This window comes from Ochotona curzoniae, unplaced genomic scaffold (assembly GCF_017591425.1).
Source record: "Ochotona curzoniae isolate NIBS_2020 unplaced genomic scaffold, NIBS_Ocur_1.0 patch86, whole genome shotgun sequence".
Taxonomy (NCBI): domain Eukaryota; kingdom Metazoa; phylum Chordata; class Mammalia; order Lagomorpha; family Ochotonidae; genus Ochotona; species Ochotona curzoniae.
The window spans coordinates 2,547-64,307 of NW_024467068.1; the positions used below are offsets into that span (position 1 = coordinate 2,547).

The 61,761-nt window shown below is 42.6% G+C and overlaps 3 protein-coding genes across 9 annotated transcripts in view; 2 read left to right on the top strand and 1 right to left on the bottom strand.

Moving 5' to 3' along the window:
• Window positions 1-2,698, top strand: part of LOC121168278 (DNA replication ATP-dependent helicase/nuclease DNA2-like) — a gene marked incomplete at its 5' end in the record, with an annotated part of 5,066 nt that extends 2,368 nt beyond the window's left edge. The window contains 3 exons of the mRNA XM_040998208.1: window positions 806-952; window positions 1,475-1,609; window positions 2,641-2,698. Of these exons, the coding sequence (XP_040854142.1) occupies window positions 806-952; window positions 1,475-1,543 (216 nt within the window). The remainder of the gene's footprint in view (window positions 1-805; window positions 953-1,474; window positions 1,610-2,640) is intronic.
• Window positions 2,699-7,371: 4,673 nt separating this feature from the next.
• LOC121168277 (RUN and FYVE domain-containing protein 2-like) lies at window positions 7,372-52,249 on the top strand. 3 transcript variants are annotated; one of them, XM_040998204.1, is made up of 18 exons: window positions 7,575-7,876; window positions 9,735-9,908; window positions 10,931-11,048; window positions 12,992-13,093; window positions 17,066-17,189; window positions 17,381-17,442; window positions 19,336-19,401; window positions 21,189-21,258; window positions 22,173-22,274; window positions 27,090-27,206; window positions 29,669-29,836; window positions 32,856-32,953; window positions 35,346-35,465; window positions 43,410-43,539; window positions 43,862-43,956; window positions 45,307-45,355; window positions 51,458-51,535; window positions 51,618-52,249. In XM_040998204.1, exons 1-18 carry the CDS (start codon window positions 7,627-7,629, stop codon window positions 51,759-51,761), a joined length of 2,067 nt encoding a protein of 688 aa, XP_040854138.1. In that variant the 5' UTR covers window positions 7,575-7,626; the 3' UTR covers window positions 51,762-52,249. The 3 variants fall into 3 exon arrangements, with proteins under 3 accessions (XP_040854140.1, XP_040854139.1, XP_040854138.1); XM_040998205.1 differs by lacking the exons at window positions 7,575-7,876; window positions 35,346-35,465; window positions 43,410-43,539; ... (2 more) ...; window positions 51,458-51,535; window positions 51,618-52,249 and adding exons at window positions 7,390-7,457; window positions 33,707-34,942; XM_040998206.1 differs by lacking the exons at window positions 7,575-7,876; window positions 9,735-9,908; window positions 35,346-35,465; ... (3 more) ...; window positions 51,458-51,535; window positions 51,618-52,249 and adding exons at window positions 7,372-7,457; window positions 33,707-34,942.
• A 1,987-nt stretch (window positions 52,250-54,236) lies between these two features.
• LOC121168276 (heterogeneous nuclear ribonucleoprotein H3) lies at window positions 54,237-60,444 on the bottom strand. 5 transcript variants are annotated; one of them, XM_040998201.1, is made up of 9 exons: window positions 59,664-60,444; window positions 59,014-59,152; window positions 58,377-58,516; window positions 57,827-57,913; window positions 57,540-57,655; window positions 56,036-56,171; window positions 55,669-55,764; window positions 55,496-55,588; window positions 54,237-55,397 (listed from the first exon to the last, which is right to left on the bottom strand). In XM_040998201.1, exons 1-9 carry the CDS (start codon window positions 59,773-59,775, stop codon window positions 55,321-55,323), a joined length of 996 nt encoding a protein of 331 aa, XP_040854135.1. In that variant the 5' UTR covers window positions 59,776-60,444; the 3' UTR covers window positions 54,237-55,320. The 5 variants fall into 5 exon arrangements, with proteins under 5 accessions (XP_040854135.1, XP_040854134.1, XP_040854133.1 ...); XM_040998200.1 differs by having other exon boundaries at window positions 58,350-58,516; XM_040998199.1 differs by having other exon boundaries at window positions 58,332-58,516.
• Between the last annotated feature and the right edge of the window lie 1,317 nt (window positions 60,445-61,761).

A 61,761-nucleotide genomic window follows, 5' to 3' on the forward strand; every position in this document is an offset into this window, starting at 1 on the left:
TCATATATTGGGATTTCTGGTAACCGAGATAATATACACAGGATTGTGAGCTTTGCTGGTTCCACTTAATTGGCTTGGCCATCTTGCCAAGTGGGTTTGTACACAGAAACCAGTTTCATTCTGTTGTGACGGTTGTGCTGTTGTCCATTGGATAAATGTGTCACAATATACTCAACCATTCCCTAAATCTTTCAGTGTTACGGCTTTTTACTACTATTACAGCTGGGGCTACAGTGAGTGGAGATGACATCAGTCATTTATTTTTAGCATATGTAATTATTGATTTAAAGTCATGACTATAGGGTATCACAACATAAAAATGCATTACATTAATACTGTGCACAAGGGTTTCCAACTGCCTAGCATTTGCAATGTGTTTATGAATCTTTCTGGGAATTTGTATCTGAAAGAAAGAAAATAGGGCCTAGCGTGATGGTTCAATTGGTTAATCCTCCATGTCCAAGCTCAGGGATCCAATGTGGGTACCCGTTCATGTCCCGGCTGCTCCATTTCCCATCCAACTCCCTGTTTGTGGCCTGGGAAAGCACTCGAGGACAGCCCAAAGCTTTGGGCCCTTCCTGGCTTCGGATCGTCCCAACTTTGGCTGTTGCAACTACTTGGAGAGTGAATCAGTAGATGGAAGATCTTTCTCTCATCTTCTTTCTGTAAATCTCCCAGTATAATAAAAACAATTTTTTTTTTTTAACAAAGTAGGAAAATAATTCAAGACAATTATGTTCTTTTTCAGGACAAAAGAAAATATAATAAGAAGTTTGAAATAACTGAAAATGTTATTCCCTTACAGCTTGGTGAGCTCTTGAAAGACTGGCGCCGTCTTAACGTTGCTATAACCAGAGCCAAGCACAAGTTGATTCTGGTGGGCTGTGTGCCTTCACTCAACCGCTACCCTCCCTTGGAGAAGCTGCTTTGTCATCTAAACTCGGAAAAACTCATATCCTTTTAGTCATGAGCACATTTGATTTTGCTACAGTGAGCATTTAAAATGTGCTTGTGTGCATGAAAGCTCTGTATGTTTTCCATGGGTCTGTTTCAGAGAGCTGACTGTCCGAAGGAAATAGAAAACAATTCACTGCAGATAATGTTAGGCCAACAGTTCAAGCAGGAAGTGGACAGAGAAGAATGTTCATAAAACGGGGGAGGAAAAGAGGCACTGGATGCCTGGTCCTGGGACCAGCTCTGGTGGGATGCTTGCACAGCCATTCTGGCCCCCCACCCCAAATTTAGTTTTTTGAAAAATCTAGGACAAACCCATTGTATTAAAAAGTGAAAAATTGTCCCTTATAATATAGCAGGTTAATTTTTTGGTAGATGATTTTAAGTACCTAACTTATGTGTAGAATGCTATAAAGATCTTTACCCCTCCCCCTTTTTTTGCTCTGATACAAGCCAAATTACAAAATGTTAAATAATAATGTCATAAGAGTTTTAATGTATCTTCCTTAATTTCTTTTACATCATGGACCTTCCATCAAGAGAGGATGAAAGTCTTTGCTACGTCCTGGGTGATATTCAAAGAGGATAAAGAACTGTTTTCTTAGGAAAGGATTGTCACACTAGCTAGGCCTGGTATTTGAAATCTGAGTGTGAGGTGAAAGCAAGGCCTAGTTAAACTGTGAAAATAACACGTACCCAAAGGGTACAAAATGAGGGAAATGCACTGTGTTCAGTGTTTTAGTAGCTTATTTATTTATTTTTCTGGAAGAATCTTACTAAACCTGGAAATCCTACTGCCAAACCTATTTAACAGTGTTTTTGTAGAATAGGTTTACCCCAGGCTATATAAAGTCTGAATTCATCAGTTCTATAAATGAATTTGTACATTATCTAAAGAAATATTTAAAATTTTAACCCCTTTCAAGATGGATTTACTTTGAATCTGAACTTTATAAGCTTTAAAATTTTATCACTAATTTTGTCAAATGTTTGTGAAATTTTATTTGAAAGGTGATATAAAGTTGATTTGTCTTTACAATCTAAACACAATCTGTTATGAAATTGTACAAGCGACCCCTCTGTTATTTGAGGTCCTTGGTCCAAAGGCTATTTTGCCAGTTTTTTCCCCCCTGACTTTGCTTTATGGTATTAGATAAGTTTTTGCCTTAAACCTGGTGTTCTAAATTATAATTGTGAATTGATTGCTTCCAGTTCATTTTGTATTTCCCTGTGCTATCCTCCTTTTTTATTTTCAATGATCAGAATTCTGGGGGTAGATTTTTATATGAAAGAACATAATTCATAATTGTCTTTGAACAGAATCCTTTCCTAAATTGATAAATTGAAAAGGCATAGCCCTGTTTTCACTCCTTCACATTGACTTATTCCCTAGTTGGAACCTTTCTCAATTGTTCTGATGGTACAAAACAGCTATTTCAAAGTGATGCATTGTGTGTGGTAAGGGAGTTTACCTCAGTGTATCCATTTCCTGGTGGGAAAGCAGTCCCTCTCTTTGAGGGCTTTTTTGTTGTTGTTGTGTTAAAATACTTGCTTCTACCTCTTTTTTTTTTAAAGTTAAGTTGTTAGTTAATAAATTTTTTCTACTGATTTTACCCAGTCAATTCATTGTTACTAATTAATAATGATTACTTTTAGGGTTGTTTGACATCTTTTTATTTGTGGTAGGTGAGGTATTGGTCCTGCCTTATATAGCTGAACCGAAGAGTGCTGATCCTATAAGAAGGTATTTATTTTTTAAGGTGTATTTATTTATTTGAAAGGCAGAGTTATTGAGAGTGACAGAGAATCTGTCTGTTGGTTCCATCCCCAAATAGCTGCAACAGTTGGAGCTGGCCAGGCTGAAGCCAGGAGCCTGGGACTCCCTCTAGTTCTCCCACGTGAGTGGCAAGGGCCTAAGCACTTGGACCATTTTTGCTGCCTTGCCAGGCACATTATCAGCATCTGGGGAGTGGAACAGCTGCAATTGGAATCTGCATTCCTTTTCAGACACTTAACCCGCTGTGCCACGTTGATGGGCTCTATAAAGAGAGCTGTGAGGGAGGCACAGGATGGGTTTGATCATGTAGAGGTAACAGATCATAGTTGCTGTGATGGAGCTTAAGGACTGGTTAGATATCACTCATGTGCTGTGATTCAGGGAGAAAGCTCAACTGATCTCAGATCCTGGGAGTGAGATGAGCAACATGATTCTTTGGGTTTAGTCAGGAACAGCTTCCTTACAGGACCTGAAAGTCCCATGAAGACCAGGGGGAGCAGCTGCAGCTTCCTGTCATTTTGGATGCTTTAGTCACAGCATCCTAGCCTTTTCATCATCTGAGAATTTAGCATTTACTTGCTGTGGCCAGACGCTCAGAGTGGAAGGTTAAACCCAGAGCAGGCCCTCTAGGGGCCCCAGTGCAGCGCAGGTGTATCATCCATGCTAAGGACCAAGGACCGCAGTGGCCACCAACCACTGTCATTTTGGGGGATCCCACTGTGTGCACTCAGATCAGTGTCACCATTCACCTAGAGGAGGTGTTCCTCATGAATGGGTGAAGCCAGGGTGGGGATGCAACACAGCCGTTCTGTGGCTTCCTCCATACTTCATTTTGTGCCTCCTGAGCCTTCCCTGCTCCCACTCAATTGCTTTTCTCATCGTGCTCTCAAAGGCAAGTGCTCCCTGGAGCTCTGTGTCCAGTGTGGTCCCCTTCTTTGTCCCTGGAGAGTCACTGGCTGCAGCCTTCACCTGGGTGGCTCTTTGCCAAGCCTGTATCCACCCTGTCTTCCAGGCTGTGGTTATATAACTGCCTTCTAGTTCATTGCATAGAAAATAGAGATTTCTGTTTTCATCCAATGCCTTACTCTTGTGATCTCTATTTCTGTAAATGGCACCGTTTTTCTCACAGCTCTCTGGTCTTAAAAGGCTTGGCATGATTTTGCTTTCTTTAAAACATTTTTTCATTCTAATTGCAGAGAAGTACATGATTTTTGTGAAAATTTTGAACAGTGAAATTCATTTCACATTAAGAAATGACATTTCTTAAGATTTTTTTGTTTGAAAGAGTGACAGAGATCTTCCATCTGTTGATTCACTTCCCAGATGTCCACAGTAGCCAGGCCCGGACAAGGTACAACCAGGAACTCCATCTGGGTCTCCCACTTGGGTAACGGGGACCTGAGTACTTTGGCCATCATCTGTTGTCTGCCAGGCACATGAGGAGGGAGCTGGATCACAAACATGATCCCAAATCTCCCAATATAGAATGTGGGATCCCAAGCAGCAGGTTCACCTACCCTGCCACAATTCCTACACCAAGAAATATATATATGTATATATATGATTCATTTATTTCCATTAGAAAGGCAGCTTTAAAAGAACGCAAGACAGAGAAAGATCTTCCATCTGCTGGGTTAGTCTCCAATTGGCCACAAAGGCCAGAGCTGAACCAATCAGGAGCCAAGAGCTTCTTCCGGGTCTCCTCCTTAGATGCAGGATTCCAAGGCTTTGGGCCATCCTCTACTGCTTTTCCAGCCATAAACAGGGAGCTAGATGGGAACTGGAGTGGCAGGATATAAACTGATGCCCAGAGGGGATGTCAGTACATGGAGGTGGAGGATCTGCAAGTTGTAACATGCCAAACCCCAACGTATAACATTTGAGAAAAAGATTTCAAATCTGCTAGTTCATTCTCTTCAAACATCTGTGATGGTTGGGGCTCTGCCAGGCCAAAGCTGGGAGCAAGAACCCATTCCAATTCTTTAATGCCGAGAGACTTTCTACTTGAGCCATCACTCCTGCCTTCAAGATCTGCAATACTAAGAAATTGGATTCAAGAGGTGGATCCAGGTACTTTAATGTGGGATATGGATATACTAACCTGCCTTTTAACTGCTGGGCCAAATGACTGCCATAGGAGGTATCTTACATCATGACTCAGTATGTGCATGTGTGTACCTGAAGCAACACTTCTATAAATCTTCTAGATGTGATACATCCTGATATTCCCTAGTCTAGTCCATTAAAAATCAGTTTCTGCGGAGATTGTGCAATGGTTCAGTTGGCTTATCTTCAGCCTGCAAACACTGGCATCCCATATGAGCATCGACTGTGTCCATATGTGTCCTGACTGCTTCACTTCCTATCCACCTCCCTGCTTGTGGCATGGGAGAGCAGTACAGGATGGTTACAAAGTCTTGGGACCTTCACTTATGTGGGAGACTCAGAAGAGGCTTCTGCTTCCTGGCTTTGGATTGACTCAATTCTGAATGTTGCAGCTATTTGAGGAGTAAGCCAGTGACTGGAAATCTTTGTGTCTCTTTTCTCTGTAAAAATCTGCGTTTCCAATAAAAACAAGTCTTAAAAATTAAAACTGATTGCAACCTATTAAAATTGCTTTCACAGCCCACTAATAGGTTTGAGCCCATGGCTGTAATAGATATTCTTTAATTCTGACTTGTATAGTATTATAACCATATAAACTTTTTTTTGGAGAGTAAGATAACGGCAGAAAAATGGAAAGAGCTTTCAGCTGTTGGACCAAAGCCTGGAGTTGGGGAGGAATCCAGGTCACCATGTGTATGGCAGGAACCCAGCTACTCGAAACATCACTGCTGATTTCCAGAGTCTGAGGCAGGAAGTGAGGCAAGAGCCAAAGCAAGGGGCTGAGCCCAGGTCCTGGCTGTGGGGAGTTAGCCACCCGTGTTGGAGGATCTTTCACTGTATTACTGTGTTTCAAGCAGTTTTTAAGATTTATTTTCATTGGAAAGTCAAGATTTACATAGAGGAGAGACAAGGGAAGATCTTCTGTCTGCTGGTTCACTCCCCAAGAGCTGAGCTGATCCAAAACCAGGAGCCAGGAACTTCTTCCCAGTCACCCACACTTTGGTGCAGGGTCCCAAGGCGCTAGGCCATTTTCCATTGTGTTCCCAGGCCACAAGCAGGGAACTGGTTAGAAAGTGGAGCAGCTGGGAAAGCAACCAGTATCCATGTGGGATCCAGGCACAAGCAAGGTGAAGAGTTCACCACTAGGCTATTGCACCAGGCCCTCAAACAATTTTTAACTGCCAGGCCTTTTATGCTCCCTAAACCATACTTTTTTGCCATTCTCTGCATTTCTTTTCCCATTTGTTATGTTTTCTGAGTTTTTGTATTCTTTCAATTTTTTTTAAAAAAGAGTAACGGGGAAGAGAACCTTTCCAACCACTGGTTTACTCCCCAGATGGCTCTAATGGTTGGGGCTGAGGCAGGTTGAAGACGAGCTGAAAGGGCACCTCCTATGGACTATCAGCATCCCACACAGCAGCTTAATTTGCTAAACCACAATCCAAGCCCATTTTACATATTTTTATTCATTATGTCATAATGAAGGGGATTTAAAGCCCAGAGGGTTTTTTTTTGTTTTTTTGTTTTTTTTTTTAAGATTTATTTTATTTGGAAAGGCAGATTTTAGAGCAAGAAGAAGAGACAGAGAAAGATCTTTGGCTAACTCCCCAAATAGCCACAATGGAGCTAAGCTGATCTGAATCCTACGGCTAGGAGGTTCTTCCATGCCTCCCACGTGGATGCAGGTTCCCAAGGCTTTGGGCCAGGCTGTTTTCCCAAGCCACAGCAGGGAGCTGGATGGGAAGTGGGGCAGCCGGGACACATACTGGGTTCCATATAGGATACTGGTTCTCGCAGGTGGAGGATTAGCCAGTTAAGCCACTACACCAGTCCCGAAAACGCAAAGATGTTTTTAAAAAATAAACAATTTTATACTGGTCAGAGTGAGGCTGGACAATTACAGGAAATACATGGATCTATTTTCTAGCTCACCAGCATTCCGCAGCTGCAGGTGTAACCAGGTATTCCCAAGCTGATACAACAGCCTGGTGTGTCTCCTAACCTTGAAGCTTTTTTAAACTTCTGCCTGCCTGAGACAGGAAACACTAGTTTCACCTGTAGCCCCTCAGGAACCTGCAGCTCCCGGTGGACTTAACCACCGTGATCTGGGGCTGTCTACACAGTTTCGGCACATTTCTGCCACTGTTAGCTGCTTTGCAGTTTCTAAATCCTTTTGGGTCCTCCGGGAGCTCGTGAAGGGGCAAGGAAGGAGGTCAGCTGTGCCGAGCTCGCCACAAACCTTGGATGATGCAGCGTTTACAGTGACTCCAGCTACCTGGCAAGTCCAGCCCCCGCGACTGGCGAAAGGCCCTGGGCGACCCACTGATGGTCTGCAGGACCCAGGCTCCAGCTCCGGGTCCTCACACAGAGGCGAGCCTCACGTTCCTGGCTTCTCCGGGCGGCCTGAGCAGGTCCCACCCCGCGCCTGCTGCACCCTCCACCGGCCCCAGCCCCACCCGGGCGCCGCGGCCCTCCGCAGCCGCACGATGTCCTCCCGCCGCCGGGGGCGCTGTGGGCCGCACAGGGACCCCTGCAGATGCGGTGGTGGCCGCCCAGCGCCTGCGGGGAGCTGCTGGCCAGGCCCGGGGAGGCCCTGCCCGCGACCGCGACGCTGCCATGGGTAAGGGGAGCGGGCCAGGGACGGAACCCCGGCCCTACGTCCCGGGCTGCAGAGCGCCTGGTCTAAGGGGTAGCTGGGAAGCCGAGCACTGAGGCCGCCAACTCCTCGTCGGGGCCCGAATCTGGGGTGGGCGGGGGCAGCCCGGGACTCGGGGGCTCCCAGGGTCGCCATGGCAACGCACCCCCCTCGTTTTCCTTCCCGTCCCCGCCTCCACCCTGGGGCCCAGTGGCTGAGGACTTGGGGTCCGCCGGCTTCGTGGGAGTGGGCCGGCCTGGGCGTCTCCGGGTGGAAGAACACTCGAAGACAAGCCATGACTTTCCAGGTTTGGGGGTGGCGGAGGGAAGACGCAGCTCAGGCCTCAGCCTGGGCTGCCGACGCCGAGGGCGGCAGAGGGGGAGCGATGCCGTGCAGGACGCTGGGTGAGCCTGCCGTAGGGTCGTGGGGGAGGCTGCAGGCCTTTGGGTGGCCTTGGGGTAGGGGCAGGAAGACCGGGGGCTGCAGCCCCGGGCTTGCCTGGTCCTTTGCGGCGTCTGGGCGCACCTGCGGCCCGGCTGGGGCGTGGCCCCTCGGCGGGTGCCCTGCTGCGGCTACTTTCCAGCAAGCCGCAAAGCCGCCCTTTGTATAGCGGTCGCGTGGCGCTTTGCTGTGCTGATGGACACTGATCAGAAAAATGACAATGGCCATGAATCATGAGACATCAGGTCGCTTCGCTCCCTAGAATAAAGGGGGAGCCATAGCACCGTAGTGGGTAGCGACATTTCCCACCGCCTGCTGGGTCCTCACAGGTGCAGCCACGCTCTGCCCAGGATTCTGTGGCCGATTTCACGCCCGACTGAATTCAGAATTAGAGTACTAAATCCTTGTAAACTCTGGGGTTTGTGTCCGGTGGCAGGGGCAGAGGGGAGAGATATGGAAACCTTGCCTAGTTGGATCTGTGAATTTGTCAAGAGATTATGCGATGTTATACTTGGTGCTTTCTGCATCTCAGGTTTTATTTTTAATCTTCTCTAGTGTTTATTTTCCTCTGCTTGGAGAAAGATCTTGTATCTGCTTGTTTATTCCCCAAATGCCTGCAAGAGCCGAGAGCCCAGAACTCCTGCAGGGTCTTCCATGTTGGTGGCAGAGACTCAAGCACTTGGGTCAAAATCTGCCTTCTAGCATGCTTTAGCAGGAAGCTGGATGAGAACTGTGGCTTACTCCACTACGCCACAGTGCCTGCCCTCACTCAGTTTTGTCATCGCTTTCCGCTGTCATCTGGTAATGCTTGCCAGGCAGCATCTGAATGTCTAAGTAACCTGAGAATAAAATTTGTTGGAAAGAAAGTATTTTCATAAACTGACAATAGTAATCAAAAATAAGGGTTTTTCTTGAAGTGCTTCTGTTAACTTGGTAGCACACTGTGTGGAAAAGCAGAGCACTTTAGATGTCATGTAATACAGGTAGCTAGTGCTGTGGCTCCACAGGCTAATCCTCCACCTTCAAGTGCCCGCATCCCATATGAGTTCTGGTTCAAGTCCTGGCTGTTCCACTTCGCATCCAGCTCCCTGCCTGTGGCCTGGGAAAGCAGAAAAGGATGGCCCAAGAGTTTGGGACCCTGCATCCATGAGAGAGACTCAGAAGAATTTCCTGGGGGCAGCTCTGCTCAGCTGCGGTTGTTACAGCCATTTGGGGTGTGACACAGAGAATTTAAGATCTTTCTGTCTCTCCTCTCTGCACCTCAGACTATCAAATAAAAATAGATAAGTCTTAAAAAAAATCATGTTATGCAGAGTTACAGTGAGAATGACAAAGCAAGACAATTAAACTGGAAAATGGAGTCACTTCTATTTTTCTGGATTTCCTGGTGTATCTTACCTATTTTGTTTGTGATGGGTTGATATAAGAATCTTAGAATTGTAAGTGCTTTTTACTGTTAGTTGAAATTCTTCAGATAGTGCCTGCTATGCAGCTTTCACACGAGACCCTTTGACCTGTTGTCTGTGACCTCCAAAGAAAATTATTTTTCAGTCTTTGTGGAATGAAAACACAGGACAGTACAAATTTGCAGGGCTCAAGCATCACTTGGAAACCTTGGTGCTGCGGGCAGGGTAGTCTTTCTCCGATATGTGTGAGAGAATCATGAAGAAAAGTTATCTAGGAGTGTGTTTTTATTCAAACTGTTCAGGTCCCACAGCCTCCAGAAGAAGCAAGCCGCTGTCGGTTTCACTGGGGAAGGGGGCGTTAGGCTGTTTCTCGTTGCCTTGCCGATGCTGTTGGACTGCCTTCTTGTGTTTTCAGCTACGAGAGACCCCACAGCTGTGGAGAGAGCCAACTTGTTGAACATGGCTAAGCTGAGCATCAAAGGCCTCATTGAATCTGCCCTGAGCTTCGGCCGCACTCTGGATTCTGACTACCCGCCCCTGCAGCAGTTCTTCGTTGTTATGGAACACTGCCTGAAACACGGGCTTAAAGGTACCTCCAGACCGAGCAAAAACAGTGATCGCAGAGCCCTCCACCCTGCCATCTTTCCCAGTCCACAAGCAGGAAGCTGGATCTGATATAGCTGGGGCACAAATCAGTACTCACATGGGATGCCGGCATCACAGGCAGATGCTTAGTCTATTATGCCTCAATGCTGGCCCTTACCCTTTTCACCTTAAATAGCCTTGAAAATGTAGAATTTGGGGTTTTTTTTGGTCATAATTACTGTTATATGAAATTTTAAAATACTGAGTAGGTTATTTGGGGAAAAAACATCTTACTACTTTGTTTTCTGATAGGTAGTCTTTAGAAAATGATTAGTTGTTAACATTTTATGGAAACCATATTTGATTGTTGTTTTATCATACATACACTGAACTGGTTTTGATGTTTTGGGACAATTATAGAGGTATTTGTAAAAATTTTAAGATTTAGGGCCCAGGGCCTAATGTGGTAGCCTAGTTGCTTACGTCCTTACCTTGCATGCACCAGGATCCCATATGGGTACCAGTTTCGTGTTCCAGCGGTGCTGGTTCCCATCCAACTTCCTGCTTGTTGCCTGGGAGGGCAGTAGAGGATAGCCCAAGGCCTTGGGACCCTGCACCTGTGTAGGAGACTTGGAGGAGGCTCTTGGCCCCTGGCTTTAGATTGGTTAGCTCTAGCTGTGGTGGCCACTTGGGAAGTGAATCAGTGGCTGGAAGATCTTCCTCTCTGTTTCTCCTCCTCTCTGTGTATCTGCCTTCCCAATAAAATAAAATAAATCTTAAAAAAAAGGAGTGATCCAGATATATTTCTTTTTTTTGTTTTCTTTTTGTTTTCTTCCAGATATATTTCTGATGTAGGAGAAAAAAAAACCCTGGTAGGATGGGTATCGGGCTCATGATGGGGCTGCACAGTGATTAAAAGAAAGATCTCTAATTGGATGCTGGACGAAACATGTTGAAACTAGATATTTAAGAAGTCACTACAGTTTGACATTGTGTGCATTGTATTTTCTATACTTTTTTTTTCAGTAAGAAAATCATTTTTGAGTTATAACAAAACCATCTGGGGCCCTTTGGAGCTAGTGGAGAAGCTATATCCAGAGGCCGAAGAAATAGGAGCCAGTGTTCGGGATCTACCTGGCCTGAAGTAAGCAAGTCTGTTCCTGCGTACCCCTGACCCCGGGCGCCGGCGCACCCCTGACCCCGGGCGCCGGCGCACCCCTGACCCCGGGCGCCGGCGTACCCCTGACCCCGGGCGCCGGCGTACCCCTGACCCCGGGCGCCGGCGTACCCCTGACCCCGGGCGCCGGCGCGCCCCTGACCCCGAGCGCCGGCGTACCTCTGACCCCGGGCGGGAGAGCTGCTGTGCTCACGCGTCATTCTTGCTCCCCATCTCTCAGTAGCATGCCCCCTCCTCTCTTCTGTTGATAAAATTCTGTGCGTTCGTTATGGTTCAGCTCCGGTTCTATTTCCTTTATGAAGTGTCTCTTGACCCCTTGAATAATAAGTAACTGCTTTTTTTTTTTAAGGCTCTTATCATAATATTTCCTACTTTATCACTCACTTCAGTTCTGCCCTGTATTGTAGGCAATTACATGTCTCTTTTAGATAGAGTGTAACAATTAAACACCTGTGTTTTTGAAGTGCAGAGCCAGTTGGCCCCTTGGGTAGGAATAACACATGCTGAAGATTGAACTGGGCTCGGTTCAGGGCACAGACCCAGGGGATGGCAGTTCTTAGATAAGTCATTTATGGATCATGGAACTCAGGCATGTTATTTTTGTGTGTCTAAAAATTGGGACCATCACATCTCCTGTTTGTTTTATCCAACAAATATATGTGTAATGTCCTAAAAACTTGAGTATTATAGTTAAGAACTCATGAATATTGAAATTGCTTTGTGTGCATAAAGTGTTAAGGCCAGCTTATTTGGGGTGTAGTTAAAATGTAAGTGCTACCATTAGATTATCTTCATTCTTGTGAATGACTTGATTTTATGCTTAGCAATTTCTGATAGGTAATTTTGCTTTCTCTTAGATAGCTTTACACTTTAGAGTTCTATATTTTATAGGGAATAAGATAGTGTTTTCTTGCTGTTATTGCAGTATTCAGATATAAGTTGAACTTCTGTGAGTGATAAATGACTGCTGTTTATAATGAGACACTTTTTGGGAGCTGGCCTAGTGGAGTAGCAGGTTAAGGCGCCATTTGTGATACCAGCATCCTATATGGGCACTGCTTTGTATCCTGGCTGTTCCATTAGTAGTTCAACTCCCTGCTAATGGCCTGGGAGAAGCAGAAGACGCCCAAAGAGCATGGGTTCCTGTACCTCTGTGTGAGTGCATGCATGCGTTGTGTGTGTGTATTCATGTGCCACACTGCCAGCCCCTAAATAATTTTTGTAAAAATTTGCATTAGGGGCCTGGTGGATATCCTGACTGCTGGATTTCCTGTCTACCTGCCCCAGCCCTGACTCTTACTGCAGTTTGAGGGTGAACCAATAGATGGAAGATACTTCTCTTGTCTCTCCACCCTCTCATTTTTCCTCTCCCACCTCTGTCAGTCTGGATTTCAAATTGAAAGGCGAACATTTTTTTTTAAAAGATGTGTTTATTTATTTGAAATCCAGATACAGAGAGGGAGGGATTCCATTTGCTGGTACACACACCCCCAAATGGCTACAGCAGGGAGGCAGCAGGAGATTAATCCGGGTCTCCCATGGGTATAGGGACAAGGACTTGGGCCATCCTCCACTGCCTTGCCCAGGTTGTTAGCAGGGACCTGGACCAGAAGTGGAGCACCCAGGACAGTGATGCCATGTGGAGTGCCAGTGTTGGTGTCACAGCCAGCGGCAGCTTACTTGCTACACTACAATGATGCTGGCCCCTGAAGAAATCTTTAAATCACAAATTTGTACTACCTCCCAGGAATTTGTTTACATGCTTGAAAAATTACTTTAAAATTATAAAATTGGAAACAGAACCCTAAGAGAACACGTGTCTTTGTGAACGTGGAGCCCAGCAGCAGCAGAGCATGCAGTGTGTGTTCTCTGGGCCAGAGCTGTCGTTCTGAGCAGTTGTTTGTTTCTAGGACCCCACTGGGTCGTGCAAGAGCATGGCTGCGGTTAGCCCTCATGCAGAAAAAGATGGCTGACTACCTGCGCTGCTTAATTATCCAGAGGGATCTCTTCAGGTGAGTAGCAGTAAATCAGGCTTATTTTCATTTGTTATTTCAACCCCATCCTGTTTTTCAAAAATGTTTAAGATGCAGTACAAAAGGCTATATAAATTAAAATAATATTGGCATATAGTTAAAAAGAGGAGTTAAATGAGAAAGAAGAACACATGGTAGGGGATAACATGGATCAGGAACTAAACTAAAGTAAGAATATGGTAAGCTAATTTGCCGATAAGGAGAAATCTGCATATATTCCTAAGTTCACTTCATTCTGAATTATACTTGATTTTAGAGCTAAAACGTTATATGCAGTTGAATTTCTTTTCACATCTTAAATTTTCAAATTTTGTCTTCAATTGTACTGTGGGCCCAATTTTTCTTTTTGAAGATGTAATCGTTTATTTGAGAGACAGGTTAGAGGGGACGAAGAGGTCTTCAGCCCGTTCATTCACTCCATAAATGGCCACAGTGACCCAAGCTGTGCTGACCAAAAACTAGGAGCCAAGAGCTTCATCTGACCTCCCATGTGGGAGCAGAGGCCCAAGCACCCTGGCCATCTTCCACTGCTTTTCCAAGTACGTTAGCAGGGAGCAGGATAGGAATTGGAGCATCTGGGACTGGAACCAGTGCCCCAGTGTGATGCCAGTGCCACAGGTGGCAGCTTTACCCGCTGTGCCACGGTGTCAGATGGAGCCAATTTAAACAGAAAGCCATGTGTTTAGGATGTACTTTGAATGAGTAGACCTGTGGCTGCCCTGCATTTATCCTTTTTGATGATGTGAAAAATTTGGTCCTGTTTTGGTTTTTACTTATGGCTCTGTTTTTACATCTTAGTTTTCCCATTTCTTAAATTCTAGTGACTGTCCTTGCTAGTGTTCTGAAGGTCAATTAAAATGATAATTAATAGTTGGAATTCTTAATTCTTAGACTGTCCTATTTCTTTCACAAGTCTCCGGTTTTAAATGTATATGTGCATATATAATATATATATTTTCTCTTTTGCTTCAAATTCAGATACAGAGAGAGAAGGAGAGACAGAGAGAGAAACTCCACTGGCTCACTCCCCAAATGACTGCAACAGCCATGCTGGGCCGGCCCGAAGCTTGGGGCTGGGAACTTCTGGATCTCACATGGGTGCCAGGACCCAAGGCCTTCGGCCACCCTCCACTGCTTTCCTAGGTTACCAGCAGGGAGCTAGGTTGGAAATAAGACAGATGGACTCAAAGTAGCACCCTTAAGGGATGTTGGTGCCATAGGTAAAGGATTAGTTTGCTATGGCACCCCACTGGACTCGCTTTTATATTTCTAAACAACAACAAAAGCAAATTCCTCTTGAGAATAATAATAAATAATTCCTAACAGGTTAATCCTCTGCCTGCAAGCATCAGTATCCCGTCTAGGCGCCTGTTTGTGTCCCGGCTGCTCCACTTGCGATCCGCTCCCCGCATATGACCTGAGAAAACATCTCAAGTGAACAAAGCTCACGTTTCACAATGCAGATTTAGGAACACAGTAGTATTTCCCACACTGACTGCCTTCCTCCTGTCCTCCAAATTCCCCATCCTTCCTCTGTCTGCCTTCCTTCTTTTTTTCTTTTTGAATTTTTGCAAGGCATTTTGTTTGTTTGCTTCTCAGTCACAAACTTAACACTCCATTAGGTAAAGAATTCAATAGTTGGAAAGTAGGAACAAGCCCCTGGTGTTCCTAAGAGTATACAAAACTGTAAACAGTAACCAGTTCTCAAATTGTTAATCTTCCTGTAGATTACGTTTTTTTAAACTGTTTTATCAGTTATCATCAATTAGAGAAAACATAATATTTATCTTTTTGCGACTGACTTATTTCACTAAGCATAAGGTTTCTGGTTGTGCCCATTTCATTGCAAAAGACAGTTTTTTGCGCCCAGCACAGGAGCCTAGCCACTAAAGTCGTCGCATTGCATGCACTGGGATTCCATATGGGTACTGGTTCATATCCCAGCTTCTTCACTTCCCATCCAGCTCCCTTTATATGGTCTGGGAAAGCAGCTGTCTGAGGACAGCCCAAAGCCTTAGGACCCTGCACTCACATGGGAGACCTGCAGGAGGCTCCGGGTTCCTGGTTTCAGATTGGCTCAGCTCTGGCCATTGTGGCTGCTTGGGGAGTGAATTATCAGGTAGAAGATCTTCCTCTCTGTCTGTCCTCCTCTCTGTATATCTGACTTTACAATAAAAATAAAAATAAATCTTTAGAAAAACAATTATATGGGTCCGGCGCAATGGCACAGTGGTTAAGGTCCTCACCTTGCACGCCTGGGATCCCATATGGGTGCCAGTTCTAATCCTGGCCGCGCCGTTTCCCATCCAGCTCTCTACCTATGGCCCGGGAAAGCAGTCGAGGATGGCCCAAGTCTTTGGGACCCTGCACCCACGTGGGAGACCTGGAAGAGGCTCCTGGCTTCGGATTGGCTCAGCTCCAGCCGTTGCGGCCGCCTGGGGAGTGAACCATAGGACAGAAGATCTTCCTCTCTGTCTCTCCTCCTCTCTGTATATCTGCCTTTCCAATAAAGATAAAATCAAATTAAAAAAAAAAAAAGAAAAACAATTATATGGCTGAGTACATACCTTATTTTATGAGTCTTTTTGGACATTTCATAGAATATAGATACTCATAAGTATCTTTATCTTTTTTTCTTTCTTATATTTTTAATTTTTTTGTATTTTTTATTGTTTCATAAATGTCTTTAAATGAGCCTTTTTTTCAAGATTTATTTATTTTTATTAAAAAGACAGAGAAGAGATAGAAAGAAAGAGCTTCCGTCCACAGGTTCACTCCCCAAGTGACTGCAATGGCTGGAACTGAGCCAATCTGAAGTTAGGAGCCTAGAGCTTCTTCCGGGTCTCAACTGTGGGTGTAGGTTCCCAAGGCTTTAGACCATCCTTGACTGCTTTCCCAGGCCAGAAATAGGAAGCTGGATGGAAATGGAGCATCTGGGAAATGAACCAGTGCCCATATGGGATCCTTAGGAATGCAAGGCAAGGACTTCAGCCACTAGGTTACCGTGCTAGGCTGTGAACCATCTTTTTTTTTTAATTATCTTTTTTTTTTTTAAAGATTTATTTATTTATTGGAAAGTCAGATATACAGAGAGGAGGAGAGACAGAGAGGAAGATCTTCCGTCCGATGATTCACTCCCCAAGTGAGCACAACGGCTGATGCTATACGGATCCAAAGCCAGGATCCAGGAACTTCTTCCGAGCATCCCACACACTTGCAGGGTCCCAAAGCTTTGGGCCGTCCTCAACTGCTTTCCCAGGCCACAAGCAGGGAGCTGGATGGGAAGTGGAGCAGCTGGGATTAAAACTGGCGCCCATATGGAATCTTGACGCGTTCAAGGCGAGGACTTTAGCCACTAAGCCACGTTGCCAGGACCTGTGATCCATCTTTTAAGAACATTTATAATATGCCAATCAAATACATTGACTTGCACATGAGCTTTGAAATGTTTCATTTTTATATTCCATATTAGTTTTTATCCTAATAGTCTTAATGAATGTTAGAATTGAAAATTTATTAAGAATTCAAATATGGGCCCAACATAGTGGCCCAGTGGCTAAATCTTTGCCTTGCATGTACCAGGATCAAATATGGGTGCTGATTCATGTCCCAGGTGCTTGTTTCCTATCCAGCTCCCTGCTTATGACCTGGGAAAGGAATGGCAGAAGAAGCCTTGGGACCTGCACTTGTTGGGGAGACCGGGAAGAAGCTCCTGGCTCCTGGCTTCAGATTGGTTCAGCTCTGGCTGTTTTGGTCACTTGGGAACATTTTTCTCTCTCTCTTCTTTATAAATCTGCCTTTTCAATAAAAATAAATAAATATATACATTTTTAAAAAGTCCTACCAGGATTTTTTGTAAGAGTTAGATTAGGATGGTAAATTGCTAATTTTGTGGAATTTTTCTAAGTCAGTTTTGTAATCTGATGCTTTTTCTTCTTTGGGTTTTGGCAGTGAGTTCTATGAGTATCATGCACTGATGATGGAGGAAGAAGGAGCAGTAATTGTCGGGCTGCTGGTTGGCCTGAACGTGATAGACGCTAACCTGTGTGTCAAGGGAGAGGACTTAGACTCACAGGTAAGTGGGAACGGTGACTGCTGGGAGCCTTGGCTTTTGGTTTGCAGTTTCCTGCTCGATTCAGATGCCGTTCTCAACAGTGCTGTGGAACACGAATGGCCACCTAAGAATGAAATTTCACTGATGTGTTTAAGGTACTTTAATCTGTGTTACTTCTTCCTTTTAAATAAGAATAACTTTGTTTGCTTCAGGTTGGAGTGATTGATTTTTCCATGTACCTAAAGAATGAAGACGATATTGGAAATAAAGAAAGGTATTTATTTTTTTTTTCTTTTTAAAATTTATTTTTTGGGGGCCTGGCGCAGTGGTCTAGCAGCTAAAGTCCTTGCCTCGAACGTACCGGGATCCCGTATGGGCACGGGTTCTAATTCCAGCAGCTTTCACTTCGCATCCAGCTCCCTGCTTATGGCCTGGGAAAGCAGTCAAGGACGGCCTAAATTCTTGGGGCCCTACACCCACGTGGGAAACCCGGAAGAAGCTTCTGGCTCCTGGCTTTGGATCTGCTCAGTTCCAGCCGTTGCACTCACTTGGGGAGTGAATTAACGTACGGAAGATCTTCCTCTGTGTCTTTCCTCCTCTCTGCATATCTGTCTTTCAAATAAAAAAGAATAAAATCTTAAAAAAAAAAAACCCAGTTGTTACATGAACATTAAAAATAAATAAATAAAGTTTATTTTTTTGAAAGTTAATGCTACGGAGAGAGAGTTTCCATTTTCTGGTTCACTCCTCTACTGGCCACAATGACCAGGGATGGGCAGGGCCAAAGCTGGGAGCCTGGAGCTTCTTCGGATCTCCCACAAGGATGCAAGGGCCAAGGAATCAGGCCAGCCTCTGCTACTTTCCCATGTGCATTAACATGGAGCTAAATCAAAGTGGAGCATCAGAACTTGAACCAGTGCTCATATGGAATACTCACACTGCAGGTGGTATCTTAATGTGCTATGGCACAGTGCTATCCCTGGTACATTTTTTCTCATAAGTTATTCTGCATGTATTTTTTATGAGAATATAAAAAATATTTTAAAATGTATTTTTAAAATAAAAACGGAAACAAAAACTACATAACGGGTAAATGAATCTTTTGGTTATATTTTTTAGATTTATTTATTTTATTGGAAAGTCAGATTTACAGAGAGAAAGATCTTCCATCTGCTGGTTCACTCCTCAAGTGGCCACAATGGCCAGAGCTGAACCGATCCAAAACCAGAATCCAGGAGCTTCTCCCCAGGTCTCCCACGCAGATGCTGGGTCCCAAGGCTTTGGGCCGTCCTCGACTGCTTTCCCAGGCCACAAGCAGAGAGCTGAATGGGAAGTGGAGCAGCCGGGACACACCAGTGTTTATATGGCGTCCTCATGGTACATGCAAGACAATGACTTTAGCTACTAGGCTACTGCACTGAGCCCATTCTTTTTTTTTCTCCTCTGTTTCCTACTTTCAGTTTTAGTTTTAATTTTAATCTTAATTTATTTTTTTTACAACCTTTCTAAAGTAAATTCAAAAAAATGACTTAAAAGAAAAGGTGTTTAGGATAAAGTAGGACTTTTGATCAGATCTTATTTAGAGTCATTTTAATAGTGTAATTTAGTCATCATGTTTTGTGATACAAGGGATGAATTTTTTTATTTAAGGCTTTTAAGTGCTGATTTAGTTTGGAGCTTAATTATTTTCAAGTACATGAATTAGGGGCAGCACTGTGGCATTGCAGGCAAAGCCTTGGAGGTGCCAGTTCTTGTCTTGGCTGCCTTCCCTCTGACGGGGGTGATGGCCTTGTGTCCGAGCCCTGTTCTCAGGCGAGACATCAGCGTAAGGCTCCCGGCTCCTAGATTTCACCTGGCCCACTACCGACTGTGGCAGCCATTTGGGGAATGAACAGCAGATGGAAACATCTCTTTCTTTGTCTCTCCCTCTCTCTTTGTAACCTTTTCAAAATAATCTTCAAAATAAAATGTAACTGTGTTAAATTTAAAATGAGCCAGTGATTTATTCAATAAAAGTTGGAGCTGGCACAGTTTACTGCTTGCCAAGTTCCTACAAAGATTCTTGAATTTAGTTTGAAAAACAAGGAAGTGCTGCTTCATAATTTTTACTTGTTTCTTTGCAACTAATAGATAACTTTATAACTGGCTACTTTTTCCCTCCCCATAGGAATGTGCAAATTGCTGCCATTTTAGATCAAAAGAATTATGTTGAAGAATTAAATAGACAACTAAAGTAAGTATCATGGATACTTATTGTGTTTATGTTTTTTTTTAAACTTTTCTTTTAAGGTCAGCTTGACCCAGTCTGTTCTTCCAAGCATCTTTGAGAAGTGATTGGGAGTCTAGATCCTGAAAATTAAGAATAGAGAGACTTACTGCTGATAGTTCATTTCCAGCAGGATGTGACTCAGATTTTTTTGTTAAGATTCATTTATTTTTATTGCAAAGTCAGATATACAGAGAAGAGGAGAGACAGAGAGGAAGATCTTCCATCTGTTGCTTACTCACTAAGTGATCACAACAGCAGGAGCTGAGCCAATCTGAAGCCAGGAGCCAGAAGCTTCTTCCAGATCTCCCATGAGGGCACAGGGTCCCAAGGCTTTGGGTCCTCCTTGACTGCTTTCCCAGGCCACAAGCAGGGAGCTGGATGGGAAGCGGGGCTGCCAGGATTAGAACTGGTGCCCATATGGGATCCCAGCGTGTTCAAGGCAAGCACTTCAGCTGCTAGACCAAGCTGCTGGGCCCCAGATAAATAAAATCTTTAAATCATTTTCTTACTTCAAAGGGTCTCCTCTGTAACTGTGGCCTTGTCACCAGTAGTGGTAGTTTCTACGTTGTCTGATCTTTGAAGCCATTAATGACTGCCCTGGCTGAGAAAATGTCCAAGATTTTCAGACTAGTTTAGGACAGGCATTTGGCACAGTCAAGGCAACACTCGGGGCACACGTCTCCCCTGTCGGAGTGCCTACTCTGCCCTGGATTCCCATACCAGCACCCCTTGCCCTGGGAAGCAGCCACGGGATGCCTCTAGTACCTGGGGCCCTGCCATTCTCATGGGAGACATTCATTTCAATAATGTTTTATATAACCCAATATACCCTGAGTATTATGTCAATATAGTAAAAAAAATTTGATTTTTGACATTTTACATTCCTTTTTATGACAATTACTTCAAAATCTCAATCATTTACATTTATATCACATTCCAAGTCATGTTAGGCATGATTTACAATCTTGGTAGCCACATGTGAGTCATAGCAGCCATACTTTGAGCATAGAGATAGCAAGGCAGGATAGCAAGGACCCACATCTGCTCTCTGTATGGGATGTGGGCATCGCAGCAGCAGCTTACCTACGTGCCACAATGGCTGTGCCCCTTGATGTACAGTTTAGTAAATTCCAGCATAGTATCCATTCATGTTCTACTTAACAATGCAAAAAACAAGTGTGTTCATTTGGTATAACATAGTTTCTGTCTATATGCTTAAAAGAGAGAGTGTTAACAGAAAGGTGATCGGGTATCTCATATTCATATTTTTCAAATCATGGGCGAGTTGAACAATCTCCAAGGTGTGGAAATAGAAGGGGAAAATAGACTCAATCTTGAACTGCACATTGTTGGATATATGCTTGATTAAAGCTATGTAATTATAAAGTGAGTGTGTGAAGTTCAACTTTCAAAAATGATTTAAAGTAGAATTTTAACAATATTTAGGAATCTTTGTGTGAAATTTCTGTATTCAAATCTAAGTTAAATGAAGCAAGAACTCTAAGGAGACCATACAAGTTAATGGTCAGCACCTAAAGGAAAATTCATTGACATATTGATTCTCCTGCTATAGTCTTCAGTGCTTTCCCAGCCGTGGCAGGTCACCAGGTTGGTGGAATTCCCCGCACTCAGAAGTGAGACCCAGGGATTAGTTTATGTTCATCAGCATCGTGAGCGCGAAGTAACGTAGGCTGTCTCGCTCTTGTCAGTTGCATTGATTTTGAATGAATTGTTTTCTCTGTTAATTTCAGCAGCACAGTCAGCAGCCTTCATTCCAGAGTTGACTCACTGGAAAAGTCAAATACGAAGCTGATTGAAGAGGTATTGTCGCCCAGTAATGGCTGTGTGTCTTCCATGGACCTACTGTTTGTGATCCTTGTCCATTTTCAGTAGAACCATGCTTGGGCTGTGCTTAGGATGTACGACTCAGATGCCCTTGATGGCTGTTGTTTTATTGAAACCAAACATGCTTTAGACAAACTTCCCTATATATTTTTTTAATTCTTTCTTTCTTTCTTTCTTTCTTTTTTTTTAAGATTTATTTATTTCTATTGCAAAGTCAGATATACAGAGAGGAAGGGAGACAGAGAGGAAGATCTTCCATCCATTGATTCACTCCCCAAGTGACTGCAATGGCTGGATCTGAGCCAATTTGAAGCCAGGAGCCAGGAGCTTCCTCTGGGTCTCCCATGCAGGTGCAGGGTCCCAAGGCTCTTGGCCATCCTCAACTGCATTCCCAGGCAATAAGCAGGGAGCTGGATGGGAACCTGGGTTGCCAGGATTAGAACTGGCACACATATGGGAACCTGGCGTGTTCAAGGCGAGGACTTAAGCTGGTAGCCCATGGCGCTAGGCCCTGTTTTTTTTAATCTTTTAAACAAGTCTTTATGGTGTTGTGGTATAATACACGATTCTTTGTTGGCTTATTCAGATACTTTGTGTTCAGGGCATACTGTAAATCAGACAAAACACATGTATTAAAAGCATAACAAATAAACATATAATGCTTCAACTACAAAAGAAAATAATTGGACCAGTACAAAAGTAATTGAGAATATGATTTGTTAACTGGTAATTTTGGGGTAATAAGGAATGCCTTTTTTCAATAAAAGTGGGAAATTTAGTAGCTAAATTATTTTCTCTCTTTTATGGTAGTGAACAATTGCCTGCAAAGCATGTATAAATAAGGCTGTCTCAAATCTTTTTTTTTTCTTGCCCCATTACATAATTTTTAGTTAGCAATTGCAAAGAATAACATCATTAAACTCCAAGAAGAGAATCATCAACTACGAAGTGAAAATAAGTTGATTTTAATGAAAACACAGCAGCATCTAGAGGTAAGTATAGATTGCTTTCTGTTGTATCAGAAATGATATGTTTTAGGGATGTTTTGCGTAGATAGTTATTTTTGTACTATATTCGTAATAAAAAATATTATGCTTTGGCCATCTTGGTGGGTGGAGCCCAGGTAGTCTGAGCTGCATAGAGGGTACCTTACTCTCCTGGCCATGTGACTGTGGCTGGGAGAGTCTGTGCCATGCCAGGCTGCCTACTGGGGACCCTAGCTCTTCATTTACTACTCCTGGGTCGGGGGAGGGTCCTGGGCTTGTTGGCAGCCAGCATACCAAGTGGAGCTGAGCTCTGCCCACTGGTGAGCTCTGGGGTTTTGGTGTTATCAATTACTGCCTATAGACATCCATGGATAAGGCCACTGTACATGTAGGTGAGGAATGAATCATGAGGGACACTCAATGACAAAGCTACTGTATTTGCAGGTAAGCGAGGGGACTGAGAACTGGTAGTTTTGAGCTGAGATATTTGAAGATTTGTATGGGTCAGACTGATTCACCAGCCCACATGGGAGTCCTCAGGTGGGCTTAGCCCAGAGCGTCGCTTACTGGCACATGCCACCCCACATGAAAGCTATGGCTGGGGTCCTGTCTAGCAGAGCTAGATCCCAGTACCTGACTGAGTGTTGGAACAGGGGACGGGTCACATTAGGCAGGGCCATGATACTAACCAGCACACGAGAGAACCAGGTCTGGTGGTAGAATCCACAGGGGATAAGTGGCCCAACCCTGTGGAAATACAAGTCCCACTGGTTAGCTCAAGAGTTGGGATGGTGATGGGCTGAACTAGGTGTGAACATGGAACCCGCCAACACTCACAGGTACTGGGGCTGAGAATAGGCTGGGCAGGTCCAAGCTACAACACTTGAATGTGCATCTTAAAACAGTGTGGGGCGGGGTGGCCTGCAAAATCCAGCAGGTCATACAAAGGCCAATATGGAGGCACAGGCTATGCTGGGCAAGAGCCTGGCACCTGCTGGTGCATGTTAAGATCTAGGTCTGGGAGTAGACTGAGTGGGGGAACCTGGGAAACTCCCCTACAGGGTAGTAGTGCCTACTGGTACACACATTGTCCAATACTAGGGGTCAGACAGGCTGGGCAAAGTAGCCCCATCCTTTGGCAAGTGTGTGGGTTGGTTTTGGAATGGGGAGGACCTTAGCCCAGTGGCAAATGCAGAAACCAGGCTGGAATGCAGGTTATACCAGGTCAGGGTGTCACACCTACTGGTTTAAATGAGCCAGGGATGGGAGCAGACTGAGCAGGGCCAGATTGCAGCACCCACCAGTGAGAGTTGGGACTGGGGCTGGCTGGGCCAGGCCAGGCTGTAGCATCTGAAGGCAAAGGCTAAGACGGATGAGGGGATATGCCAGGCTAGGTCAGAGCAACCACTGGCATGCACAAGATCTGTGGCTGGGAACAGGTCTGGTTGGGGAGCTAAGGGGATACCCTGGCCAGGGAGTGATTCCCATTGGTGAGCATGAGGGCCAGGGTGAGGGCTGTGGTCTGGTCTGGATATGGCTGCAGGGTACCTTGGCATGGGTGTGGGCTGGGTCTGGGGTGTGCCAGACTGGGTTAGACTCCAACACCCACTGGTGCTTGTGAGAACCAGGGAGGGTGTAGGACGGGCTAGGCTAGGTCTCTGCCCCTGCTGAGCCATGTGTAAGCTGTGTCTGGGTGTGGACCAGGCTTGGCTGGGATGTAATACCCAAGAACAAGAACCGAATGGGTAAGGGTTGGTCAAGAACAGCTACTGTTCCTGATCGGACAGGAGGTGGAGTAAGTAGGGGTGGACCATGGACCCACTGGTGTATGCGAGATCTGGCATTGGGAGAGATCCTGATGGAGGAGCTGTGGAACTCCTCTGTTGGGACATACTCCCTGCAGGTGAATGCAAGAACCAAGATGGGGAGCAGCCCAGACCAGGTCAGAGAAAGGTACCCAGAGCCATATATTTGGCATAGGTTGGGAGTGGGCCAGGCTGCATCCGTTCACATCACCCGCTGGAGAATCCAAGCATCAGAATGGAGTGTGGATTGGGCCAGTTCGGGACATAATTCCAGCCAGTCCACATTAGGGCCAGGACTGGGGTCTGGCTGGGCTGGCTGTGTTGTAACCTTCACCAGTGTGAGCTGGAATTGGGGGTGGGCCAGGCCCAGCCAGGCTATAGCACCCACTAGCAAATGCTGAGGTGGAGTATGCTGTGCCAGACTGGACCACAACACCCAACCAGCACATGTGATACTCAGGGGTGGGGATGGACCCTGTGGGGGGTGCTGTGGGGACACTACTCCCACTGGTAAGCATGAGAGCTGGGATGGGGGCAGACCAGGCCAAGCAGGCCATAGCATCTGATATTCAGGGGAAGGCAAGGCTGGGCTGACTGTACTTCCTGGTACATACATAAGCCAGAGTGAGTGTGGGTGGTTTGGCCTTTGCTGCAGCATCAGCTGGCAGATACAGGCAAGAGGGGCAAATTCTTGTCAGGTAGACAGATGATGGTACCTGCTGATACCAGTGTGGACTGGCTAGTCGGGCTGGTTGGGATGAATTGGGCTTCAGTGCCCATTGACATGTACAAGAGCTAAATGGGATAAGGGACAAGATGGGACCAGTCAACTGTACATACTGGCAAGCACAGAAACCAAGGTAGGGGGCAGGTCTGGAGGGGCTTATTGCTGGTCGCTCTGATTAGCCTATAGCTCCCACTGGTTTGTGTGAGGGCTGGGTATGTGGTGAACAGGATCGGGCTGGGCTACAATACCCTTTGGTTTTCATAAAACAAGGGACTAGAAACAGAACTGACCTAGCAATTCCAACCACTAGTGTGTGCTTAGGCTGATTTGGGTGCCAGACTGTGCCAGACCCTGTATTGTCAAATATACACAAGAATCAGGTCTGGAATGTTCTCAGATGAGATTTGTTTGTTGATTCCCTGCCAACTGAACTGGTGGATTTGGAACTCCAACCATGGAGAGAATTGCAGGTTCCATGGTCTGACTGTGGAGTGCATGTGTCAGAGCTGGGCCTCCTAAATGGCTCAGATGGAGCAGTGGACAGCATATCCAAATGTACATGGAAGATATGGCAGTACATTGGAGCCTCCAGAGGACACCTGGTACCATGGTAGAGGATGGAGGACAGAACAAATTGATCAACTACTCCAACCAAGCATTGGCAGTGAATATCAGGGCAGATGGAAACTATAAGTTGGACCATAGCAGCCAGTGGATTCTGGAGAGATCTCATCACAATTGGAGTGGTGGGATCGACAACAATTCAGGACTGTTGAACTATCAAAACCGCTTGGGAGGGCCCGGAGCGGTGGCGCAAGTGGTTAAAAGGTCCTCACCTTGCACGCCCGGGATCCCATATGGGCGCCGGTTCTAATCCCGGCAGCCCCGCTTTTCCAGCTGCCTGTGGCCTTTCCTTCCTGGCTTCGGATCGGCATAGTATCTTGCGCTCACTTGTGAGTCATCGTCTTTCTCTCTGGCTTTTCATTTTCAAAATTTCTGTTTTTCTTCCTGTTGTTGATCTTGTGTTGTGGCTTTTCATTTAAAGGAAGGTATGGTAGCTGTGTAATGGAGACTATCATATCCATATGTGAGGATGCAATGCGATATGCATCTCTACTTCCAGATCAAAGATGGACTACCAATAAACTGTTAATTATATCTTGACAATAGAATACTGGAGTCTCTGCCATTGTCCATGCCTGCAATGATAGACATAAGACTGTTTATGAAGAACTATACTATATTAATAATATAGAGGAACTCAGAAAAGGGGGAAAGGAATTTTGGGAAGGGGTAAGAAAAATCCCAGGGCTTATGGAAATGTTTCATAAAATGATAATAATAATAAAAGTTTAAAAAAAAAGGAAGAAAGGCCCGGCACGGTGGCGCAAGTGGTTAAGGTCCTCGCCTTGCACGCCCAGGATCCCATATGGGCGCCGGTTCTAATCCCAGCAGCCCCGCTTCCCATCCAGCTCCCTGCCTGTGGCCCGGGAAAGCAGTTGAGGACGGCCAAAGCTTTGGGACCCTGCACCCGCGTGGGAGACCTGGAAGAGGCTCCTGGCTTTGGATCAGCATAGTATCGGCCGTTGCGCTCACTTGGGGAGTAAATCATTGGACGGAAGATCTTCCTGTCTGTCTCTCCTCTCTGTATATCCACCTTTCAAGAAAAATAAATCTTTAGAAAAAAAAAAAGAAATGGCACACTGAGAGGTAATGCTTCATTTCTTAAATTGAGTAAAAGTTAAATGAGTATTGGCTGTATTATTATTATTTATGCATTACAAATATATTTCATATATAGTGATTATCCATATGACAGTTCTTTCTTTTTTTATGATTTATTTATTTTTATTACAAAGTCAGGTATACAGAGAGGAGGAGAGACAGAGAGGAAGATCTTCTGTCCAATGATTCACTCCCCAAGTGAGCGCAACGGCCGATGCCATGCCAATCCGAAGCCAGGATCCAGGAACCTCTTCTGGGTCTCCCACGCAGGTGCAGGGTCCCAAAGCATTGGGCCATCCTCGACTGCTTTCTTGGGCCACAAGCAGGGAGCTGGATGGGAAGTGAAGCTGCTGGGATTAGAACCGGCGCTCATATGGGATCCTGGTGCATTCCCAGGCAAGAACTTTAGCCACTAGGCCACGCCGCCAGGCCCCATATGACAGTTCTTAATGTAATTGTAAAAGAAGCAAAATATATTTGTGTAGCCAATCCATTTCTGTGAATCACTTTTTAATACAAGTAAAATAGATATCATGGGAAAAAAATGTTCTGCTTTTTTTCTAGGTAACAAAAGTGGATGTGGAAACTGAAGTTCAGACGTATAAGCATTCCCGGCAGGGGCTGGATGAAATGTACAATGAAGCCAGAAGACAGCTGCGGGATGAATCTCAATTACGGCAGGTTGGTTTCATGAGTTAAATAGCAAAACCTAGGAACAAATTATTCCCAATCACACACAATTGAATATCTCTGTTAGCTGCCAAACTCATGCCCTTAAGCCTCTCAAATTAAGTACCACCATATCATTTTCTGAAAAAGTTATTTATATGACACAGAGGGAGACAAGAGGGAGAAAGGGAAGGAGAGAGAGATGTTCCATCTGCTGGTTCACTGCCCAGATGGTCTCAGCCGCAGGGACTGGGGTCCAAAGGCAGGACCCCAGAATTCCAGCTGAATCTCCATTGTGGATAGCAAAGGACCAGGATGCTTGGACTGTTAGCTGCTGCTCGCAGATGCATTGACAGGGAGCTAGATTGGAAGTGAAGTGGTCAGGATGTGAACTGGCAATTTGATTTGGGATGCCAATATCACAGGGAACAGCTTAATGTGCCTGCCTGTATAACATATTTTTTTAATTGTTTCACTAAGATTTGTTTATTTCTTTTTTTTTCTTTTAAGATTTATTTATTTTTATTACAAAGTCAGATATACAGAGAGGAGGAGAGACAGAGAGGAAGATCTTCCGTCCGATGATTCACTCCCCAAGTGACTGCAACGGTCAGTGCTGTGCTGATCCGAAGCCGGGAACCAGGAACTTCCTCCAGGTCTCCCATGTGCGTGCAGGGTCCCAAGGCTTTGGGCCATCCTCGACTGCTCTCCCAGGCCATAGGGAGGGAGCTGAATGGGAAATGGAGCTGCTGGGATTAGAACTGGCGCCCATATGGGATCCTGGCGTGTTCAAGGCGAAGACTTTAGCTGCTAGGCCATGCTGTTGGGCCAAAAGGTTTCTTTATTTCAAACATCAGAATTACAGTAAGAGAATTCCTCTATCTGCTGACTTCCTCCCCCGAGGACCAGGAGCTTCATCCACGTCTCGCATGTGGTTGCATGGCCCAAGCATTTGGGCCATGCTTGGCTGCCTCCCTTGACCACTGGCAGTGCACTGGATCAGAAGTGGAGCAGCCAGTATATATCAGAATTTATATGAAATACTGACAGGTTGTGGCTTTACCTACTTAAGCCACAATGCTGGTCCCCATAGCAGTGTTTTTAAACTGTGGATAACAATCTATGGTTGTGATCGGGGCCCAGCAGCGTGGCCTAGCAGCTAAAGTCCTCGTCTTGAACACGCCAGGATCCCATATGGGTGCCGGTTATAATCCCAGCAGCTCCACTCCCCATTCAGCTCCCTGCTTGTGGCCTGGGAAAGCAGTCAAGGACGGCCCAAAGCCTTGGGACCTTGCACCTGTGTGGAAGACCCAGAGGAGGTTCTTGGTTCCCGGCTTCGGATCGGCGCAGCACCGACTGTTGCGGCCACTTGGGGAGTGAATCATCAGACAGAAGATCTTCCTCTGTGCCTCTCTTTCCTCTCTGTATATCTGACTTTGTAATAAAAATAAATAAATCTTTAAAAAAAACTAATCTATGGTTATGACCAGAATGGGTTGGAACTGGCATTATAAAAATACGGAATGAACTATAAGGATGTATTAAAATATTAAATATTTAAAATCATATTTCTGTTAAAAAGTTAACTTTTTAAAATGGTAAAATGCAATATAGAAATGTACAAATGTATAGCTGACTGAATTCTTGTGGTCGTAAAAACCCAGGTCAAGAAGGGGTGCCCATTGCTGTTTGTCTTTAACGTTAGAAAGCATCTTCAGTCCTTCTGCCAGAATTCTTTAAAAAAAAAAAACTAATGAATTTTATTTGATTTATTTAAAAGGCAGAGATAGATGGATAGAGCCTCCAGCTGTGACTCACTCCCTAGATGCCCTCAATAGCCAGAACTGGACTATGCCCAAACAGGCTAATCAATTTCCTTTTGTTTAAAGGAAAATAATTCATGAGGTTTGTTAGTATGGTGGTGCAGCAGACTAATCCTCCTCCCTGTGGCACCGGCATCCCATATGGGTACCAGTTCATGTTGCAGCTGCACCACTTCCAGTCCAGCTCTCTGCTTATCGCCTGGGAAAACAGTGAAAATGACACAAGTCCTAGGAATCCTGGACCTGTGTGGCAGACCTGGAAAAAGCTTCCTAGCCACAGGGTTCAGATCACCTCAGCTCTACCTGTTGTTATTTTGAAAGTAAAGCAGCAGATGCAAGACCTTCTCTCTCTCCCTCCTTCTCTCTGTACATCTGCCTTTCAGATAAAAAAAATTAAATCTTTTAAGAAATTCTTCAGTTCATGAAAAAGTTGAGTAGATGGATAACAATATAGAAAATGCTTTCATCTTAGCAAAAAAATCACACACATTTAAAATACTTAATATATTCTGTTGATTCTGGTTGCTTCTCTTTGGTTAACTTAAAAAGAGTAAAGAAAGGGAAATCTTGATTAATCTCATCAACTGTAATGTGTCTGATTTTGATAACGTGAAAAGTGGCATGTGATCTGAGGAGTCGTTGAATTTGCAGGATGTGGAGAACGAGCTAGCGGTACAAGTAAACATGAAACATGAGATTGAACTTGCTATGAAGTTGTTGGAGAAAGATATCCATGAGAAACAGGATACCTTGATAGGCCTTCGACAGCAACTCGAGGAAGTTAAAGCAATTAACATAGAGATGTATCAAAAGTTGCAGGTAAGGCATGTTCTCATTGTTGTAATTATTTTTATGTTTTAGAAAGTGAAGTGTTTGTAAGAAGAGAAAAATCTTTTATTTTTAAGAGATGAACCAATTTTAACTATGCTGTTATAAGAGCCAGTGTGTATTTGTCTAAATGGAAGGTTTACAAAATATAATACAGTGCATAAATATGTGGATTCTCACGTGGTACCTTGCACATGTGTACATTTTTCTTTAAGATTTGTTTTTTAATTTTTATTGGAAAGCCAGATTTACAGAGAGAAGGAGAGACAGAGAAAGAGATCTTCTCTATGTTGATTCACTCCCCAAGTGGCCGCAATGGATAGAGCTAAGCTGATCTAAAACCAGGAACCAGGAGCCTCTTCCTGGTCTCCTGAGTGAGTTCAGGGTCCCAAGGCCTTGGGCCATCCTTGCTTTCCCAGGCCACAAGCAAGGAGCTTGTTTGGAACTGGTCAGCCAGGACACAATCTGCACCCATATGGGATCTCAGCAGATGCAAGGAAGAATTTATACTCTAGGCTATCATGCCAGGCCCACGTGTACATCTTTAATGTTTCAGTTACAAATAGTAAATACAAGCAAAAATAAAATTTTTAAAAGAATTTATTTAATTTTATTGGAAAGTAGATTTACAGAGAGGAGGAGAGACAGAGAGAAAGCTCTTCCAACCACCAGTTCACTCCTCAGGTGGCAGCAATGGCCAGAGCTGAGCCAGTCTGAAGCCAGGAGCCAGGAGCCTCTTCTGGGTCTCCCACAGGGGTACAGGATTCCAAGGCTTTAAGCTGTCCTTGACTGCTTTCCCAGACTACAAGCAGGGACCTCACAGGAAGTGGAGTAGCTGGTATACAAACTGGCACCCATATGGCATCCCGGTACAGGCAGGGTGAGGACTTTAGCCACTAGGCTTTTGCCCTGGGCCCAGAAGTAGTTAAAAAAAAAAACAAAAAACAAAGAGCAGGCAAAAGAATCCCTTGCTTTAATCTGTTTCCTAACTCTGAGGAGTTAACAGTGCAAAGGTTGAATCTTGTATGAAAAATCTGAATGTAAGCAAGTAAGACACTTTTGGGTCGTTCTTCATACAGTGTATTCTTGAGAAACATTGAATTTTGGTTGAAATGTTTCACTATCACAACTGAAATTTCTTTTTTTTTTTTAAAGATTTATTCATTTTTATTACAAAGTCAGATGTGCAGAGAGGAGGAGAGACAGAGAGGAAGATCTTCTGTCCGATGATTCACTCCCCAAGTGACTGCAACGGCCGGTGCTGTGCCAATCTGAAGCCAGGATCCAGGAGCCTCTTCTGGGTCTCCCACACAGGTGCAGGGACCCAAGGCCTTGGGCTGTCTTCAACTGCTTTCCCAGGCCACAGGCAGGGAGCTGGATGGGAAGTGGAGCTGCCGGGATTAGAACCGGCGCTCATATGGGATCCCGGGGTGTTCAAGGAGAGGACTTTAGCTGCTAGGCCATGCCGCCGGGCCCCTCATAACTGAAATTTCTAATAAAATGATGCTGCTGTTAAATAGGTTTGCTGCCAAAATACCTTTACAATTTACTCAATTTGAAAATGGCTTATTTTATAAAAATTTTTTCTGTTGTCTTCTATAGACATTCAACTTTTTCTGCTTATTGCATTTTAAATGAAGACTAGTAGCACTGTTTTATATAAAATAATTTTTTAATATGGTCATTTTTTCGCATTTCAAAGTCATAATCTCATGGCAAAATGGTATAAAAAACTTAAAATATCCTGATTCAAAAATCAAAATTTGGGGCTGGCACTGTGGCACACGGTTAAGCCACTGATTGCAGCATCCACATCCCTTACGGGCTTCAGTTCGAGTCCTGGCTGCTCCATTTCCAGTCCGTCTCCTTACTAATGCACCTAGGAAGTCAGCAGAAGATGACCTAAGTGCTTGAACTGCTGCACTCACACGGAGGCCCTGCAACTCCCGGCTCCAGGCTTTGGCCTGGTCCATCCCCAGTCGTTGCAGCCATTTGGGTAGTGAACCAGTAGTTACAAGCTCTCCCTTAGTCTCTCCCTTTCTAACTCTGCCTTTTCAAATAAATGAATCATTTAAAAAATTAAAATTGAGTAGGTCTGCGCCCAGCACGGTAACCTAGCAGCTAAAGTCTTCACCTTACATGTGCTGGGATCCCATATGGGCACTGGTTCATATCCTGGCCACCCAGCTTCCCATCCAGCTCCCTGCTTGTGGCCTGGGAAAGCAGTCAAGGACGGCTGAAAGCTTTGGGATCCTGCACCCACATGGGACCTGGAAAGAATTTTTAGGCTTCTGTATTCGGATCAGCATAGCTCTGGCTGTTGTGGCCACTTGGAGAGTGAATCAGCAGTCATAAGGTCTTCTGTGTCTCTCCTCCTTTGTATATCTGACTTTCCATAAAAATAAAATAAATCTTTAAAAAAAAATTGAGCAGGTCTTCAGCCAAATGATTAGGACACTGGTAAAGGTTCCTGTGTCCCACCCTGGCTTCCTGCTGTTACAGACCCTGGGACGCAGCAGTCAGGGCAGTGAGTAATTGGGTTACTGCTGCCCACATGGGAGACCCAGTCTGGGTTTCTGACTTCTAGCTCTAGTCCACTCTCAGCCCCTGGGAGCACTTGAGATTGAATGGTGAATGGGAGTATTCTGTCTCTCAAAATATAATGTGTGTGCAGCATTGTTGCAAAGCAGGTAATGTTGCCACTGGTTTGTGTTCCACCTGCTCCACTTCCCATCCATTTCCCCATTTATGTCCTGGGAAAAGCAGCAAGCGATGGCCCAAGTGTTTCGGCCCCTTCTGCCCACATGGGAGACCAGGGTGAAGCTCCTGGCTCCTGGCATCAGCCTGGCCTAGTGCTAGCCATTGTCTGAAAGTGTATCTGTCTCCTCATTTCTAACTATGCCTTTCAAAATAAGTAAAATAAAGTTTTTCCCTTTCCCTCCGTTTCCCTTCCCAGTAAAATATAAGTTTTAAAATGAACACCACTATTTTCTTATGCTTTTGTAAATAGGGCTCTGAAGATGGATTGAAAGAAAAAAATGAAATAATTGCCCGACTAGAAGAAAAAACCAATAAAATCACTGCAGCCATGAGGCAGCTGGAACAGAGGTACAGCACTTCCAATCTTAGTTTCTTTTTTCCTCCCTTCTTCCTCTTTTTTTGTTTGTTTGGCTCTGACACCTGCCACAGAAGCCGGTGGGAAAATATAAATTAGAGCATGTTTTCTGTTGAAGCCCAGCAGGAGTTTGCCTTTTGTTTTGGTTGTTGCATGGAATCAAGTTGCCTGTTGATTGGAAGTTGCCATCCTTTTTTTTTTTTTAGAAAAAGCCTAAGATCAGCAGTTTTATGTGGTGCAACCTACTGTATAAAACAAATACACAAGCAAAAAACCTTGAAAAAACTAAAAATGAACAAAACCCATGATGGGATTATCCCTGATTGATTCCCATGCACATTAATTGTCATATCTGCCATTCACCATCTCCTTATCTGAGGTCAAGCATTCCAAATTGATAGTTTAGTTTTTTTTTTTTTTGAACTCAGACCCTCAACCCAACCCAAGATACAATTTTGTTTAAATTGAATTGGTTTATATTAGCATTTTTCACTTTTATTGTTGGAAAATGTAATGTATTTCCATTGCCCTGTCATGTTGGTGTCAACATATGTCTTATCATTGCTTTCTTTGAATCTACTTATGAAAAACATAACTATTAATGCTTTATGGACATGAATATTCTTTTATTGACATCCTCTTTCTTCTTTTTTTTTCTTTTCTGTTTTTCTTTATCCCCATTTTTACATTTTGGACATCCTTATTACCTTTTTCTGTCTTTGATTTCTGTCCATTCCATTATGAAGTGACAGTGACTTGTTAACTCAAACTAGGACAATTGCAATGTCATTGGTGAAATGTGCCAACAGTGACACTCAGGACCAGTACAAGCTGGTCAAAGATATCTCTTTCTGAAAACCACTTATTTAACCAGACTAAAAGAGAATCAACAGTTTTAAAATATATTTAATTGAAAAAGAAATGTATGCTATTAAGTCAAACAGTATCAAGAGCCCTGTGCTGTCTCAGTTGGCTGCTGGGTGTTGTCCAGCAGAGTGGGTGCACCTGGTTTTCCAAAAATACACTCCTCCAACCGTGTGCACGAGGGCTGATTGGAGTACTGCCCCTTGTGGGTGGGAGAAGCGGTCAGCATTTTCAAATGCAGTTTTATCTTTCTAGCAACTTTTTTGAATTAAAACATAAACATTGTTTAAAAAGCAGTTAACTTTTAGTTTCACAACGTGTTGGCACGGATTTTTGTTTTCCCCATTGGCCCACTGCTGGCCTCAGGACTCCCTTGCTGCTTTGTGCATAGCCCACACCGGCCACCCTCCTGTGCTTTAGCGGCACTGCCAGTCCCTCTCTGCCCTCTCTCTGATAGCACAACTCCAAGGCCTACCTCACCCTGACTTTATTCTGCGTTCTTCTAACTTCAGAGAAAAGCATCTCCACCACCCTGACATTTAAATGTAAATTTTAACTGAGAGATAATTGAAAAGCTACTCTTCCATCTTTTTAGAAACAGCATTTCTGTTCCTAAAACGTGTGAGAATTGCCCTATTGGTATGGAAGAAAGTAGCCAGTTTTTTCTTATTTATTTATTTTTTTTTTGTTGAGCAGAAATTTGTGATTCCCAAAAAGGAGATAATGTCCTTGAATCTTTGGAGGTATTTTCTTATAAAAATGTGAAAGTTAATAACTCCTAGATGGCCTAAGGAGGCAGGAAGTACAACTAGGCACAGAGAGAAGCAATAGCTTACAAATAAAATTAGGAAGAACGAAAATTACATTTTAGTTGATTTTTAATAGTCAGTTGGAGGAACAAGAGCACTCTATAGGGAATGACGCCAACTAGTGCTACATTCATTTTTGACTTTGATAAAAACACCTGTGTCCACACCCCCAGCTGTCGCACAGCTTTGTCTTAGTTTAGTAAATGCACAAAGATCCTGTAGGAGGGACTCGGCTATCATCAGAGTAATTGCAGGTCTTTGCTCTTGGCCTTGTAGCACACTTGATTCCTGGCAGACACATCCCAGCACAACACGACAGTGTGGCTTTTCCACCTAGCATAGACATCAGGACTTTGATTTTCATGGTTTTGTATAAAGGCCATAACATACTTTGAAATTTGATTTCATTATGTTCTACCTAAGTGGTAAAGGCTGTATTACTTTCCCATTGTTAATTATAAAAGAGAAATAAACCAAATTTGAAGATAGTATTTTGGGCATATTATATGTGTTATGTTGGAAAAAAAAATCACTAAACAGTTTCTAGACATTGTGTGGCTCTTTCACGTTTGAGTTTGTGAGTTTCCCCCCAAACTTTGTTTTCATTTAGAAATGTTTCTATTTCCCCATTTTTCTTTTATTTGTCTTCTTCACCCTTTTACACCCTAGTTCTAGCCTCAGTTTTACCCAAAGTTGATTTGAATTACACCAGATTGCAGCAAACAGAGAAGGCGAAAATGGAAGCTGAAGAGGAAGATGAGAAATACCTGCAAGAGTGTCTGAGTAAATCCGACAGTCTGCAGAAACAAATCTCCCAAAAGGAGAAACAGCTGTGAGTATTTCCTGAAACTAAGTGCTTGAATTAGCCTAATTCTCCCCCCCCAAATCCGTGTGTGTGTGTGTGTGTGTGTGTTAGGGGGAGGCACGCAATGGTAGAATATTAATATTTTCATTCATCTAATTGCAGTGCTCATTTTAAAAAAGAAAAAAACTAGAAAATATGGTTGTGCTTACACATTTTTGTTCCTTTAACTGTTCGTGCACCAATTTCAACTGTCTTGTGGTTTTCCTGTTCTGAGAGTTCTTTCTGCTGTTAACATTATCATGGCTCTTCTCTCAATACTGAGCACTGTAGGCTTTTGTAACTCCAATCAACTTATGTTATCAAGTAATAACGTGTTTTTGAGAACATTATAATTAGCACTTAATGATGGCTGTGTATAACTGTATCCGTCTCCAGTTGGGAACGATGTCAGCAGGACAGACCTAACATCCCTAAACTGAAAATCCAGAATATTCTGAAGTTTAGGACTTTGTGATATTAACATGACATCATGAGATAGGTGACAGTCAAAACACAGGTACACTAGGCATATTGTGTACACTCACTTTCATGCTGTGGGTATAAGGTTTTGTACTAAACATAAATGAATTTCTTGTTCCATTCACAAAATATCTCATTATGTATTTGTAAATATTCCAGATTCTGAAAAAAAAAATCCCAAATCTGAACACTTCTGATTGCAAGCATTTCAGATATGAAACCTATTATGTCATTGAGTTGAAAAAAAAGGTATGCTGCAGACAGGATACCAGTTATCCAATTTTGAAAAAATTAATTTTCCTTTTGTATGAAAGGTGGAGAGGGAGAGATTTTTCCTCTACTGGTTCACTACCCAAATGCTCACAAAGGCAGAGGAGCTGGGAACTCAGTACAGGGGCCTGAACACTAGAGTCCTCACCCACTTCCTCCCCCGCACACTGTAGCAGGAAGCTGAGGGAGAGCCGGACTTGATCCCAGGCACTCCAATATGAGATGTGGGTGCCGCATGCAGCATTGTAACTGCTACATCAGATGCACACTGCTAGAATATCCAGTTTGTAAAAAGAAAGTTAAAATGCATGTGTATATATCTGTATGTACATGAAACAAAGGGTTAAGGAATGCATGCCCAGGGGAGTTCCTGGAGGGCTGATAAGCCTTCTTTTTCACGTCTATTTATTTACTGGAAAGAGTTAAAGAGCGTCAGAGAAATCGACAATCAGTTCACTTTTCTTTTTTTTTTTACTTTTTTTTTTTTAAGTTATCTGTTTTCATTGGAAAGGCAGATCTACAGAGAAAAGAGACAGAGAGAAAGATCTTCCATCTGCTGGTTCACTCCCCGCAAGTGGCCGCAATAGCCAAAGTTGAGTCCATCAAGAGCCAGGATCCTGGAGCCTCCTTTAGGTCTCGCATGTGGGTACAGGGTCCCAGGGCTTGGACCATGCTTGACTGCTTTCCCAGGCCACAAGCAGGGAGCTGGACGGGAAGCGGGGCCACCAGGATTAGAATTGGGATCTGTATGGGATCTCAGTGCATGCAAGGTGAAGACTTTAGCTGCTAGGCTATTGCACTGGGCCCAACTTGTTTAGACTTCATGTGTACATTATACAGATTTCTAATTTTTTTCTGTAGTGTTTTTCAGTATGTTTCTTTGTAGCTTTTTTAGGGGTTATTCTAAGCATTATATTATGTAAGTACAGATTTTTGCAGTCTACTTGTATCAGTGTTACACCATTTTGGGTAAAGTTTAGCATCTACTTCCATTTAAGTCTTTTTACCCTTTCCTCTTTATAATATTTTTTAAAAAATGTTATCCCTTTTTTGTTTTTAAGTTTCTTTTCATTTGAAAGGAAGGGAGACAGATTTTTTTTTAAATTTTTATTGGAAAGGCTGATCAGATTTATGGAGAGGAGAGACCGAGAGAAGTTCCTCCTTCCACTGGTTCACTACCCTAGTGGCCGCCATGGCCAGAGCTGAGCCAGTCTGAAGCCAGGAGTTTCTGCCAGGCCTCCCACGCGGGTGCAGAGCCTGAAGGCTTTGGGCCATGCTCAACTGCTTTCCCAGGCTGTATGCAGGGAACTGGATGGAAAGTAGAGCAGCCAGGACACGAACCAGCACCCATATGGGATCCTGGCACGTGCAACGTGAGGATTTGGGCACTGAGACTTCACGCCAACCTTCCTCTTGTGTTCTTTCACATGAACTTACTGGCTAAGGGAGCATTTTTATGATGTTAACTTATACCTTCTTGTCAGATAGCTTAACTGTTTGGAATTATGTGACACATCTCTTGATGTATTTTTTTTTTTCACTCATGTGGAGATTTTATTTAGTCTTGGTATGATGTTTTCCAGTTGCATCCTGGACATTTGGGGTTTTATGTACTCTGCTCTGTTATTTAAATCTGTTTTGTCCATCTTCTAATGAAGCCGTGCTAGTAGGGGAACATGGTCAGTGATGTGTTGCACTGAGCTGGGTACAAGCCTAGGGTCAACTCAGATGGAACGGAAGAGGGTGCTTGACAGCCATACTCTCCACTGCACTTCTGCTGACACTGGACAGGAGTGTGTGATGTGTTACCATCTGCACACCTAGATGTTCCTCTTGGCTTTCGCTGCCACTGTGGGGCAGATAGGGAATGCCTGCTTGCTGCAGCATGGGGCTGAGAGTTCCAGGTGCCACTGGCACATGGAGACACCTTATCGCTGCTGGTTGGTACAGCACATGCTAGCTCCACAGCAGGGAATACATGGTACACCTCATTATTGCTAGGCAACAGTGAGCTTCTGGGGCCCCGCCTCAGCCTGTGCCAATGGGATTTTGTGGGGAGGCCATAGGTTTTTTTTTTTTTCCTCTGCTGTTTTGTTTGAATCGGGTGTTGTCAAAAGCCCGTTATGCGTGAGACATCTCCATCCCAGTCCTTTGCTGAAAGAGTAGGCTTTGCTTGGAGCTTTCATTGTCTGTGCCCGTTGGTGTTGAGGGGTTGAGGGCTTCTCTGTTACCCAGGCTGAACAACAGCAGAGAAGAGAAACTGTAGTGAGTCACCACTTGTTCCTCAGGTCTGGGATTTCCTAAACACCTGCCTTCTCACGCCAGGCGAAGTTGTCTTAACCTTTCTGTTGTGTATGTCCCAGGTTTTTTTTCCCCTAGTATATAAAAATTTGATTCATTTTATTTTGAAAACAATTTACTTTTTAAAAAAGATTTATTTATTTTTATTGGAAAGTCAGATTTACAGAAAGGAGAAACAGAAAGCTTTTCCATCTGCCGGCTCACTCCCCAAGTGGCCACAATAGCCAGAACTGAGCTGAGTCTGAAGTCAGGAGTCAGGAGCTTCTTCCAGGTCTCCAATAATGGTGCAGGGTTCCCAGGCCATGGGCCATCCTCCACTGCTTTCCCAGGCCAGAAGCAGGGAGCTGGAAGGGAAGATGAGCAGCTGGGACACAAACTGTTACCTATATGGGATCCCATCCAGCGTATCCATGGCAAGGACCCTAGCCACCGGGGTACCATGCTATCTACCTTTAAGACAAAGCTTAGGAAGTCGGATTTTGAACATGTTTCTGGGAAGGGCAGTTTTTTGTTTTGTTTTATGATGCAGTGCCATAGGCTCTGGGATTTGCCCTCCCCACATTGCTTTCCCTCACAGATTTCCACTGTATTATTATGATATATATATAGTACTTCATTAACGGTCATAAGACCATCGTTCTGCTGTTTCAGTGTATCCTGACATTGTAGGTATAGGCAGTGGCAGAGAATCCAGAATCCTGTTGTCAAGACATATTTAATCGTTTAATTGGGAGTTCATCTTTGATTTGGAAGTAGATATCCATTCAGGGTTTTGAGCTACAGTTATTTGACAGGGTAGGAGTAATGTGTTTATTCCATCTCATTTAGAACCAGAATTCTAAGTGTCTTTTAAATCTAACACAAAAATCATATTTTGAGGAATTGATATAGAGAATTAAGTCTTTATTCCAGGGAATATTGTCCTGTTTGGAGACTTTTTTATATATTTATAAATTTATATATTGTGAAACTATAGCCTAGACTCAATGGCTGAATCCTCTCCATGTGTACTTTGGGATCCCAAATGGGCGCCAGTTCCCATCCCAGCTGCTCTACTTCCCATCTAGATCCCTGCTTGTGGCCTGGAACAGCAGTTGAGGACGGCCCAAAGCCTTGGAACCCTGTACCCATGGAAGAAGCTCCTGGCTAAGGCTTCAGAGCAGCTCAGCTCTGGCTGTTGTGGTCTCTTGGGGAGTGAACCAGTGGAGAGATTTTTCTCTCTCTATCTCCTCTCTTAAAGCTGCCTTTTCAATTAAAAAAAAAATTTAAGATAAATCTTAAAATACAAACAAAAATAGAAACTAAAGCCCACTGTCCAAAAAACAAAAATACCTCACAATCAAGAATTTGCTCTTAATGTGAAGCACTTTCAGAAAAGGATAGCCAGTGCTTCCAGGGCTACCTTGGTCAAGCAACATCCTAGGAATATGTAAACCCAGTTTGTTGAGGGTACTCCAGCTCTGTTGTGTCCGAACCTGTGCCCTGTCAAACGAAACCCAGCAAAAGCAAGACGAGACACATTACTATTCAGTAGAATGTTGTCTTGAAACAGCATTTCTCTCTATCTCTTGAGATTTATTTGTGCGTATTTCAAAGATTTATAGAGAGGGGAGACTGGGGAAGGTCTTCTTCAGTCCACTGGTTCACTCCCCAAGTGACCACATCAGCCAGAGCTGAGCTGATCTGAAGCCAGGAATTAGGAGTTTGTAGGTCCCAAGGACTTGGGCCACCCACCGCTGTTTTTCCAGGCTATAAACTAGGAGCCAGATGGAAAACAGAGCAGCTAGGACACAAACCACAGGGCAGAGGATTTGTGATGCTGGCACCACAGGGCAGAGGATTTGTCTGTTGAGCCATGGCGCCAGCCCCCAAATCATATTTACTCTCTTACTGAGTCTCCTTTCTAATGTTTGACAAAAACTTGGAAAGGACAAATTTGGTATTTACTCTGTAGTGATGTGACATATGCTTCAGTGATGCCATTATTTTTTTAATCCCCGCCCAAATGTGCATGCTCCCAGGCCCCTTGAGGGACCTCCGCCTGCCCTGCTGTACTGAGCAGAGCTTGAGCGCAGCTGCAGAGAGAGGTTTGCCTGCAGTGATGCTAAAAGCCAGCCCACCTCAGTTGGTGCTGGGTTGGTAGAACATGAACTGTCAGTTCAGAGAGAGGGGAATCCCTGACAGTTCTGAACACTTGGAACTGTACGCATATAAATGGGCAGCTGGGACTTGTCAGACAAAGAGAAGTTCCATTTTTCTCCTAAAATGGAACTAACTGTATTAGTTATGAAAAGATGACATGCTCTGAGTGAAAACTTCAGAAAATATGAAAAGTAGGGAAAAAATGAAAGCTAACCAACTTGAAAATGCTTTTTTGGTATATGCAATTATTTTTGTATTTTTGTTAGACATATCATGCTGCACATCCCTTAGTATCTTGCATTTTTATTTGCTACATCATGGACACTGTATCGCATCCATTAACACAGGCCTATACCAACATGTTATGGTTAACTTACAGTAATCCTTTGGCCTAGAAAATTGCACCTTATTGTTTGAGTTTTCATATCTCAATTATATAGATGTAGCCTTTTCTGTGTATTTTTGCAGTAATCAGCTTTTCTTTTTAACATTTATTATTTTTATTTGAAAGGCAGATTTATATAAAGAAGAGAGAGAGAGGCAGAGACAGAGAAACAGGTCTTGCATTCATTGGTTTACTCTCCAAATGGCCAAAACAGCCAGAACTGAGCTACCCCAAGCCAGGAGCTTCTTCCAGGTCTCCCATGTGGGTCCAAAAGCCTGAGCACTCGGACTATACTCTCCTGCTTTCCCAGGCCACAGGCAGAGAGCTGCATCAGAAACAGAGCAGCCAGGACACAAACCAGCACCCACAGGGCATGCACGCAGAGAATTAACTTGCTGTGCCACTGCACTGGGCCCAGGAATCAGCTTCAGCTGACTCAGCCAGTCTGCTGAGCCAGGAGCTGCTTTTGGGTCTCCCACGTGGGTGCAGGATTCCAAGGACTCACCACCTTCTTTTGCTTTCCCAGACTGTTAGTGGGGCACTAGATCAGAAGTGGAGCAACTGAGACACAAACCGGTACCCATATAGGATGGTGATGCTTACACATGGATGATTAGCCTATTGTGGCACCACACCAGCCTGTATTTCACAATTTTTTAAAGTTGATTGTATTTCTGTGAGTAGTTGCACAGTTACAGAGAGGGAGAACGAGGTGTTTCGTTTGCTGGTTCACTCTTCAGATGGCCACGATAGCCAGTACTGGGTGAGGAAGAAGCCAGGAATCTGAAACTCCACCCATGGCTCCCAAGTGGGTGATGGGGTCCCAGATACCTGTGTCAGCTTCTGCTGCTTTCCGAGGAGCATTAGCGAAGAGTTCGATCAGAAGTTGAGCTGGAGTCCTGGTGCAATGGCTCAGTGGCTAAAATCTCTGCCTTGCATGCTCTAGGAAGTCGTACAGACACGTCTTTTTGTTCTGGCTGCTCCACATCCCATCCAGCTCTCTGCTTGTGGCCTGGAAAAGCAATAAATGATGACCCAAAGCCTTAGGATCCTGCACTCATGTGGGAGACCAGGAAGAAGCTCCTGGCTCCTAGCTCTGGATTAGCTCAGCTTGTAGCGTGAACCAGTGGATGGAAGATGTTTCCCTCTGTCTTTTTTTTTTTTTCCTAAGTCTGCCTTTCACATAAAAATAAATAAATCTTTTAAAAAAAATTGTTCTTCCTCTCTGTCTCTCCTCCTTTCTCTGTATATCTGACTTTCCAAAAAAAAAAAAAAAAAATCTTAAAAAGAGGGGCCTGGTGCAGTAGCCTAGCGGCTAAAGTTCTTACTTTGCATGCTCCAGGACTCCATATGGGCCCTGGTTCGTATCCTGGCTGCTCTGCTTCCCATCCAGCTCCCTGCCTGTGGCCTGGGAAAGCTGTTGAGGGCAGCCCAAAGCCTTGGGAATGTGCACCCTTGTGAGAGACACAGAAGAAGCTCCTGGCTCCTGGCTTTGGATTGGCTCAGCTCTAACCATTGTGGCCACTTGGGGAGTGAATCAGCAGATGGAAGATCTTCCTCTCTGTCTCTCCTCCTCTCTGTATATCTGACTTTCCAATAAATAAATAAATCTTTAAAAAAATTTTTGCTGAGCTTGTTCACTAACAAATATATAGGATAGGTAGGCTTTGGTGTAGTGATTAAGATCCACCACTTGCAACATTCCCATTCCAGAGTGCCTGCATCGCATCCTGCCCTATTCCTAGTTGTTAATGCACTCACCAGGAGGCAGCAGATGATGGCTGGAGGACTGGGTTTCTGCCACCCCTCTGGGATACCCTAATGGGGTTGCCAGCTCCTGGCCTAGCCCCAGCTTCTATGGGCATTTGGGGAGTGAACCAGCTTAAAGGAGGTCTCCTCTGTCTTTGCACTTTTTATATCAAATTTTTTGTTGAAGAAAGAAATTGTGTTAAGAAATATGAGACACGTGAGAGCTGGTGTTGTGCAGCAAATTCAGCTGCTAATTGTGACTACAGCATCCCATGTTGGCACATCAGTTTGAACACTGGTTCTTCTGCTTCTGATCGAGCTCCCTACTGAGGCTCCTGGGAGGCAGCATCTGATGGCCTGAATGTTTGGGCCCTGCCACCAGCGGGAGAACCAGATGGAGTTCCTAGTCATTTGGGAAGTAAACCAGCAACAGAGGAAAGATCCTCTCTTTGTTTTTCTCTCTCTGTTTCTTTCATTCTGCTTTCAACTCAGTAAAAAAGCTTCTTTTTTAAAAAATGGAATTAGAAAGTTATTGCTATTAAGATATATATACAATCCTTGTGTGATAAAAAAACACTTGAACTTTTGTTTATTTGTGCTTCAAGGGTACAGCTAGAAACGGATCTGAAGATTGAGAAGGAGTGGAGGCAGACTTTGCAGGAAGATCTTCAGAAGGAGAAAGAGGCCTTATCTCATCTCAGAAATGAGACCCAACAAATGACTGGTCTTAAAAAAGTAAATAGTGGTAAAACTTGTCTTAACACATGTCAACTTATTTCAAAAGATGAATCATAATTTACTTTTATGTCAAGAAAAACAGGACAGCAGGTCATTTTAAAAATAGATAAATGAAGAGATGAAGTGAGTGGGCAATAGTTGGAACAGCTAGGAAAGAGCTTTGGACACATAATTTCATTTTTCATTAAAAGCTGAGAGATTCTGCTAATTAGTCTCTTTCTCACACACACACACACACACACATACACACACACACACACGTCTAGTTTCTTCTTGTTTTTTAATTACTTTTGTGTGTGTGTCATTTATTGTTTTGAAGGAGTTCCTCAACCTCCAGGATGAAAACCAGCAGTTGAGAAAAGTCTATCATGAGCAAGAGCAAGCTCTTCAAGAACTTGGCAGCAAGCTCAGCGAGTACGTGCACTTCTTTCCTTTGTCTGAGTGCCCTTGATGCCGATAGAGAACATGTGTGTTACCAAACCGTGAGGCAGAGAAGTTTAGATACAGGAATGAAAGACAAAGCACAAAAAAACTTTAAGAATTACTAGATTGGAGAGATTCTGTTGAAAGTTTTACTGGATTTTAGCTGTGAATGTTTCCCAGCAGGTGAGAGCACAGAATCATATTTCATTTCTTCCAGGGCAAATAATCCAGGAGTTCACTTAGTATGTTTTACCGAAACAACAGGTGCTGAATTTTTTTTTTAATATTTTTATTTTGTTTTATTTTTATTGGAAAGGCAGATATACAGAGAGGAGGAGAGACGGAGAGGAAAATCTTCTGCCCGATAATTCACTCCCCAAGCAGTCTGAAAGGCCGGAACTGAGCTGATCTGGAAGCCAGTAACTTCCTACTCCAGGTCTTCCACATGGTTAAAGGGTCCCAAGGCTTTGGGCCGTCCTCAATTGCTTTCCCAGGCCACAAGCAGGGAGCTGGATGGGAAGTGGAGCTGCTGGGATGAGAACCAGCGACCATATGGGATGCTGGTACTTCAGGTAGAAGATTAGCTAGCTGAGCCCTCATGGCTCATTTTTCTCAACCTTCTAATTGTGCTTTGGGTTGGCTCCATCTTTATATCTTGACTGAATATTTTGCCAGGTCTCTGGGGTAAACTTGTGAAGATTTAATTTAGAATTGAATGTATTACTAAAACAAATTAAATATTGCCAGTTAAAATCTGCATTCACTTTCACATATATATTTTCTGAAGGCAGGAAAGTATCACAGTTAAGTCCTCCACAACATTTTCTCCTTTAGCCCCTGCTGTATACTTGCTGGAGAAATAATGAGCGTAAATGGTTAGCATGTGCATTCTGAGTTCACACAGGGCAGAGTGTGAGTCCTGACTTCCTCAATTTCCACTTCTTTGAGCTCCTACAGGTGATTTAATATCATTTTGTCTGTTCATTTTTACTAGATTTCTGTGAAGATTTGGGGTTGAGGGTATGCAAGCACAGGGTCTGTCAGAGTGTTTACCACATAGTAAATCTACAGTGAATTTTAGTCCCTGATTTTGACATGATCACGTGAAACTGCCAACACTTCTTTCTTTAAAGAAGCACATTTTAAATTAGATACGTTTTTGCTTAGACATTTAGGAAATACAGGAAGATATGAAATATCCCACTGGCCATAAAAAATCATTAGGATCATAAATGATTTTATGATTTTTTTATGATCATAAACTAATACTTTCTAATGTTTAAAAAGGTGTTTTGTTTAAAAATGTGTGCTGAAATTTGGGTGTATTTGTAATCTTTTTAGATCAAAACTCAAAATAGAAGACATAAAAGAAGCCAACAAAGCATTACAGGTGAGTATAAAATGTTTCCTTTCAGTAGAAAGATATGGATATATGGGAAGATGCCTGAGTCCAGCTGAGTTCAGAACTCACGAATGTGGGTGGATGAGGCGCAAAGAGAGTAGAGAGAGATGGACCACTAGGATTCCATGATCATTGTGGACAATGCAATAAAGCTGTCCGCTTTATTTATACAGAACCAGTCAAACTCTGGCTCAGCCTTTTTACGTCATGGTCAAGTGGGTGTTTCTAAGGATAATTCTGCCATGTGTCTTACCGAAAAACAATAGAACTCCCTGCTACAATTCTTATTCTACAATTCAATCTTGTATCACAAAGAAATCGAGAACCTAAAGATGAAAGCCTAAATATACATCCCTTGATTAGCATAAGGTCAGTGGGGACAGCCAAGACAGTAGGAATAAGAGAAGGCCCTTTTGCAAGACGTTATTATTGACATTAACCTTCAAGCTCACATTGAGTAAAAAAGCCAACTCCACAGTAGCAAACAATGCCTGAATGGCTTAGAGTTCTTCTGCAGGGTGGTCCAGTGTCCATGCAAAGGAAGGTGGAGCTGCATTCAGGTGGTTGTAGAGACATCCACCTGGCCTGCCAAACAGCGGGAAGTTCCTTGCAGCCCTGCCTGCAATGGAACAATACTCTTCACACCTTCGTGTCCCCCACATCCACTGCATGGACCCCAACAGGAAGATCCTATAGAAATATGTGTTTTTTAACAGATTCATCTATTTTTATTTGAAAGGCAGATTTCAGGGAGAAGGACAGAGAGGAGGGTCTGCTGTCCGCTGGTTCACTCCCCAAGTGGCGATGATGGACAGAGCTGAGCCAGTCCTAAGCCAGGAGCCAGGAGCTCTTTGGGTCTCTGTGTGGGTGCAGAGTCCTAAGGACTCGGGCCGTCTTCCCCTGCCTTCCTAGGGTATAAACAGGGCTGCATGTAGAGCAGCTGGGACCTGAACCAGTGCCCATATGTGGTGCTGGAACTTGCAGGTGGAGGAGGCAGTTGAGCCATGGTGCTGTCCCCTAGAAATGTGTTATCATTGAAGCAAAGGAATGGAGATCTGTGTGATGGGAACCCTTCTCTTTCTTGTACCTCGAGAGTCATATTATTAATAAACTTCCTGTTAGAAATGCCATATAAATAGTTTTTTCTTATTCCCTATGAAGTGTGACATGATAGAGTGAATGAAATACATTGTCTCTGAAGAGGCCTCGAGTTCATATGCCAGGCTGTTAGTTCAGGAAGTCGCATCCCCTCACTAAATTTGTTAGGTCTTCTGAGATGGAAGTGCCACCCTGCGTGGAGTTTCTCTGAAAATCAGGTGTGGTAGTCTGTTTGAAAGTGATTGGTATAGTTTCTAGTATACAGTATGAGGAACGTGTCTTGCAAGAATCCCTTTTACAACATTGGAGAACATAGTGTCCTACCCCATAGCTTGACAAACTTACTTTTTAAGCTTCATTTATTTAATTGAAAGGCAAGTTGGCGACAGAAGAGGGAAGAGCTTTTCTACTCAGTGGTTCACTCTCCCCAAATTGTTGCAGTGGTTGAGTCTGGGCCGGGCTGGACCCAGAGTCCAGGAATAGCAGCGGGCTCTCTCACATGGGTAACAGGGGCCCAAGCACTGGGGCCATCCTCTCCCAGGTGCTTTAACAGGGAAGTGCATGGTAAGGGGAGCACCTGGGACTTGCTCATACAGGATGCTGGTGTTGCTGGAGGCAGGTTAACCAGCATTACCACAGCCCTGGCTTCCCTCCTTCACTTTTCAGTCATTGTCACATGCAAGTATTTTGGAAAATAGCATTCAAAGGACTTACCTGCTATACTCTCCAAATTACAGTAGCAATCTTTTATTCTTTGCTCCCCTTGTCTTACGCCATTTCTCCGCTTATTTGCTCTTGATTAAATTTAAACTTGTCAAGTTTTGTTCTCTTGGTCTTTTTCTTCCCTATTCTCCCAGTAAAATTTAGTAAATTTGTGTGTGTGTGTAATTCACTTATTATGACTATGTGAATGCCGATTCTTGCTGGGGCCAGGTACTGCAAATTGCTATTTTGTTACTTGAAACTCTTTTTATTTCTTATGCTGTTAATAACTGCCTCCTTTTCTTTTGAAATTTTTATTTCATTGTGGTCAAATATCTGAATATTCTCATACCTTCAAAACAACAAAATACTTTTAGTTAAAATTGATCACTTGGTAAAGTGTGTCAGGTAATTGGCTAGTTCGCTGTTTTCTTGGAGTTATTCTTCATGGAGTTCTCTGTTCTACTCATATCTGCTCTGGTCCCTCCTATTTTTATGTTTCCTGTTACTTTTATTCTTGGAATTCCCATTATCTTTTCCTTACATGGGAAACTCCTGTTACCTGAACCCCTTCACTTGTTTTTTTGGTTTATTCTCCTGTTTTAGGCAAAATATCGTTTTACCAGTTTCTTGGAAAATGGCGAATGTAGATAAAGATTTTAAGAATTTGCACATCTGAATGTTCTGCTCTCACACTGTGTTTTTCAGCTTCTCATTACAACAGAGACACCTGAGATGAAGGGAGGTTTGGAGATCAACAGTCCAGGATAGGGCAGCCCCACAATTCAGGCATCTGGTGGGCTCAGATGTTGGCAGGATGCTGATACTAAAATGAGCCAGGAAGCCAGTACAGGTAGCATACTGCCTGTGTACCCTCTCTGTGGTTCTTTATGCCACCATGGCTTCATTATATAGCTGTACCCTAGCAACCTAATCCAATCTGATCACCCCCTAAAGCTTCTGCCTTCAGATATCCTACAAAAGGCTGAGTTATACCTTCACTGTTACTTTATCAGCCATTCATTCTTTACCCGTTAATATAAGACTTTGAGGTGTAAATGTTTGTAAGAGTTTAGGGAGCCAAATTTTATTCAAAACAAAACAGAGACTTCTGGGTGGGTAGACATGTTTGCCCAAACCAGTATTATTTAAACTTTCAGAAGCTTTTTCATTGTCAAATGTATTATGTATACAGAAGGGTACACGTGCAGTACAACTTAAAAACACTTGTAGGGGCTGACATATGATGTGGGTTAAGCTACATCTTTGCAATGCTGGTATCCCATACTGGAGTACCAGTTCCAGTCCTGGCTACTCCCTGTCCAATCCAGCTTTCTGCTAATGTGCCTGGGAAGGCAGCAGATTATGGTGTAAGTATTTAGAACTCTGCCACTCCTATGTGAGACCAGGATAAATTCCTGGCATCTGGCTCCCGCCTGGCTCAGCCCTGGCTATTTCAGGTACTTGGGGAAGAGAACGTGCTTATGGAGGATTTCTTTTCCTTTCTCTGCTGCTGTATGTTAAAATAAATGTTAAACTGAAATAGAACAGAGACCTGCGTTGTTGCCAGCATGTTAAGCTACTGCCAACAACACCAGCATCCTATATATGTGCCAGTTCAAGTCCCAGTTCCTACCCAACTCCCGGAAAATTAGCAGATGTCCCAAGACCTTGGGCCCTGTACTCCTGTTGAGACCAAGATGGAGTTACGCGTTTGTGGCTTTGGGCTGGCCCAGCCCCAGCTGTGGTGATCTTTTGGATCGTGATCTAGTGATCCTTCTGTGTAATTCGGCCTTTCAGATAAACAAAACAACCCTAAAAGAAGCCTTGCATATCCTCTGCTTAGCCTGCGCTGGGGCATGAGCACTGTCAGAAGTCCCTCGTGGGCTTCCTGACCGCACTCTCCCTACAGGAACTCTAAACTGTTAATCGTTGTTGCTATTAGTTACATCTGTCTTTAGCAAATATTTCTCATTTTCATAACATAGGTATATGGATTTACATGTTTATATTTATTTACTTTTTTCTTCCGTGAAGATCCTGGGACAGCTCTCATAAACTTTTTTTTTCACATTTTGGATTTTAAATAATTGCTTGCTTAGAAATCTTGTTTCTTAGCCCTCTTATTGCCTGTGAACTCAAAGTTAATGCCAGTCCTTGATTAGATTAGATACAAGCTTCTGTACATTTAAAAAAATTCTGCTACTAGGTCTCCTAGTTGGGTGACAGGGACCCAAGCATTAGGGCCATCTTCTGCTGTTTTCTCAGTGTATCTACAGAGAACTGGATCAAAAGCAGAGTAGCCAGGACTCAAATCAGTTCTCTAATATGGATGCTGGCATTGCAGGTAGTGGCATAACGTGCTGCACCACAGTGCCAGCCCCGACTTTTAGATACACACATTCGTGACAGAGTAACGGACAGAGAGCTCTTCCATCCCCTGGCTCACTCCCCAAATGGCCACCATGAGCAGGCTGTACATGGGTGTCAGGGACCCAAGGACCTGGGCCATGTTTTGCTGCTTTCCCAGGCACATTAGCAAGGAACTGGAACTGCAGCATCTGGGACTGGAACTGGTATTCTTATGGGAGGCTGGTATCACAGGGTACGTCTGACTCACTGTATCTCAGAGCCAACCCCTGCTACCTAAGTTTTAATACATAATAGACTATTTGCTCATTTTCCTTCTAAAGTGAATATCATGCTATATTTTATCTGTGAAGATATTCATTGTTTCCTAAAGTGTTCTTTTACCATCACCACTCTGTTCTAAATTCCAATTCTTGGGTTACTCTGGCTGAGTGTTTCATGTCCAAAGCTTTCTTGTAGAGTGGTAATGACCCCCACTTTATGGAAGGGCACCTGAAAAGCTTTTTGGAAGTATGGTAGACTCACCACTATAGAGAAACTGGTAACTGAAGAGCTATTAAGTATTTAGAATCTACAGGACTTTCCCCATACAGCAATTGATTTGGTGCAGAGACTACTCTGAAATCCTTTCTGGAACATGTAAGCTTAGCAGTTAACATTTTGGGGAGGAAGAATATAGCCATTTTATTTTGCAAAGCAGTAATTTGATCCCTTTTAGTCTTAGTTTTGCTTAAAAATAGCTGTTTCCTTGAATAAGTGTCAGCTCTCTAAATGCCAAGTTTTCTCATCTGTGAGTGAGCTAAGATCTAATGGAGGACACATCAGCCCTACCTTATACAGGGTGGGGAACCTTGTTCTGCCAAGGGCCATTGAGAAATTTACATCATTTGTAGGTCACACAAAATTATAAAAATTAACCCACTATAGATTTATTGTGTTTTATGTCCCACCTATGGTTGTCTTTGCAAGGCCAGATAGACTGAATGACTTATGGGCCTTATATGTCCCCACTCGGGCACATTTTTCCCCTCGGAAGAGAGTAATGTATGTTGTATTGTCAAAAAGAGATTTGGAAGGCTGACCTCCAATTTGTTAAAGGTTAGTTAACAACCTAAGATGATGCTTGCCAATCTGCTTCACTCCGTGTGGACAGAAAGTCAAACTACATCCATCAAGTCCTTTACATGGTGCTCAGCGAGTAAGATTTTTTTTTTAAAGATTTATTTATTTTTATTACAAAGTCAGATATACAGAGAGGAGAGACAGAGAGGAAGATCTTCCGTCCGATGATTCACTCCCCAAGTGAGTGCAACGGCCGATGCTGAGCCGATCCAAAGCCAGGATCCAGGAATCTCTTCCAGGTATCCCACACAGGTGCAGGGTCCCAAGGTTTTGGGCCATCCTCAACTGCTTTCCCAGGCCACAAGCAGGGAGCTGGATGGGAAACCGGGTTTCCAGGATTAGAACCGCCAACCATATTGGATTCTGGTATGTGCAAGGCAAGGACTTTAGTTACTAGGCTACCGCACCAGGCCCCAAGATTATTTTTTTAACTGCTAGTTCACTTCTCTAGTGCCTGCAATAGCCATGTGAGCCAGGCTGACGCTAGCTGTATCCTGGACTTCCACGCCAAGTGGCAAGGGCCAAGGCTCTGGAGCCATTTTCTGCCTTTCCTTGTTATTAGCAGGAAGCTGGACTCGAAGCAGAGTTGGAATGGAGTCAGGGCAAGCTCTGGCAATCTTTTTTTGCTCAACCTGCATTGCTAATCCCCAATTCAGAATATGGAAGTCTATTTCATCTAGATATTTCACTAGTTGATTCTTTTTTTATTCTAAAATGTCTTCAGAGAAAAGGATCTTTGCATGTCGTTTTAGTGTTACCAACTTGAACATTAATTTTCATACTTTCCCTCCTATTTAGGGACTGGTTTGGCTGAAAGACAAAGAAGCGACACACTGTAAACTCTGTGAAAAAGAATTTTCACTTTCAAAAAGAAAGGTAAGGGAGGTAGACACAGTCCAAAAATATCGTGCTAAAATGTTTTTGTTTTAATCATAGTCCTTCCTTTTCCATTTAATAGCACCACTGTAGAAACTGTGGGGAGATTTTTTGTAACGCCTGCTCTGACAACGAACTGCCTTTGCCTTCTTCACCAAAGCCAGTGCGGGTCTGTGATTCCTGTCATGCGCTGCTCATTCAGAGATGCTCATCTAACCCGCAGTGACACTCCAGGACCAAACCCACCTACAGGATCATGTATACAAGCTGTCCAGACAGCCTTTCTTACGCAGCTTTCAGCCAGGTAGTTAACTGGGGTAGTTGAGCTACTTATTCAGCTCATGGCCATTATAAATAGGATGATTTCCTGAATTCTGTTACTCAGAATTTTCAACAAAGCATGCTTTAAACAAGATTGGCTAAATTATTAATGTAATCATGTAACCCTTATCTCCTTGCAAGGTCAGATAGAATAGATAACACACCCTTGCCTTATCTTCTGAAAAGGCCTTTTCAAAAATAAGGCTTGTTTTGTCCTAGATTGTCACATTGATATGACGGTGCCTGCGATTCTCTAATGCACTTTAAAGCTTCACAGTTTTGAAACTGGAAAAGCATCAATCTTAACGTATTAATATTCAATCCAACACGTTTTCCAGTTATCTTGGTGTATAGCTCAGCTCCATTTGCACTGTTTCCTTCTTTGCCTCTTGTGCACTCACGAAGGCCATTCAGCTTACCCTACAAATTCTTGTGCTTGTGGTATCTTTCCGGTACACTGAGCTAATCTTTTCTCAGTTGTCCCCTTGAAATCCAGAACAAGGTGTACAAACCATTATCTTTTTACCTGAAGTTACTTTCCACATACAGACTTCCCCACATACAACTGCCTTTTGCACTAAATTACCACTATTTTTTAAGTGGCAGATTTCACACTTCAAAGATGAAAACCCTCTTCCAGAAAACAGTGTCTGGAATAGCAGGGGCAACAGGCTCCTTGCTGATTCTTTCCTTTAGGTGTTAAAAGTGAGGGAAAGAACTTTCCTTTGATGTGATCAGAGCTTGACTCATTCAAAAATCTATTACACTTCCTTTAGAGAAACTTCATTAACATTCTATTGTAATGGTCTAACACTGCCACAGTATGTGTACAGTAAAATTAATTATGTCCGCCAAGCACCTCTGTGCCAGGGTTTTGAAAGAGGGTTCTGCTCTACCATAAAACGCATTCTATATAAGCTGATAGAATGAACACAAACCCAATGACACTACTTATAGCATTAATACGAAGTTGATCTATAAAAACTGTTACCTCTGGATAATCATTTTCAAAGCATCCATTCAGGCTCCTATTCTTGTATGTTCCATGCATGTATTTATTCCCTGGGAGCATTCCATTAATGGTTACTTAGTTACTGCCTTTTCCCCCAGAGTAGGATGGTCTTCTCCTGAGAACTACTTTCACTAAAATTTTGTTTTCTAAACTGCCAAAGTGTGAACTCAGTATTTTACTCTATTTTCTCTAGAACCTGTAAGTTTCTAGTCAGTTTTTGAGATAGTAACTTCAAATAAATTGAACACAGATTTTGATGGTCTTTCTTGAACAGTATTATCAGGATGGCCTCAAAAGACAGGTATTCTTAGGAACTTTTGTATCAGTGAATGAGTGAGTACTTTTATGATTACATAAAAGATCAGCATAAATAAACTATCTAATTTTAGTTTAAATTCTAAATAATTTCATTCTAAATGATGAAAAAACATTTTTAGTTGACTTTTTCATCGCAGAAAATTCTTGTCATTGATCTTGCATTTTTTTGAAGGCACTTTTTCTAAGTCACTTTAGTTTTAGATTACTTTAAAACCGTATATACTAATCTTGGACTATTCTGTAATGAAACTTGGATTATAAATTTTAAACACTAACTTCAAAACAGATTTTACATGCCATTTCCTCTCCTAGCCAGTATTACCACAATGCTATCATGGTGCCAAGGAATTGCAATTGTAATTCTAACCTGTATTTTAAAAACAAAATGTGAATTTTATAAAGTATTAAATAAAGATTTGAAAAAATTAACTCATTTTAGAATGGCAAGCTTCATTTTAATTTTTTTTTTAATTGGAAAGTTAGACATACAGAAAGGAATGACAGAGGAAGATCTTCCATCCGTTGATTCACTCCCAAAGCAGCCGCAACAGCCGGAGCTGAGCTGCACCAATCCAAAGCTCCCTTTGGGTCTCTCACATGGGTACAGGGTCCCACGGCTTTGGGCTGTCCTTGACTGCTTTCCCAGGCCACAAATGGAGCTGGATGGGAAGCGGGCCACAAGATTAGAACTGGTGCCCATATAGGATCCCTGTGCGTGCAAGGTGAGGACTTTAGTTGCTAGGCTACTGCACTGGGCCCAATTTCTTAAGATTTTAAGATAATACTAGAAAAGTAAAAGCTCATGTGAATTGAAAAAAAGGAAGGTATTTCATGTTAATGTTTGAATATCCTGGGGTGGGACGGGGTGGCACTAAGAAATCTAAACTTGTCATGAAAAGCTCCAAATAAGCTATCCTGTCTGCTTTCCTAACCCAGAAACTATCTGAGGAAGTCACTTTGTGTTAATGCAATCTTCTGTTACACAAAATACACAGTACTTTGTACTATCTGATGATCAGTAACTGACACAAAGCATTCCAGGACACCGTATTATCTCCCACATTGACATTTATTACATTAACATTTCTAGCAAAAACAAGTAACAAGTTCAATAACTGAATATTCACATTGACAATTTCATTTTGATCCATTAGCCAATTTGGGAAAAAAAGGTATATTGACCAAGGAGATTAAAATTAAAAAGCACCTTTTCCTTGCTACATAATAAACTAAGACGGGCAGGTATCAGATGCAAAGCCAACCGCAAGGTTCTTTTACTTATGACATGGACTTCCCTTACATTTGCTTAACGTAGTCATTTATACAATTATTTAAAGATTTGGGCAGCAGACTGAAAATACATCTGACAATTCTGTGGAATTCAACAATCTTAGCTTTCTAAAACAACTTGAATTAACAATCATCAGGTTTTAGAAGCATTTCTTGTAATTCAGTCAAGTGCTGAGGGGATTTTTATCTCAACAGGTAGGGCTAGTATCTAACTTCCAATCTTCCCATCCTCAGGTAACACAATTTTGAGTGTTCAGAAACCCAGGTACCTCTAAGGGACCATCAACATTTCAGAGCTATGTTTGATAAATGACATTTGAGAAAAAGAATATAGAATTTAGCTGATTTTATACTTTTGATGCCACTTAAATTCCTCTTTAGGCTTTATATATACAGTGTTGTCCAGGAGAAATTAAAGTTACACTAATTATTCTTTAAGCTCTATTCCAGATGTCTGCTTATTAAGACTTGCAGTTTATGCAGGGGTGAGCCATGATCCTTTAGTATTACACTAATACTACTTACTACTTGTATAGCTAATAGTAAAATACATCAACCCAAATCTTATGAAGGCAGCACATCCTTAGGAGTAACTAGTATATAAAAAGTATCAACATCAGTGGTTTGAATATAAAAATTTATTTCTTAAGTCAAAGTATGCAACAAATAAAACCTACAGAAAACAGATTTTCCCATCACAATCTGTTGCTTTACCAAATAATATTTTGAAAACACATTCCTTCAGTCATTATAAAGTTCTTAAAATACAAAAGAAATTTGTAAGAAAGTCTAGTAGACCAGATGCTGTTGTTAGGATTTTTCCTTGTGTATGTTGGTGATATTTTCAGTACATCCCACGCCATCCACCTCCGCTCATGCCACCTTGCCCATAGTAGCCGCCACTGCCTCCACCACCACGGCCTTAAAGAATACAAGCATTAAGAATCATTCAGCAGGAGGCACCTATGTACACTATTTTACAAATATCTGCAATCCAAGAGAACATATTAGATACTCACCATAACCTCCTAAGCCATCAGGAGTACCATAGCCTCCACTGTAATTGTTCCCCATTCCCATTCTTCCAACAGATCCGTATCCTCCCTGATTATCTTTACAAAAGAAAAACAAAAAAATTTAGAGAATGTCTGGTAATGTAGCTAAGATTTCTCATTTTAAAAACTTTACATACCCATTCCATCTCTGCCGTAGCCTCCCATGCCAGAGCCTCCCATGCCAGAGCCGCCTCCAGGAGTGGAATTCAAGAAGAGTTCAATGTATCGATGCTCTTTAAGAGAAAAATCAAGGGTAATAGGATAAAAGAATAGATCAACTCTATTAATAAAAGCTCCAAAAAGTTCAGTTTTATCAACAATAATTCATAGTACAAGCTGCCAGGAAGCCACTTGGGATCAAGTTAAGAGGTCAAATGGTTTTAAAGTCCCAGTGACTTCTAAGAATTCCCTAGTTTCACGGACGTTTTGCATTTATTTAAGCAAACAAGAAACTGACAAGATCACATCCCACAAACCACATAGCATGCCCAGGAAAGCACTTACGCATATTATTCTTATCTTTAGACATGGCAGCTACTGCATCTTCATGGGTCACAAACTCCACATCTGCTTCTCCTGTTGCTCTGCCGTCAGCTCCGATATCAATATGAACTCTTATTGGATTTAGTGGTGAAAAGAACTAAAAAGAAAACACTTAACTACTTTTTCCATTCAGATTCTGGGAAGTGAATTACCACATGTCTACATTTTCTCTGATTCATAAAAATAAACCCACCACTCTCTGTTGAAGGCTACTTCAATCAACCACAATTTCTAGGGATGTTAAGACTATACCCTACGAGGGATACTAAAGCTTAGTTCCTTGAAGGTATTTCAAAGTTGTTGTTTAGCCACTCAAGGCTGAAGAAAATGTATGTATCTGTGACTCAAAACAGATACTTGAACTCTACCTCAGTAACTCAAAGACAGGTTATTCAGCTTCTATCACAACTTAACCAGTCCTAATCTATCCTTAAAGAAAGTATGTGGAAATTCAGCCAACTTCTCAAAAGACCTGCAGTAACAGCAAAGTATGTTCAGCTTTGTAGGCTGCTGGGTCTCCAATGCAACCATTCAACATATGGGTACGACTGGACTTGGGCCAAGGGTTGACTACTGCTGACCATCCAAATAATGTGAAGCAACAAACCAAGTTACAAACCAAGGACAGCAGTAGCAACACTTTCCCATTTTTAACTCTTCTGTTTTTTAATTACTTCTGGCCTAGAATACTCACAAAACCACCATTATACATTAACTTTCAAAACAACAGAAGTAATATTCCAGTTATTACTACTCGCTATGGTCATCAGTTTTTTTCTCAGTGTCTTCATGCCTGCAATAGCAAGGGCAGGACTGGGCTATAGAGTTTGATGTGCAACCTGGGTGTTCCATATAGGTGGCAGGGACCTGAGTACTAACGCACCAGTAGAAGTTGGAGCCAGAGCTAGAAGGCAAACTCAGACAGTGATCATCTTTCTGATCAACTCCTCTCCTGCACTTCATTGGGTTTTATGAATGTAGCTTTTTGCCTGCTTGAATCTTGTGTGGGTCAGTACACAGTATACATCAAAACAACTACAGAAAAAAGTCAACTACTTACATATTCAAAGGATTTTTGACATTAGAGATTAAACTGTAAAGAAGATGGGGCCAATAAGAATACCTCAAAATTTAGACCCTGGAAGCCAATTTTGTGGTATAGTGTGTTAAGCAGCTACTGAGATGCCAGTTCTGATCCAGCGTCTCGCTGATGTGGCTGGGAAAGCAGCAGCAGACAGCTAAAAGTGCTTGGATTCCTGCCACCCATATGGAGACCCAGGGCAAGTTACAGGCTTTTGGCTTCAGCTTGAGCCCCAACTGTTGCAGCCACTTAGGGATTGAACAAACTAGGGGTAGATCTGTCTCTCCACCCTTCCCCCCAAACTGTCTTTCAAGTGAATGAATAAATCTTTTAAGAAAAAAAATTTAGACACAAGATGATTATAAAATCAGTAAAATTACTCACATTAGCAATGTCATTTTCAGTTGCACGGAAAGGCAATCCTCTCATATGTACAAAATGACCACCATGAAAACCTGAGCTTGCATCACCAGCTCCACCATAGCCATGTCCTCCCATACCTGAAAAATTAAAACTGCCATCAGATACTATATATACACATAGAAACGTATTCATATTTACAAGCTATAATTAAAATCCTAAATACAACTTTCATGTCATCTATATTACCATTCAACGCTAAAGCAAGGATTAAGATTCATCTCAGAACAAAAAATGTCTTTAATGTTTACCTCGTCCATCTCTCATTCTGTCATCAAAGCCATCATTTCCATAGCCATAATTATTATAGCCACCATAGTCATCAAAACCTCCATAGCCTGTATAATTTAAGGAAAAATATCTGTCAAGAAATCAACTTTATAACATTGAAAAACAAGTAAGCAGTTTAAATTCTTTTTTATTACAAGTTTGTAACCAAAACCCTTATTTAGTACATATGAAAAAGCACTTAACACTTGATGGAATATTTAACATCTTAAGAATAAATTTAGCCACATAAATTATTTCCATCCTTATGCAAATAAGTCAGTATCTTCATTTCAATTAATGTACACGTTTTCTAGGTGCCAATATGTGCATCAATCAAGTCCCACAATTGCAATGGGAATCTATTTTCATGAACAGGTTTTAAAACCCAGTAGGTGCTGAAATTACTGCCATTTCTGTATTTCTTGACAAAGTGTCAGGAATATTAAGAAAATGACAACAGAACCTGTGTTCATTAGATACACATACCACCATCATATCCATCACCTCCTCGTCGCATTCTGTCATACATACTTCCACGCCCAGCTCCATAATAACCCCCTCTTCCTCCTATTGGTCTATCATATGGTCCTGGTCGCTGTCCCAGCAATCTTCTTGGTGGATCATAAAATCCCTTGATTTCACTCCTGCTACTTCTGAAGATCTCAATATACCTATTTAAAAATGTTTTAAAGGTACAGGTTTCAGCATGGATGTATTAGAATAATTCAAATATGGGCAAAATACAGTCAGTTTTTCTACATCTAGATATACAACCCAATGCCTAAATACACCATAAGTTAACAATGTTTACACCTATGAACTTAAATAATTAAATATTTAAGTTTTAGATAGACAAATTAGTCATTGAAAACAATTCATAAAATGTAAATATTTGTTTCTTTTAGTATAATAGGTGTTTAAAGAAAACATGATTATACAAAAGTATCAAACAACATCCTACTGAATGGAAACAATTTTAATTTAAACAAACTATTAGCATTAATTCCCCACCCAAATCTGTAGTTTCCAAGTTAAATTTAGATAATTATCAATTGCTTTAAACTACCCCATAAAAATGTTATTGTTACATTACCCCCCCATTTAAGCAATAGTGACCCACAACCCCCAAAATAAAAATTTAACACCATCCCAAACTCTCCATCCCCACCTGTGCCCTATTCTTTCCTTGTGTTTCCCCAGAGCATTTTCTGCTATCTCCTTTGAAGCAAACTGCACGAAGGCCTCCCCTGTGCTTCTCCCCTGGTAGTCCATCGTCAATGTTATCCCATTTGGCACGATTTCCAACCCTTTAACCCAAGGACAAATAACCCCATCAAGGGGAACAGTGTTAAAGGCTGAAACATTCCCATCTGAATCAAATATTTAAAACAAGTCTAAACAAAACAAAACAAAAACAAAAAAAAGCTTAGTTTCCCATCACCCCATAATATAAACTTTTTCCAAATAGTATAAAGTATTTTTGCAACCAGTGTTTTAAAAAAAATTACACATTATTTAAAAGCCCACCTAAATTACAAATAAAATTATGCTCCACATGCTAATTCATGGTTTTTTTAATCACATAATTATTCTCAATGAAATTTACTGTACAATCAGATTTTTACATACTTTACACACTTTATATTGAATTTTAACTGGAGCACATTTCATATTTTAAGACATTTTCATTATCAAAGATTATCACAGTCAAACTTCAAAGTTATAAAATCAAATGAATTTAACAAACAAAAACTGAGAAATATATAATGCAAATACAAAATCAAAATACTACTAAACTTTGACTAATACTAGCGGTACCTTGAAAGAACTGAACTATTTCCTCTTTGCTGCAACCAAATGGTAGTCCGCGAAGTCGTACTGTCCCATCACTAGCGTCATTTGGACCATTATGTTTCATAACCCAATCCATCTCAATACGTTTGATTTAAATGCTATAAAAATAAACAAGCACATAAAGCAGTCAATCAAAACTTAATCTTGCCAGAAGTACTGAAGAGACTCCGCTCAGAGGCTCAGACAAGAAATGTAGCAGGATTAAGTGACTCTAACAACAATGCCACAACACAGTGGTACAGCATCTTCTATTTGCCAGCTGGGAAAGGACGGGGAGATCTGACCCCTCCTACCAAAAGGCACAAATTCCTGAAAACCTTCTTATGCGCTGCCTGTTTTTCAAAGAACTCACATAACTCCATCACCATAACATTCACATTATTTATTGTTGTAACACCAACTTCTGTTATACTCATCTTAGTCACACCTTTCAGATTTCATTGTTCACCTGAATATTTGTATGAATTCTTTAGAATGCAAACTGTTCAGAAGCTGCATAGGATACTACTGTCTACTCATGGACAATTCTACCTTCTCTACCTAAAACACCAAAAGCCAGTTTTTAAGTGAGTTTATTATTTTGGCTTTTAAAATTCAGACTAAGTGGCCATGCAGGATGAATGTGTTTTTGAAACCACCTATCATCTATAGAGGCCACTGGAGATGGCAAATAATCAGTTGACTCACTGCTTTAACTTCTTAATCAAATAGACTTACAAATTTCAAGAAAAAGGTAACATTCACATTCAAGTATCTAATGGTACAGTCCCTCTACCCACCCCCCAAAATGAAACTGCCCACCCACTTTCCTTCCACCAGGCAACCAACCATTGTTCTTTTTGAAATCCCAAGAGACTAATGCAGAAGTCCTTCAGCTGCAGGAACTTACCAGAACCTTACAAATGGCACTATGCAGCTGTAGGAATCCTACTCACCTGAATATTTCAAACCTTTCCCTTACCACCTCCTCCCCTGTAAACAAAACAGTTTGTTCACTTGATTCCTTTAGGGTTCAGGATCATATTTCATAGCAACAGCATTCATGAATGCTTAAATGTCACAGGATCTAATTTTCAGTCCAACTATCAAGTTATCATCTGCAAAGTATATAATTTCCTTTTTCTAGAGTTCATGTGTTTAATGTAAGCCATTCAGAAATTCTCCAAAATGCTTAAATACCCCTAACACGAGAAATACCCCTAACGTGAGGCCCTTCCAACACCTTTATCAATGCAAAAATTCTAGGTGCTAGAGATGAAGAGAGCCAAAATGGGAACACAAATTTGTAACTGGCATTATAGTTCATTCTTCTTAGACACACAAATAACTGGTATGAACTTTCCGAAGACAAGCCTGGGTTGAATCCTCCCTGTGTTGCCTCCCGTTGACCTAATCGCTGAGCCTACTCAAATGGGTCACAGCAGGAAGTACCTGTACCTCGCCGGACCAGGAGAATTACTTTTACTACTTCATCTGCCTCACAGTAAGCATTTGTTAGTTATTGAATTTGATAAAACCATGTTACACCACAAACATTATGAAATGAACCTTGAAGAACACACGATTCTGAGTCTTAAAAGGGAACAAGGACTGTTAAAATATAAACTTTTCCTGTAAAGAGAGGTCCTTATCAGTTTTGAAAAATGCTCTCAAGCTTGAAGCTCTCCACTATGTTGTTAAGTTCTCCCCTCCGCTCCCTAAAAACAGCATCAACCTAACAAGTCATTTCCTGTACAGAGGATTTGGGAACAGAAGGGAAAAAGTAAAAAGGATCTAACATCAAATATTTGTTCCCTAGGGGAAAAAAATCAAGAATTCTGTAAAGTCAAATTCATCAGTTCATGGTAGGCAGATCATAGTATTGTGCTTTTCCATCTTTTTTTGCTATTTTCAATTTAAGATTATAATTCAACATTAAGATTTGTACTCCAGCACCAAAAAAAGAAAGCTGTAATGGTAGCTCTTCACAAGAAAATTTTAGCAAGCAAACTAATTCAAACATATTTAATGGGTTACTTTAATATCTTTATAAAACTGTTAAACTATCTTTCTTGGCTTGAAG

Bases quoted from the DNA above. Each gene is read 5' to 3' on its own strand.
- LOC121168276 (XM_040998199.1), bottom strand. From the start codon at position 59,775: ATGGATTGGGTTATGAAACATAATGGTCCAAATGACGCTAGTGATGGG. The intron at 59,153-59,663 runs GTACCGCTAGTA...CTTGGGTTAAAG, and splicing joins AATAGTTCAGTTCTTTCAAG to GGTTGGAAATCGTGCCAAAT. The intron at 57,656-57,826 runs GTAAACATTAAA...TTAATTTTTCAG, and splicing joins CAGAATGAGAGATGGACGAG to GTATGGGAGGACATGGCTAT.
- LOC121168277 (XM_040998204.1), top strand. From the start codon at position 7,627: ATGGCAACGCACCCCCCTCGTTTTCCTTCCCGTCCCCGCCTCCACCCT. The intron at 9,909-10,930 runs GTACCTCCAGAC...TTTTTTTTTCAG, and splicing joins CCTGAAACACGGGCTTAAAG to TAAGAAAATCATTTTTGAGT. The intron at 13,094-17,065 runs GTGAGTAGCAGT...GGGTTTTGGCAG, and splicing joins ATCCAGAGGGATCTCTTCAG to TGAGTTCTATGAGTATCATG.